At 34.9% G+C, this 65,046-nt stretch overlaps 2 protein-coding genes and 2 non-coding genes across 4 annotated transcripts; 3 read left to right on the forward strand and 1 right to left on the reverse strand.

Moving 5' to 3' along the window:
• Positions 1-4,084: 4,084 nt before the first annotated feature.
• On the forward strand, positions 4,085-6,779 carry LOC145620861 (protein trichome birefringence-like 40). The gene is made up of 4 exons (XM_081675581.1): positions 4,085-4,471; positions 4,765-4,942; positions 5,191-5,375; positions 6,285-6,779. Exons 1-4 carry the CDS (start codon positions 4,095-4,097, stop codon positions 6,772-6,774), a joined length of 1,230 nt encoding a protein of 409 aa, XP_081531707.1. The 5' UTR covers positions 4,085-4,094; the 3' UTR covers positions 6,775-6,779.
• A 16,388-nt stretch (positions 6,780-23,167) lies between these two features.
• LOC145621703 (small nucleolar RNA R71) lies at positions 23,168-23,275 on the forward strand. The gene has a single exon (XR_014108513.1). It is a non-coding gene; the product is annotated as a small nucleolar RNA R71 (small nucleolar RNA).
• A 4,428-nt stretch (positions 23,276-27,703) lies between these two features.
• Positions 27,704-31,040, forward strand: LOC145620576 (protein PMR5-like). The gene is made up of 4 exons (XM_081675270.1): positions 27,704-28,341; positions 28,706-28,880; positions 29,000-29,184; positions 30,342-31,040. The coding sequence occupies exons 1-4, from the start codon at positions 27,851-27,853 to the stop codon at positions 30,841-30,843; spliced, it is 1,353 nt and encodes a 450-aa protein (XP_081531396.1). The 5' UTR covers positions 27,704-27,850; the 3' UTR covers positions 30,844-31,040.
• A 10,382-nt stretch (positions 31,041-41,422) lies between these two features.
• On the reverse strand, positions 41,423-41,528 carry LOC145621678 (small nucleolar RNA R71). Its single transcript, XR_014108494.1, has one exon. It is a non-coding gene; the product is annotated as a small nucleolar RNA R71 (small nucleolar RNA).
• Between the last annotated feature and the right edge of the window lie 23,518 nt (positions 41,529-65,046).

Genomic DNA, 65,046 nt, shown 5'->3' on the forward strand with positions numbered 1-65,046 from the left:
TTGAATATTTCTTAACATTATTATAAGATGAATAATTTTCATAATCCATGAACAATTAATCTAATTGGGTGTTTGAAGAATCAAATAATTTTGATTGGTTAATGTATGTGCTAGAGGATTGCTGACATGGCAAATATTCCAATCAAAATTTATAATAGGCGATTAATTATAGCCAATAACCATAAATAAAACAAGAAAAGACAAAACATTAATTACAAAGTTGCAATCAAATTCCAAATTACTCAGATTCCTCATTTTCTTATTTTAAGTGATTGATTCCAAAGGGGACTAACAAAGTGAAACGGAGGGATTACCTACAATAATAATAATAATAATAATAATAATAATAATAATATAATAATGTATGCAACACATGCATTAATTTGAATGATGAAAGTACTAATTAAAATAAGTCAATTGGATATTTAACGTGCACGACGCGTAGAGGATACTAAGGAGTAGTTTTCAACATGAGCATTGATCGGAATTTTTTCATTTAATTTATAAATGAAAACTAATCAAAATAATCAAACGGGATGAATGAAATGGGCCAAAAAAAAGGTGATGAAAGAAATTCTTTCCCTTGTGTATCATTTACAAAGCATGTAATGAGGCCGAGTACGTACACGATATAAGAAAAAACTATATTGTCTATAAATTGGTTTTTGAATGGAATTACCAAGGTGAACAATTGATGGAAAATCAATACTCCCTCAGTGGTTTTTTTTAAGTGTTACACTTTTTATTTCCGGCCGTGTTTTTTTAAGTATTATATTTTTTTTAGCAAAAAACTACATTAAAATATTATATCTCTCTCCTCTCATGGTCCCCACCCAAACCTACTACTACTTCTTTATTATATTTTTCCTCTCACATTATTCATTACTTTTCAATAAACTATTAATTCCACTATCTATCTTTTACAATTTTTTCATACTCCAACTACCCCACTTACCTCTTATTTTATTTAAGTCAATTAAATTACCTAAAACTATGTGCCGATCAAACTGTAACACTTAAAAAAACACGAAGGGAGTAGCAAATGTTGTTGTATACTACGTATTCTAAACCAAATATTGTAGAAAAAAAATACATTTTAATAATTCTTATTAAGATTTATTATCTAATAATAATCCCAACCATGCTGTCAGTTTGCCTCCAATAGTACTAATGACCGGTAACTTACTGAGAGAATAATTTCTTTTTTTTAGCAGCCAAGTGTCACCACGTGATTGCTCCAACTCCACAATTTAAAAAAAAAATAATAAAAAAAAGAAAAATCACAAAACATATTCCTAGCCACCCCCTATCCCTTCCCCCAGCCATTCCCCCACCATGAAACCCAAGGCTAGATCCCCAGCCCAACGGAAGCCGATCAGCCATTTCCCCTAACCCTTTGAAAATGGCATCCTGGTTTCCGCTCATTGGTGCTCGTGATCGTTTTCCTCCGATCAACAACAGTCTTCTTAAAATCTTTGGCTTAAAAATCTGCCTCAATTCTCCGGTGTTCATCACTCTCCACCGCGTTCTCAACTCTTACCAGATTCTACTCTCATTTTTGAGGTTCACCTCACCAAAAACCGCCTCAATCACGAAAGTTTAATTTTTGACAATACAATGACGATGATTTCAAAACTGAGTGAAAGTTTTGGAGGAGAAGAGAGAATTTGGTGTGAGAGAAGCGGAGGTTTTCGTGGTGGCTGGCTAGGGTGGTTTCAGGGGTGGGAGGGGCAGGTCGACCGTTTTTGCGAGATAAGGAGGCGACTGACTGTTTTTCGGTAGGCTGGGGATTAGGATCTAGGTGTTACGGCGGGGGAATGGGAGGTGGGTGGTGGCTGTTAGGATTTTGGGTTTTTTTTTAAAAAAATTTAGACCAATCACGTGTTGACACGTGTCATGGTTATTACATTTTATAACGGGTGATTTACCGATCGTTGATTGGTTGGGACCATTGGAGGCAAACTGATAACATAGTTAGGATTATTAGATAATAAACCTTAGTCGAGATTATTTAATGTAAATCGTCCATAGTTGAGATATTGTATATGTAGGCGTTAATATGAAAATAATCATAATTGTAGCATATCCGAAACAAAAATAAAACATAAAAGAAAATTTTAATTATTTAATTAGAGTGCACTCGTACTAATGTATATGATACATTCTTTGTGTCAACAATTAACTAAGATATTGTAGTTCCTAAAAATATTTCTTGGTTAATTTATTAAAATATATAGTTATTGCTTTATTTTTTTATTTTAAAGAAGAAACATTGTGTAGTATATATACTATTAATATGTAAACTACGTATAATGTAGATATAATTTGGTGTTAGATTAGTGAGGTTGTTCATCCCAAGTCCCATGTGGAAAGAATAAGGAAGAAAAGTTCTTCTTATAAGTTAGAGCACACTTCAATAATTATTATGAGACCTTTTTAGAAGGTGTCTAAAAACAAATCCGTGAGAATTGGGTCCAAAGCCGACAATATATATCATACTAATGAGGAGTAGTATGTGTGCGCGGCTTAACAAGGTGAGTGACCTAGGCCTAACGAGTGGTATAAGAGCCAATAGTTCAGCAGGGAGCCAGGGACAGCTCAAGCGTTATGTTTGTGGAATACTCCATCAAATGTGTGACCTCGTGATTGAAAATTTGTGGTGCCTTGTATCAAAAGTCTACTTGATATGGTGGTCAGGTGACGATTCGTGGTAGTAGCTTCGTGCAAGATAGTTTTGCTAGAGGGGAGGATTTTTGAGGTTGTTCATCCAAAGTCGCACATAGAAAGAAAAAGTAAAAAAAGACTTCCTTATCATTATGTAAGTGCACGCTCTATTTAGTGTGAGGATTTTTGGGAAGGTGTCTAAAGCTATTCATACGGGCTAGGTCCATATCAAACAGTATCATACGTACTAATGTGAAATATTGTGTGCGCACGGCCCAATAGGGTGATTGACTAACTCGTTTCTTGAAAGTGTCATTTTTATGGGACATGCTTTTCTTGAAAGTGTATTAAGTTGTCAATTTGGTGATTTGCACATTGTATAATTTGTGGATCTAACCATCTCCAATGGTGAGATTTAACTTTGAGTATTGAAATACAAAATGAGTTTTTTTTAACCTCCAATGGTGATACCCAACCTACTTCTCAATTTAGCAACTCATGTGAAGTCTAATTTCCCAATAGTGAGATTTTCTAAAGTATACCAATTTCATTTCAATTTATGGCCCACCAAATCATATTATAAGTTTTTTTTAGAAAAAAATAAAATTAAAACTTAAAAAAATTACAAAACATATTATAATATTGATAAGTGCCCACACTTTTTGTCAAATGAGACTCAAAGTTGAGTATCTAAACTCAACAACTTTCTTTTGGAGTTGCTAAGTTTAGATACCAACTTATTGGTATCCTTTGTAAAAAAATACTCTTTCTTTCCTAAAGAAACTCCCTCAAGTCTCACCATTGGAAAGGCTTACATCCAAAATTGATCCAGATTTGTTGGCTTGTAATCTTCAAAAGTTATATGATAATCGTAAATTGAACTGGATTGGATTGCATCTTATGATTAAACTACACTATAATCATTTGTCCAAATAAATTAATAAACTAATAATTTGATTAAATGAGAATTAGTTGACCCAACTATCTAGCAATACTTTTGTCCTATACTCTTTCATTAGCCACATACTATTAATGTATTATAATTATTCCTAACTTAAGACACTTATGTAATAGTACTATTCTATGTTAGTTTAATCATAACAACTTGTGTATCTTAATTCTTGTTTTTCTGAGATTAGAGGGATAAATAGTTTGTCGACCGACTTTTTATTTTTAACTAGGTAATTATAATAGAATAGCATGAATTAATCAATTTATTGTGGGTATTCTTTAATTGTGAAGATAAGTGATTAGACAAAGTAATAATGATTTTGAAATTGATGCAATAATATATTTCGTACTCCGTAATTTCGTGGATAGCAACAAAGTTGACCTATTATGATTATTTTAACAATTAAATTCCATATAAACATAGTATACTAAATCAATTTTAAGCATAAATTAAATTGATCAATTTTTTTCCAAGTCATATGGAGATGAAGTCTTCCATCACCGACACATGGAGGCTCTTCGGGCTTGGAAGCTTAGTTGGGTGGCTTATTCTTCTTCTTTTTATGCAACAAAACAACTATAATATGAATCTTTTAGCTATTAGAAATATTATAGGGCCTTTTAATATAACTATTAGTTCAATAGACGTATCAAATTTTAGGGGAAAACAATTAAGCATTGAGAAGAAATGCAATATATTTGATGGAAGATGGGTGTATAAGCCGGAAGAAAGTCCGACCTATGATCCGCTCAAATGTCCATTTGTTGAGGAGAAGATGAGTTGCAAGAAGAATGGAAGGCCAGATCTTGCTTACGAGCATTGGCAATGGGAGGCTAGAGATTGTTCGATACCATTGTAAGTATGTATAGATAATTAATCTTATTCTTATATATATATTATTGCATGATGAAGTATATTAGCAACAAAGAATTCCTAGTAAGGGAACTGTTTTACCTAGAGTGATTTCGAGTTTGTTCGAGCCCTAGGAATGTATATCGTTTGACTTGACTCAAATTCAGATTAGTCAAAGTCTAATAGGTTATTATCAATAAATGGATGAAGCACTTTAAAATACAGGGATTGTATGTACATTATTAACAAATAATAAGACAACATTAACATGATTATGTGCTCTTTGATTTCTTTAGGCTTAACGGAACGGATATGGTGGAAAGGCTGAGGAACAAGAGGGTGATCTTAGTAGGAGATTCACTAAATAGAAATATGTGGGAGTCTCTTGCTTGCACCCTCTACTCCTCAATTCCCTTGACTCGAGCTGTTGTGAAAGACAATAGCAGCATTCCAGCAATCACCTTGACTGCAAAGGTATATATGCATTTATTTTCTTTCAACAAGATTAATCAAATTTGGTTCATGTTAGCCGACCCCACTTTTGGGATTAAGGCTTTGATTGATTGATTGATTGATTGATTTTCTTTCAACAAGATTATCACATTACTAGTTCAAATTACACGAGTATTTTCTAATAGAGGGAGAATGATACTATGATATAAAACCATTAATTATTTATTATCACCACAAGATGATTAATCATATTACGGTATTCCATGCAGGATTACAACTTCACAGTTGAGTTTTATTGGAGCCCATTTCTAGTTGACTTCAACCTAAACCATAAAAGCGGGAAAAAGGTTCTAGTCCTCGATAAACTTTCACCCAACTCAAAACATTGGCCAGGGGCAGATATCATGGTATTCAACTCAGGCCATTGGTGGGCTCAGACTGGAACTTACAAAAGGTATGTATTAATTTCTTGTCCATTTCTTGTTCGTTTTTACCACATCGTATTAATGACCCACTAGATACCTACATTACGTAAAAATGTAAGATATATTTAAGATTAATACAGTAAATTTTTAAGCTTTTTAATTTAGTACTCCGTCTTACCAAAAAAAAAAAAAAAAAAAAAAAAAAACATTTCTCTCGAACACATATTTTTCAAAGAGTACTAGAGTTAAGATAGATGCCTTAGATGGTGGATATTGTTTATAAAATTTCTTACGAAGTAAGAGATAGCTTAGACCATATACAAAGTATATATTTACATAGAGTAAAAAAAAAAAATCTATAAAGAAAAAGAATTTAAAATATTATTACTCCCTCCTTTGCTAAATATTCACAACACTTGCTTTTTTTAGAGTCATTTCTAAGTAATTGAAAATTTGCGGAATTTATTGTTTTAGTATATATATGGACTAACTAATATTTTATTATTTGTTTCATTCATTTTAATTAATTAAAATGTTATTTTATTCCTCTCCTACAAATAAACATAAATAATAAAATTACCCTCATCATTAACCTCTTGTACATTTAAAAAATCAATTTTCATGTATTATTGCTTGTCCTCCCAAAAATACTCATAAATACAAGTGTTGCAAGTATTTGAAAACTGAGGACGGATGTATGTCAAGGTGAATCCTATTCAAGGAAGATTTGGGACAACTTGGTTAGACAAGCTAAGATTTAAAGAGAAATTACAAGATTTTTTTACGTAGAAAGTTGTAATTATATCTATATTGAGTTTATTGCTTTAGAACAACTTAACATAAAAGTGTGGTATCTTATTTAGTGACAAACAAACAAGTAGATAACATTTAATTTTATGTACAAGAGAAGTAAACAAACAATGGGTACACCTTTTCAGGTATGATTTGCTTGAATACGATGGAAAATTAATCGAAGACATGGAACTAGAGTTAGCTTATGAAAAAGGCATGAGAACATGGCAAACATGGGTTGAAGAAAATGTGGATCCAAAGAAAACAAGTGTGTATTTTAGGAGTATTTCAACCGAACATAAATCGTCGAAATCGGATCAATGGTGTTACAAGAAAACTCAACCTATAAAGGATGAATCATACATATCATACTACCCAAATTCATTGGTTGAAATTATAGAGAAGGTTATACAAGAGAAGAGAAAAACACAAGTGAAATATTTGAACATTACAAAATTGTCTGAGTATAGAATAGATGCACATCCATCAATGTATAGGTATAAAGATTGGAAGAATCTTACAAAAGTATATAAGGATGTTCTTCCAGCTCATGCTGATTGTAGTCATTGGTGTCTTCCTGGAGTTCCGGATACATGGAATAGGTTATTGTATGCTTCTCTTTTCTATGATCTATAATATAGTATTTTATGGAGATATGCTTAGCTACTAATTAGCTATTACCATTCCTTGATCTTGTTTTTTTGGTTAACATTGTATTATTTATTTATTTTGTCTTTTCTCCTTTGACTAGTTTATTCAATAAGACTAAGTTAGGTCCTGTGCCCGATAATTTTACTAATCGTTTTTTAAATTAACACTATATAAGTAAATTTACATAAATATTTATCATGAATTTATTATAAAAGAGTCTATTGTGAAAAATATATTTTAAAATATGCATTTGACTATATAATGTATTGTGGAAAGACACATCTATCAAATCTTTTATTCATGTTCATAAGAAAATAATCTTATTTTGGGAATAAATATTTTGGGAATTTTACTCAAGTTTATAGTTGGCAATAAATATTTTTGGGAATGACACATTTAATTATTTATTTATGTATAAATTTTTTTTCTACATCTAATTTTTTTTATAGAAATATTTTAAAAAATGTAAGGGACACACCAAAAAAATGACACATGTCATTTCTGTTGTGTCTTTTACTATATAGTTATTAATTATTGATTATATCATGAAAAATATATAACCAAATTATTGATAATGCAGGAGACATTTGATCGGACCCAAAACTCAATGACCAATTTGACCCAATTAATGACTCGTGGTGACCCAGGCCACAACTTGATTTCATCCCAAACATTTTTATCCAACTTGAAAATTATGTGATTCCAAATCGATGTCAAGTTGACCTTTTTTTCCCCTACCTTTACCATAACATGTGAAGTATATTTTTTACAAAACTAATCTAGGGTTTAATCTAATAACTACAATGGTAAACCATGAATAAAAATTAGATTTTTATTATTAATACTAATGTGTTCATTTTATTCCATTGAAAAATGAAACCCAGCCGATGTATAGTTTTTATATAATACATTTATACTACATAAAATAAGTGCAATGCACTGATTTTATAAATTATTTTGTATAATTCTTGTCATTTTTATAAAACTTTATACATTAATTTTTTTTAAAATATAATTCTTATTGAAAAAAAATTATTTTTTTTAATGTTAGTTATTAAATAACCTTTTCCAATTAATCTGATAAAATTTTTAATATCAAAATACTTTTTTTTTTAAAGATATCACCTACATCAAAATTAAATTTAAATTCTTAAATCTAATTCCTTAATTGTATGGTGATCTATCATTGAATTTTTTAATTCTAAAATGAAATATGAATCTCTTTTTTAATTAGTTAAAATAAAGCTTAACTTTTCTTATATGTGTGGCACTATAAACACGGTTGAAAATTACCTCTTTTATATATATAATAGGAAGCTTGTGGGATACATGAATTTTTCACACTATTAAAATTCGGCAAAATTGCGACCGTCTCTGATGGTCGCTGAAAATAGCAAAAACGGTAGCTAAAAATAATTGCGACCGTCAACGGTCGTAACGTGGTGGTCGTTATTTACTTGGACGCAAAAAAGCATTATTATGACCGTTTGACTGTCGCAAATTTTTTGCGACCGTTTTTATTATTTTCAACGACTATTTGGAAAACGGTCGCAAATAATAATAATTGCGACCAGTTCAATCAGCAGTCGCAAAATTGAAATTAGCGACCGTCATAAGCCGTCGCTAAAATAAAATAAAAAAATATAAACAAAAATTCACACTACCCCTGTACTTCACATCAGCCTCACCAACCCACCGAAACCACCTTTACCCACCACCACTACCAAACCTAACCACCTTTACCCACCACCATTGCCAACCCAAATCACCTTTACCTACTGCCCACCCTAAAATACCACCAGCCACCACGAATTCCCATCCTTTTCCAAAAAAACCCCAATCAGCCACCACAAAATCCACCCCAAACAAAATTAACTAAAAAACGAACATGAAAATCAAACCCTCTTAAATTAACGAAAATCAAATCCAAAAATAACAAAATTCAAACAATTTCAACTTGAAAATCAAACACAAATATAAACGAAAATCAAACATAACATTACCCGAAAATAAAACCAAAAAATTACCGAAAAATCAAATCCAAAAGTTACTGGAAAATCAAATCCAAAAAATACCCAAAAATTAACGAAAACGAAATCAAACCCTAAAATGTACGAAATTCAAACTAGGTAAAAAACAAACAACAAAAATCAACCAAAAACGAAACCAAAAATCAACCAAAAACAAGAAAACATACCTCAAACCCCGAATTGACTTTGAATTCCACCTTAAATGTGGTTTAACAAGGAAAAACTCGACCATGAAAAGTCTAGATCTAGAGTTTTCATGGTCGAATTCGACCTTAAAAACCATTAAATTTTTTAACACCACCATGTACCCAAGCATATAACCAAGAGAAATACAGATCATAATAGAGAAAGAAGAAGGAGTGGCATGAGAAATGAAGAAATCAGGGTTAGGGTAAGTTGGCCACTTCTTTTACACCCGATTTTTTAATAAAAAAAGTTAACCAGTTTGCGACTGCTAATAATGGTCGCAAAATTACGACCGATTCTAAAACAGCCTCAATGAGAGTAATTTGCAACTGCTTTTAATGGTCGCAAACATTTTACACACGTATTTTATTTTTAAAATTAAAAAATGTTAAAGTACCTTTGTGATGGTTTAATAGCCCAAAATGATCCCAAAAATGGTCGCTAGTCTGCGACCGCTTAGAAAACGGTCACAATATTGCGATCGCGTAAAAATCGGTTGTGGATTTTATATTTTGCGACTGTTTTCTTGACGGTCGTAAAAAAACGGTCGCAATTTCATCGAATTTTAGTATTTATAAGTATATCGTATAATTCTTGTCATCTCTGCTTTATAAATCTTAGTAATTTAATTTTTCAATAAGTTCCTATCGGAAAAAAAAGAATTGTTATGTAAGTTATTATAAAATAGATTCTTTTTTTCCAATTTATTAGAGTTTTAGATAAAATTCATTATATCAAACGATAATTTTTTTTTTTTAAAAAAAATAAATTTTAGTATTTGCTATTTAAATTGAATTTAAATTTACACGTTAATTTTACTTCTATAACATTTGAATATTTTAATTCCAAAATAAAAATTGAATATCTTTATTCATTGATTGAAATAATACATTTCCATAATATAACGCAAAGTAAGAAGTGATTAAGAAAATGCATTTTTTTGTTATGTTTTTTTAATTCTTTATTTATTATAAAACTATGAGATAAATTTTAAAGAATGATTCAAACTTTAAATAATACCAAAACTCCTAGCAAAAAACACTATTTAAATTCTTAACTTCATGGATTATTAATATCATTTGAATGTATTTGATTTTGTTACGCACGTAATTATACTCTGTTTATATGTTTTTATTATAATAAGTTTTTATGTAAATTGTTATTTCTTATTTATTTACATGTAATTATTTGTCGAATATATATGAAATGAGAAAATAAAATTTCTCTTTACACATATCAATAAGGATATTGGGGCCATTTAAATTTGGCCTTGTTGTGATATAATAGTATAAAGTTATTTTAAATTTTCAAAGTTTTTTTTCTTCTGAAGAACTCCAATGTCAACTGCAAAATAAACAAATAATACTTTTAAATTTCGTAAATTTTCATTAATAATTTACTAAACAAAAAAAGTTTTTAGTTTGTTGCACATAATGTGTAGCTATAAAAATAACACATGTATGTTGTAAACATGTAATATGAAATGCAAATAGTAATTTAATAATAATGAATGTAAAAACCAAGAATAACAAGTTTATTTTTTTAAAAAAATAAAAATCATTCTAAATTACTAAATTAAACTACTAACAAATTCTTTAATACAACTAAAATTAAAAAGAAAAAATGAATTAAAGTGAAAAGTATTGCTAATATTTATAGGGATGAGAGCTAGAGGGACGAGAACTAGAGATGACTTGTGCAAATTCAACGAAATTTTAGATAAATTGAATTCAACCCATTACACATAATGTCTATTCATTTGATGTTAATGATCAAGATGTTCCTAATACCAATTTTAATACATTGCTAATATTTATACCTTTTACCTTCTTTGAGAGGTGCAAATCTTGAGTGTGAGGGCTCCTATGAGTAACACCACTTTATTAGTAAAAAAAAAAAAAAAAAAAAACCTAGGTGTGAAGCCCGTGCGCACGGCTTTGTTTTTATTATTATTATTATTATTATTATTATTATTATTATTATTTTATTATTATTATTATTATTATTAATGAATAGATAAAGTTATTAATATGAAGACATTAATTATTGATGTAACCAATAAGCTATTGTAATTGTTTTCAAAAGGAAAAAAAATATTGAAATTAATTAAAAACTACTTTTTATTAATAATATAATTAGAAATGAATTTGCCAGGTTTAAATAGATATCTTGGGCTTTTCCGTGAATGATGCTTGCAGAATTATTCTATTCCCCTTTTCAACTCCAATTATGTAGTATGTAGAGTCTATTCTTTTTCTGTAGTTGTGGTACAAGTATCTTGGGTCTCCGATAAATGTTGGTGGCAAGATTATTTTTTTCCAGTATGTAGCCTTGGTTGTATCGTCATTTTCCATTGCATCCCTTATGGTATTGTAAATTTCACCTCTACGTTGTGGGATCTTCGACTATGAAACGAAACCAATTAATACTATTTGTACATGTTATGTGTTTAATTGATGGTGCATGTACTATGAATAAATTAGTGTCTATTTATAAGGAAATACAGTAAATCATATCTTCTTAAAATAAATTTTATCGATTTTTTTTAATCTAATCTAATATTTTGAATTGTTATCTATATCATTTTTATTTTGGGTATTCATAATAATCATTATTAATCACACTAATCATTAGCACTTGTATTTTTATAAAAAAAAAAAAATCTTTTTAATGGGTTTTGATATACATTTGTATGTATTATTTCTTCCGTTTTATTTTACTTGCAACACTTCCCTAAAAAGGAAATGTCACAATACTTGCAACATACTATAAAAGGACATGGCCCACTAAATTACACTCCTTACAACCACTCATCCTTAGTTCGTTGTATCTTTTTCATTATTTGTTGCATCTTCTTTGTCGTCCTTCATATCAAATAGTACACCAATCACATTATTTTTTGAAAAAGTTTAAAATATTTTTACGAAACTTTAAAAAGGTAACTTTTGTTTAAAATAATACCAACTATCAACGGTGAGTGCAAAATAATATGAACTCAACTATTTGCTATTATTGGTACCACCTTTTATACTATACGTGCAAAATAGTACGCAAGTCACCAAAACGTATTTTGAGTAATATTCCTCTATATTTATTACTATATTATAATTTTTTTTTTCAAAATATTGTATTAATAATTTCCCTTACAAGCAAATTAATAATGCATGCAACACCCCTTTGTGAGTTTTTTTTTAGTTGTCAATATATATTTAAATTATTTATTTCAAAATACATGTAGTGATTATTTCTACTACCATTATACCACACAATATTAAATAGGGTATTTTTGATTTAATTAGTTTCAAAATTTGTTTTAAAAATCCAAAAAAATCCCTACATTATTTTGGTTGGTGAATGTGGGAAAATTACGGATATTTTAAAACTAATTATATCAACATAATAATAAGGCATTTAAATACCCTATTTACTATTGTGTGATGTAGAAATTAATATATGTATTATGAAAAAAAAATTAATTACACATTGATTATTTTTTTTTTAAAAAAATCCTAACAAAATGGTGGGGCATTATTAATTTGGATTGTAAGGAAAATCGTTAACATAATACTATGTATGTATTTTGAAAAGAAAACATAAAATTAACATAAAAAAGAAAATTAATTACAAAGATAGATGAAATGTTCATCGAAATACATTTTTGGAGATTGGCGTACTATTTTGCACATATAGTATAAAAGGTGGTACCACTAATAGCAAAGAGTTGAGTTTGTATTATTTTGCACACACCGTTGATAGTTAGTATTATTTTAAGCCAATTTTCAATTTTTTTTTTATAACACTTCATCATAGTGAATGTTTGTCGTGATATTTTACGATTATAAATAGTGATTTTAACTTTGCAAGTTAAATCTTTCCCTATAGTATTTTTAATTATCTTTGGTATTTCCAATTCCTAGCTCATTTCTCCACACCATAACTTACTTTCCACTTTTCGTATCCACATCACAAAATCGAGAGAAAATAATTTTATGGCCCTATAATTTTGATCCAATTATTATTTAATTGGATAGACCTTTCAATAAGCTTTCCAACAGTATATCATAAGCCCAATTTCGATTTGAAACGAAGAAGATATGAGCCTAACATTAAACTCGGCCCAAAACCGACACCCTTCTACTAATTGGTCATATATTAAAATGTACAACTGATTTTCACCTTTTTCTAATTGGGTTGGAAAGTAGACTGGATAATCTTTCCAATGATATATTATATGCCTTATTCCAAGTTACGGATCAAAAGTTATCGTAGTTACAAAAACGCGTAAAAAACTAGAATTGCCGCGCAGCAACATAACTGTCGCGTCGCGGGAGAGAGTGACGTGGCACAGGGGTTTGTACCGTGTCACGGTACACATACTGTGACACGATGCTTTTCCGCGTCATTTCCGCATGCTTATTCCACCGTGACACGGTGTATTGTACCGTGCTGCGGTGGGCTTTGTCGTGTCGCGGCATTCTTTGTCGTGTCACGGTTGTCATTTCCGCATTTTCACGTGCTTATTTCACTGTGACACGGTGTACTGTACCGTGCCACGGTTGGCATTGCAGTGTTGTGGTATTCTTTGCCGTGTCACGGTATAACCGTGACACGTGATTTTTCCGTGTTTTCTCCGCGTAATCCCTAAACGCGTTTTATCTTTTGCAGTCTGTTATCTGTCCTGCGTCACACTAATTTCCCCCGTGTCACGGGAATCCTTGCCGTGTCGCGGCAACATTTGCCGTGTCGCGGCAACCGTTTTTAGGGTTTTTATCTTTTTAGGGTTTCGTGTGTTCCCTCTGCTCATTTTCCCTATAAATACCCCCTCCTTTCTGTAGTTCGGCACCAACAATCACTCTCTCTCACCTTACACAAAAAATCATTCTCTTCTCCTTCTTTAACCTAATTTCTAGCCTCCTTATTCTTCCATAAAACTTTCCCTAAGCACTCCAATGAGTCCATACATGACCCGAGATTCCGTCCTTAAACCAAGGAGTGAAAGGTATAATTAACAGAGGGTTTGGACCAAATCAACTCTACTTTTATTTAATTTTATTTCTATTTAATTAATATTTTTATTGAAAATACTAACAATTTATTCATGATGTAGCAATTTTAAGGAGCGCGCGTAATGTGAGTAATTAATTAATTTAATTACTCTTATTTTTATTTTATATTGCTAGTATCATGATTAGAATAATAATTTGATTAAACTAACACTATTATTGTTGAATTGCTTCCAATATTGATGTTGATTCTATTGTTATTGTGATCACCATATTGCATGTTTAAAGGGAATATGTAATTGAAAATCACGCCTAATAAGATAATTTGGACAACCGGTTTAGGTTCCTTTAATCTTGTTATTGATCGATCGAAGTGATCACAATATTATAAAATTATATGTTGCATTAATATTAAACCATTTTAGCTTAATAATAGTTTAATTTGGAGCGAATTGAATATTTTGTTTGTATGCCTTTGAGATCGCAGGAATACTTTTCATTATAAGAATCGAGTAGAGGCTAATACGGGCGAATGTGACTCCATGACTCACTTCGCACCATCTTTCCCGATCCTCCTTTCATGGTTCCGAACCATATGGAGTTAGTAATCTCATGGATTATAAAATGGGGTGTAACCTTCACGGGTCAATCGTTGTTGCCTTTCGTTGTCCCTTAATCGTGGTTGCCTTATAATGATCCGTGAATGGTTTACAAGTTCCTTAAAAACTTGTTGGCGGCTCCCTACTTTGGTTTGTCCCTAATTGTATCGTGTCCCTAATCGTAATGTCAATTCTTACTTCCTATAGTGCCAAGCATATTCACACATGCTTTCACGTAGGCGCACTTCAAACGGCGCCTAGAACTACAGACCCTTCGAAGCTTATTACGCCAGCAGAGGGATTAGTTCAAGGATGGCGAAGACCGTGAAGGTGACTACTCCAAGTGGAAGGAAGATCTCCATAACAACAGAACAAGGGCCAATGTTCGAAGAGTCGTCAGAGTCCGAGTCCGAGTCTTCCCCTATCGAGTCTTCTAAATCCCTAGCTATAGCATCTCTCCCTAGTTCTTCTATTTCAGCACCTACTCCTAGGATAGTTAATAGTCAAGTCCTAACGGACATCTCTGTAATTTATATAATGGTTTCCATATTAAGAAGGGGATTCCGCGTGCAAAGCGCGTTTAGGCTTTTAATAAGCGGCAAACGAAAAGGCTGTCGCCATGTGACAAGCCTATCGTTTAGCGCTGGATCCTGTCGTTTGCGACAGGGGCGAGTTTTATTCCGTATGGAACTCGATCTAATTTCTATCATTTTTGGACTGTTTTCTATAAATAGGGTCCTTGATCTTCCGTTTTCAATCATCAACAATCACCCAGAAATCTCTGATTCTCTCTTTCTCTCTTAAGCATTAGCTTATTCTTTCTCTCTTGCTTTATAGCCTAGACTTTTCAAAAAACAACCACACTCATTAGTTCTAGACAAGCCTAGCCAAGCTCGAAATTGCCTTTGCCCTAGACGTGAAAGGTTGATACTTTCTGAGGGTTTGGACCCCAAATCCAATTTCTAAACCCTTTATTGAAATTATTTATTTAGTTTAATTGTTTTATTTATTATTTTATTGAAGTTTACTAACGCGTTTATTTTGTTATTAGCAAGAGGTACGAGGCATCAAAGTAAGTAATTTGATTGCTTAATTATTCTTTTTATATATGAATCATTCTTATTAATTCCTAATATCGTGTTAGGATGTTATTATTTCTTTCTAGTATAATATTTATGGTGCTTCCTATTCTTTCTAATATTATATCAATATCATGTTAGCATCATGTTTGGGTTAAAGCTTTGATCTTTAATGTTTAGTGACATGCTAGGGTTTGTTATTAATCTTGTTCGTATCATGCCTAGGATCTTGCTATTGATATTAAGCTTTATTGTTATTATGATAATTGTTGGGCTTATAATTAATATTATCATGTTGCTTGATGTATATATTATTGTTATTGCTTGATCACGTTTTTTATGCATGTTTAAAGGGAATTGGTACTTGAAATCACGCCTAATAAGAAAATAAATAATTTGGTTTAGGCTAATATGATTTTAATTCAAGTGATAGCTAATAATAGTTTTATTTGTGCATTAATATTCAACCAACATAGATTAAACAGGTTTAGCGGTAATCTAATGATTGCATGTTAGTTAGAAAGCGCAAATGAATATGAGAAGAATAAAGTATAGGCCTATTTTATAGGGCGGTTCAATCTCTTTTAGGTTGGATTCGTACTTTCATTCCCGAATATCCAGTCATGGTTCCAGACCACTATGGAGTTAGCGATCTCATGGATCGTGAAAGGGTGTAACCTTCACCCTGTGAACGGTTTACAAGTTCCTAAAACTTGTTGGCGACTCTTTTGCTTTCGTTTCTGTCCCTTTAGACGCCACCATGCTTAAGTGTATGATCACAGTGGGGTTTAAGTTTGGGATGCTTGAAATTACTCCCTATAGTAATTGAAACTAATTAAGAACCATAATTAAAGTTCAAGGGGGGTAAAAAAGTTCTAGATTTCGAGAGAGGGAGAAAGAGCATGTATCCTGCTTGCGCATGGGTTGGCAGCGGGTACGAGAATTCAATCCTCTTCGGAAATGGTGCAAAAACATTAGAACATCACTTAGAGAACTAAGAAAAGGAAAAAAATCGAAGGAAATTATGGAAGAAATGGAGATTGGAATGGAAGACCTAGAGATCGCAAGATTCATTGAGAAGCAAGTTCTCTCGCCCAAGTCTTAGATTGAGCAACTCAAGCAACATTCTGAACTTCAACGAAACTTTTCGGATTGGATCGGTGCTATATATAAAAGCAAATTCAGAGAGGGTGAAATCGAACCCAGGTAACAATATCCAAACAAATGATCTTTATACCCGTGTTTTGCATGCGAACTCTGCTAGAAATTTGCAAGTTGAATTGGAAGCTGTTGACAATCATAGTGATTTGAATAATTGTATGATATATAAAATGTAGGGATCAGAAGAGGGTCACTACGACACCCAGTATGTCACACACACAAGACAACTAACCCAAATTCAATATAGTGAAACCAAAATCTTACACAACCACAGCTAGACTACCAGGACAACAATATAGCAGTAGCAAAAGCTAAGTATAATAACACTAACAATAAAAATCACGGGACCGTTTAAGGAGTCCACCCTAGCTTCTCTTTTTGATAATTGAGGGTAAAATAAACCCAAGTCATTCTACACAAGGATTAACAATCCACTAACAACAACAAACCATAAGAGATCGAAATCTGAGAGCGAAAGAGTATAATTCACCCAAAAGACAGCAGTTTTGTCCGAATAGGATTCTCAACAAATCAAACGTCAAATTGACGATCCAACTGTCTAAAATGAAGAACTTGATGTCAGGGATAAGCTGTCAAAATTTGAGCACGATCAAACGGTGAAAACTTTGGCAACAACCAGTTTTTGAAGGCCGCCTAGAAAACTACAAAGGTAGAAGCTCTTGTAAAAGAACCCTAACTCTCTCTCTAATTTTGTGTGTGTATGCTCAGCTACTTGCTACCACCTTAGACACTTGTTTTGCCACAATATATCCCATCTAAAGCTTCCAAGAGAAGCCACAAAAGTCATCCCAAAAGCTTCTAGGAGAAGCCACAACTTAAGTCCCTAAATTGGACTTAATTCAAGCTAGTAATATGTAATAAAGATGGACCAAGTACATGGACCAAAACAAGATACATTTACTTCAATTGGGCTGGACCCATAGCATAAAAATGATGGGAGTAACAGGCATATGAATGAAATTGATTATGTGCATATTGAATTGGATGACATGCATAATCCAAGATGAAGTAGATTACTAGAATTTTGCAATTGTATATGCTATTTTTGAGGTGCAAACCCTCCTTTACCTGTAATCGAGGGGTTTTTAGGAGAATATGGAAATCTATGGGGATTGAGAAAGTTGTTTTTCTTGAAAAGGGTATATTTTCTGTTCGTTTCCTCATAATGGAGAACAAGGATAATGTTGTTTCTGGGGAAGAGAGTTATTCGATAACAAATCTAAAGGCATGGGAACCTGATTTGAAGATTAACGGGGAATAATTCAAAATTGTGCCTATTTGGGTACAACATTGGAATTTAGACTTGAAGTACTGGGGAGAGAAAGTAATTAGGAAGATTTTTGTGATCAAGCTAGGAAAATATGTAAAGCTTAATCCAACAACTACAAACCGAGTGAAACTTCAATTTACTAAAGTGTTGATTGAAGTTGGAATTAACCAGTCTCTCCCTGATCAAATTGAATTCATGAATGAGAAGGGTGTAATGGTGGAAATCATATTGAAGTATGATTGGAGACCGGTTGTATGCAGCTCTTGCAAAATACTTGGGCATTTTGCTCAAAATTGCAAGAGGAAGGGAGTGCAACAGAAAATTAAAAGAAGTAGAAATAAGATTAGAAGAAACCAGCTGATAAAATTACAGATGGGAATAAGGAGGTTAAGCAGAAGAAGGAAGATTTACCTAAGAGAGGAAAAGAAATAGCAGGAAGATGATGGGTTCAAAACCAGTGGCGAGATTGTGTAATGGAGTCCTAAAACATCTAGTAGGGTCCAAGTGCATAATACATTTTTTGCTTTAGCAGATGAGCAAATTGTATCAGAAAATGAGAGGGAGGAGCCTTTGATTGAACATGTCGCGGTGGGAGGAGAACCCTTTGGACAGTATGGATATAATCATGTCTTGGAATGTTAGAGGAGCTAGTCAACTTAACATACAAGCAGAAAGAGATTAAGAGATTAATTAAATTCTACAATTGTGGGTTGGTTGGTCTCCTTGAAACTAAGGTCAAATCTCCTATTCTAGGGGCTTTGTACCTTGATGTTTTTGATGGGTGGTGTTTCTCTTGTAATAACAGTATTCATCCTGGTGGAAGGATTGTTATTGGCTGGAATCTTGGTGCTTTAAATGTTAGTATCCTACTTATTACTAACTAGCTCATGCACTGTCATATCCAACCCAAAAACAGATTTGAAAGGTTTGCCGCTTGCATTTTTTTATATGGTTTCAACTCTACTACAGAGAAATTGGAGCTTTGAAAGGATTTAGAAGGGTTGTATGCCTGTGTGGATAGACCTTAGATAATAGTTGGAGACTTTAACTATGTGTTGGAGGCTGAAGAGAGAATTGGGGTTGCAGTCAGACGTAATGAAATTGACGATTTCAGAAAGTGTAGTGTGGAATATTGCCTTCTACAAAATATTAAGTGTAGTAGAAATTTCTATACTTGTAATAACAAGCAACATGGTACAACTAGAGTTTTCTCTAAAATTGACAGAGGCTTGGTGAATGATCAATCGTGTACTAGTTTTGAACATTTAGATTGATATAATTTTTTAGGAAAAATTGACATTTACTACCGGCCAAAGCACCATGTATCACATTTACTACCCATTTAAAAAAATATATTATATTACTACCACCCAAAATTATACGATTAAAATTTCACTACCACTTAACGAAATCCGTTAAGGTTTTGTTAAGTTTATTCAAAAAAAAGAATAAATAAAATTTCAAAAAAAAATTAACCTAGCCACCCCTCCCTCAACTGCCACTTCTTCCCTCCCCCCTGCCGGCGAACGCACCCCCCTCCCTTTCCCCCACCCCTACGCATCCAACGAACCCCCCTTCCCTTTCCCCGTTCTCGTTGCCCTAACACCAATCCTCAACCAAACCTTGAGGATCTACGATTAGCTCTGATTTTGGGGTTGTTTGCCGCGGCTTTGGCGATTTGGAATTGCACGGTTGCTGCTGCGTAAGGTTGGGGAAGAGGTGCGGCGCGGTTGCGATTGTGGGATGGTGTATGAAGAGGAGCTGCGCGTGGTGGCTGATTTGGTTGCAAGTTGTGGTGGTGGTTTGATGTGGCTGATGGAGCTGCTGTTGGTTTTAGGTGTTGGTAATTGGAGGCAGCAGCGGTGATGGTGGTGGAGATTGATGGTGGTTGGTTTGGTTGCGGATTGGTGTCGCGGCAGCGGGAACGGGAAAGGGAAGGGGGTTCGTTGGTTGCATAAGGGTGGGGGAAAGAGAGGTGGCAATTGAGGGGAGGGTGGCAGTGAGGTGGAGGGGAGGGGTGGCAGTTGCGGGGAGGGTGGTGAAGGCTACAAGGTGGTTGAACAGAGGCTAAACCCAACTAACAGAAATAGTAACGGCGTAAGTCACTTGGTAGTGAAATAAATATTTTGGAGATTTGGGTGGTAACTGGAAAAATTGATTTTAATAATCCCACCTTTACAAGGGATCTTCTATTATTGGTCCTTATGACCTGTAACCTGTACATTAGGTAAATCCTTTTTTTTTTTTAATCTGAGCGACACGTGTCATTAAATAATTGGTCAAAAAATTAGAATTTTATTTTAAAAAAAATTGGTAAAAAACCCAACAAAAGCCACCCCTGCCATCAGGCTTCTGCCACCAAAATCACCCCTGCCATCAACCTTCTGTCAGTAGCCCCCTCCCCTTGCCCCGCCGGTCGCCAAATCCTCCCCCAGTGGCAAGATCCATTTGACACCCCGCCCCACCACCAAAAACCGCCCCCCAAAACCACCAAAATTCCCAACGAAATTACCCAAAATAATCTGAACCAGATCAAACATGGGCATCGCTAATAGTAGGAGCAGCAACAAATGGAGGGGGACGATCATATGGTTTGAAGAGGTAAGCGAGGACCAAGCAGTGCGGAGTAAAGTGAGAGTGAGGAAAGATATGGTGAGTAGGAGGTCAGTTTGAATTTGGGTAGGAGTTTCGGTGGTTTTCAGGGGGGTGTTTGGCGATTGTCTATGATTTAGGGGGATTTTCGATGGTTCTTCGGGGATTATCGGCGGTTTCAAGTTGTTGGCTGTGGTGGTTATAGTTCAACGGGGTGGTTTGGTATTGGGGGGTTCCATGGCTGGCTTTTTAGGGCCGATTTTGGTGGGGCTAGGCTAGGCCGCTAGGGTAAGGAGAGGGTTTCACGGTGAGTTGGGGATGGCTGGTAGATGGTGGATTTTTTTTTAATGTCATTTTTCTTTTTTTAACCAATTATAAAATGACACGTGGCATCTTAACCCATCATAAACGGTTACCAACAGGTTAGGGACCAATAGAAGAATATCCCCTATAAAGGTGGGATTATTAAATAATAATCTAAGGGTGGCATTATTATCAGCGAACCGGTCAAAGGTGGGATTATTAGAATCAATTGTTCCAATAAAATTTTATTTTAAACGGGTAGCAAAATAAAGAGGAAAAAAACAAAAAAGGAAATGGGGCCTCCTATTTAGCGCTTGTTTAGGGTCTTTAGCTTAACCCTTCTTTAGTAGCTCAACTTGGGTCACTACACACAGAAGATACTCCATGGTATTGTCCATTAATATATTCACCTCCAAACGACTCTTTCGAATTAGAGCTGATGAGCCTTGTATCCGAATTGACCTTCATGTAACTAAACCCATCAAGTGGTGGAATAATGTCCTTTTTGCTCACAGGATTTCTATTAGAAATACACTTATCAACCAAAGGGTTAGTAGCATCGATTCTCAAACAAGTACCACCATCAAAAGTAAAATTATGGTCATTAAAAAGCTTAAACACAACTTGTTTATCATGAGCTCTAATGGTCACTTGTCTTTTAGGAACATCTATTAAAGCTTGAGTTGTAGCAAGAAAAGGGCGACCAAAGATGAGCGGGATCTTAATGTCTTCTTTCATATCCACTGCAACAAAGTCAACAGGAAAAACAAGTTCACCAATCTCAACTAATACATCTTCAACTACATCCTTAGGGAGTCAAACAGTTCTATCAGCTATTTGAAGAGATATATGGGGGAGGGTTTAAGTTTTTTGAAACCTAATTTTTCATACAAAGAAGAAGGCATTAAATTAATACTAGTACCAAAATCACACAAGACCCTATCAAAAATTTTTTGTTTATCTTGCAAGGAATAGTAAAACTACCAAGATCATGCAATTTAGGTGGTAGGTTCTCATGTAAGATATCAGAGCCATGCTTCTTCACTACCAAATTTTCTAATTCCTTATTATTATGATTATGATCTAGAATTCCTTTCACAAATTTTTCAAATTGAGGCATTTGAATTATAAGATTAGAAAAAGGAATGGTAGCATATACCTTCTTAAGAGTCTCAGAATATTTCCCAAAATGCTTATTGAGCACGACTTTTGATAACCTTTGCTGGAAAGGCATCGGTTCCTCATAGGCTTATGGAGCAACATATTTGGGACCTTTATTCTCACGCATTTTAGTTTTCGACTCCTGATTGCACACTTTCTCCTCTAATCCCCCCGTAGTCAACTCATCTCTCTTCACGAAAACTGCATTGCATTGTTTCGTTTAGACTTTTGCTTGATCTTGAAGCGTTGATAGATGACTCACTTGTTGTGATAGTTGAGAAAGGTGAGTTTCTATCCTTTTATTTTGAGCAACGAGCAATTACATCGAGTATTCTAAATATTCAACTTACTTTGCTTGTAACTCAAATTGCTTTAAAATAAGCTCTTGTTGTTGTTGTTGGGAAGTAGCAAAAGTCTCCATAATGGATTCCAGATTTGAAGATTGAGGTGGTGGTTGGTGCCAAAATTTGATAGGTGCCCTTGCTTGAAAAGCGGGTTATGGTGGAGTATTTGCTATAGCTTGAGTGTTCTTGTATGAGAACCCTTGATGATTTCTCCACCCTTCATCAAATGGCTTTGTGGAGGTCGTGGTATAAAAAGCATTTGCTTGCTGAATTGTCATTCCATCATAATTAAGTTGACACTCTCGCGCAGTATGACCCTGTGTTTCACACATTTGACAAGTTTCCATCGAGGGTCGAGAAGGCTCGGTTTGGAATTGATCAAATTTATGAGTTAATGCCTTCACAGAACTTGTCAAAAGAGTTAGAGCATCAACATCATATTTACCTCCTTTGTTGGTAGCACTTCGTCCCCGTGGATGGTAATTATCATTAGCTGCCATCTTCTCAATCAAATCTTTGGCATCGGTTGGGTTCTTAGTCGCGATGGAACCTCCGACGCAGCATCAATGTAGATGCGAAACTCATGGGTCAAACCATTATAGAACGTTTGGATCAACATCCACTCTAGAATACCATGGTGAGGGCATTGTCTCTGCAATCGCTTAAATCTTCTCCATGCCTCATATAGGGATTTGTCATTAGATTGGTGGAAGGTAGATAGCTCGTTCCTTGATTTCGCGGTTTTCTCTTGCCCCAAGAATTTAACTAGAAAGGCCTTAGCAAGCTTGTCCCACGTATCAAAGGAACCAATACCTTCATCTTGTAGCCATTCCCTTGCCCTATCTCTTAGTGAAAAAGGGAAAAGGCGTAGTCTAATAGCATCATTAGTGACACCATTGAGCTTCATAGTGTCACACTTCTCCAAGAAACTATCAATGTGAGTCACAGGGCAATCATTCAATGAGCCCGCAAAAAAAAATCATTGGAGATGAACTGTATGACTTGGGGTTTCAACTTAAAACTCTGAGCGGTGACAAGAGGTCTAACAATACTAGAGAGGAATCCGTTTGTTGTATCCGGAATACCATACTCTAAAAGAGATTTTGTTCCCGGGCCGACCATGTTTCTTGTATATTGATTTTTCCTCCTTCTACCTTTTCGTCTTCTTGCACTAGCTTCGATCTGAGAATCAAAAGGTGTTAAATCATCTGAACCTAACTTCGAGTTTGCATGCAACAAAGAAACTAAAACGGGAGATCAAAGACACAAGGAACAATAGCCGAAGCAACAAAATATATGCTTAGTAGAAACGAATCACAAATAACTAGAATGACACCGTTAGTCCCTGGCAATAGCGCCAAAATTTGATAGGCGTGTCGCGTACCTAACAAAAATAACCTAACAAGACCACTACTATGTAGACGGGCATCCCAAGAGACTATGGTTTAACTAATTAGTTAGACCCAATTAACTACTAAACAAGTAACCAAATCAAATAAGTGAGAATTAATAACTAAGGAACTAATTAAAACGATTAAATCTAAGTAATATGACAAATCAATGCTAAAAACATCCAAGATCAAGAACCACCACGAATACAATTAATGCAATAGTCGTTCTACCCCTAACAAATAATTCAATTGATTAATGAGGAAAAGTAATCCCTATATAGTACCAATGGTCTCTCCGAGTTATCAATGGCTTCCCTAATCACAATCAAGCCTATTTCTGTGGAATCACGTAAATTAAAGACCTTCAGCACATTACCCTAAATTCCTAATCATCCATTCAACTACTCCCGTGATGAACTTCAAACCCTTAATTGATTTATTCAAACCCATCAAAACCTAAATCCCGTTGCGATTAAATCAATGGATCAATAACAATACTAATTATCCCTAATCTAGTATTGGCATGAGCACAATAAATTAAGCATATCAATTGCAATTATCATTAGAGAATTTAAAGAATTAAATCATGCATCAATCATATACGGGTTCTGCAAGATCTTGGATTAAGGAAACTACTCACACATGTTAAAGAAAGCAAAAACAATATTCAATGATGAAAACATGATTAATAGACAAAAAAAAGTTAAGGAACAAGTAAAGATGAATACCAATTACGTACTTGAATGAAGAAAAGTACCAATTGTTAATGAACAAAGATCAAAACTTGAAAGTGAAAATTAATCAAGATCTAGAGAGAATATTAGGGTTCTAATGAAGGTTTAAAAGCTGGAAAATCATAACTAAGTATGTTTAGTTGGGGTTTACAAAGGGGTATTTATATCCCTTAACATGAAAAATCCCAAAAAAATACTAAAAACGCACTTCGCGAAACTCTACTAGGGCAGCCAGGGCAATGCCGCCCGGTCGGGCGCGATAAGCAAAATTAAGTTGCAGCTTCTTCAAGTTACCCTTCTCGTGCAAAGATTTGTCCGCCCGGTATGCCAGGGCAAATCTGCCCGGCCCGGACGATGGGGAGTCGAATTCTCCATCTCTTCCACAATGTTCTTCTCTTCTCCTTCCTTCGCCTAACTGCCAGGGTAATGACTCCCTGCCAGGGCGGACACGGGAAAAACGCTCCTCCATCTTAATAAGCTCTCGTGGCTGTCCAAAACAAGTCCAATTCATCCGGAAATCTTCATGTGCCTACAAAATCAATTAAATAGACCAAGCCACACTAGAGAAGAAAATGTTAGTGAGAAATAGCTCCGTATAGAGCTCAAAAACCATAAGAAAATAGCTATAGAATGAGGGTAAAATATGGTATAAAACATGTACATCATTTAGATAACAAATAATTTAAGAAAACCACCAAATATATATGAACCCTAATTCTTTATTACAATTATTCCTCACATTTTTTAAACAATAATATCAATTTTGGTACTAATTAATTGAAAACATAATACATGAAATTAATGCAAGTTAGTCCTAACTTTGTGAATTAATCACTAAATAACAAAGCCCCAATTTCATTTAAAAACCCTAAATGAAGAACACTATCATATATATAATTAACCCCAATTTCATAAACCAATTTTTTGTTTTATTTGTATAATTTCAATTTGCAATTTTGAAAAAAAAAACCGAAAAAGGGTAATTAATCGAAAAATCCAAAAAAAAAATCCATCGCTGGTCTTGGGCAAACTCGTGGGAAAATTTAATGTTTTTTGAAATAATAAGTGGTAAAATTTTTAAAAATGTTGGTGGTTATTTCTAAAACACGAAGAATAGTAGGTGGTTATTTCTAAAATACCCTCCATATATAAAACTAGCTTATGTCTTGTGCAATGAATAATTTTATTAAATTTTAAAAAAGTGTACAACAATTTGTAGTTCAACACTTTTTGATATATTTTCTCTTTATAAAAAATATGACAAAGATCATTATTCTGTAAAAATAGTTTGTAGTAAATTTTATGTTGCATAGACCGGTAATACAATTTTATATCAAAACTTATGCATTTCTTTTAGGAAAATTTCCCCCATCTATCCCAACTTTGCCTCGTCTGCCAATAATAATCCCTACTTTCGATTATTTACCATCACTCCCAACTTTAGGGGGGAATTAATTTCTATTGCATCCAAATGACTTGGAACCAGTTGAAGATGTAAATTTTGCGGACTTGTGATTAGTTGCACACGTGTCGTATCATGATAGGTTAATTTTTTTTTTAAAAAAAAATAATTAAAACCACAAGTCCTCAACCACTTTCACTACCACCACCACCCTCAATCTCGCCATAACCCTAACCCCAACCCTTAATTTCACCGGCAAACGGTCGGCCAACCTCCTACTTCCACCAAAAACCACCGACCGTCCACCACCAATCCCCGACCCTAGAAACCACCCAGCACATCCGGTTTTCGTGGCTGATTGTCATGGAAAGGGTAAAATTGAGGGTGGGGGGAAGGGAAAGGGGTGGGTTTCGAGGGCGCGCGGGGGAGGGTTGGGCGCCGTTTTTCGGCAATAGGGGAGGGGTTTTCGGGGGTGGGGGAAGGGAAAGGGGTGGGTTTCGAGGGCGGGGGAAGGCTTGGCGCCGTTTTCCAGTAGCGGGGGAGGGATTTTCGGGGGTGGGGGAAGGGAAAAGGGTGGGTATCGAGGGCAAGGGAGGGCTGGGCGCCGTTTTTCGACATCGGAGGAGGGGTTTTCAGGGGCGGGGGCGATTTTCCGGTGGGGTGGGGGTGGGGGTGGGGTGTTTTCTGGGATAAGGGTGGGGGGCTGGGTTTGATAGCCTTTTTTTTTTAATTTTGTGTTTTTTTTTTAATTTTTTTTAATTTTGTTTGGACGTATCACATGTTGACACATGTCTGGTAACTTGCAATATCAGGTTGGTTTATGATTAGTTGGGTACAATAGAAATTAATCCTCCCTAAAGTTGGGAGTGATGGTGAATAATCGAAAGTAGGGATTATTATTAGCGGATGAGGCAAAGTTGTGATTAATGGGAGCACTTTTCCTTTCTTTTACATAATATTTACTTAATTTTCTATAAGTAGTTGCTAAACTTTTATATTAATTTTGGGAGGTAGTAATTATGTTATAATGAAATTAATTTAGTTATCAAAATTCCTTTACAAAGTAAGTTTAGTTATCAAAATAGATGGAAGATTCGGAATAGTATTGAACTGTAATGTATTTAATTGATAAATTAGGAAAGAAAATATCATAGTGAATTAAATATTTCATAAGGTAACTTGGAAACAAAATTGAAGCAAAATAAAAAAAAAAAAAAAAAAAAAAAAATAAAAAAAAAAAAAAGAAAAGTGGTGGAAAAGGATAAGAGATCACATTTTTCCAAAGCAAACTTGTGATTGAGAGATACAATATTTATTCTCATCAAACTTAATTTAATTGGTATGCTTATTAAATTCAACACAACATTGGTGATCCTAATCTAATATAGTTATACAGTAATAATATCCCACCCCAAAAAAGACAGCTTTAGTTGCCGTTTAGGCAGGTAAAGACTACAGTACTTTATTCGATGAAAATAATGACCATAATGTCAGTGCTAATTGTTATTTTTTTCAGCTTCAAAAAGAGTTGCAATTATTATTAATATTTATGCTCCACACATGCATACAGCACAGCATACGCATATGCTTAATCATATTGTACAATACATAAAAAGCAAAAGCTTAATCATATAATATACATAAATTTAAAAGCAATTGCATGAAAAATTCTTATTTACACAAAACCAACCTACTTCATACATACTCTTTAAGTACCAAATCCTATGAAATAGTGAACCAACTTTTATATTTCCAAAACACAAAATAAAACATCAAAACACAAATATGGAGTTAAAATCCTCCATTAATGAAACATGGAAGCTTTTCTCACTAGGAACCTTTGTTGGTTGCCTTCTTATACTCCTAATTCTCGACAAAAGCCACCAAAACACAAGTCTTTTAGCTGCTAGAAATGCTATGCTACAATTTGGTCCTTTTAAAATGCTAGATTCGCCAACTGATGAAATTATCAATACTTTGGACCCTTCAAATTTTACCATTACTAATCCTACCGATGCCTCAAACGCTACCGCTCTTACTCCTACGACGGACAATCAAGTTTTCGCCATCGAAAACGTGACGACTCCGATGAGCCAAACCGGGAAGAAGTGTAACATGTTTGATGGTCAATGGGTTTATGACCCGGATGAAACTCCTAGTTATGACTCAATCAAGTGTCCTTTCCTTGAGGAGAAGATGAGTTGCCGAGTAAACGGAAGACCCGATTTCGAGTACGAGAAATGGAGATGGGAAGCTACTGATTGTGATATACCATTGTAAGTGTATTCATTTTCACTCATACAAGTTATACCAAGCAAAATTTTAATTTATGCTTCTATCATTGAAAATTTTAACTAAACGAGTATGGTGGAGAACTCAGCTTATGACTTTGACCTTATAAGTTCGAGCCTCATCATCTACCTATCTTTGGGAGTAGGGGATTTGTCATCTTTCTTACAAAAAAAAAACAATTAACTGAACCAACCATGTTTAGTGGGGATGGTGGGAATTGAGCTTATGACTTTGTAATCACAAGTTCGAATCTCACCATCTACAGATGTTGATGTTTAAACGGCTTTATCTTTTTCCTTAAGGAAAAAAGAATTAATTTACATTTTTTTTTTGAAATACTTATGGCAGATTCAATGGAACAGACATGTTAAAAAGGCTGAGAAACAAGAGAATGGTAATATCAGGTGATTCATTAAACAGGAACATGTGGGAGTCACTAGCTTGCCTTCTTTACACTTCAATTCCATCTTCTAGAGTTGAAGTACATGCCAAAGAAGTAGTGTATAAAGTTCTTAAAGCAAAGGTATATATATATTTATTATATTTTCTACTTTAATTTATTTTGTTGGGTTAATCATGTCCTGTTTATTTTGGTAAGGAATCTTTGTTCAATTCATGTTACTTTCTTCATTTCCAATGCAGGATTATAATTTCACCTTTGAGTTTTACTGGAGCCCATTTTTAGTTGATTTTGATACAAAGCACAAAAGTGGTAAAAATGTTCTTGTTCTTGACAAGCTATCAAAGAATTCTAAGGAGTGGCTCGGTGCTGATATTATGGTTTTCAACTCTGGTCACTGGTGGTCACACACTGGTAAAATGAAGTCGTACGTGTCCCTTTTCTCGACACCTTAGGATTTGTTCTTCTCGCCTTATTTTTATTAACATTTATTATATTCTTTAGCTGTTGAACTTTATTTAATTTTGCTAAAATTCTGAATAGTTGGACTAAATTTTTTTCACTTGGGAGATGCTACTCCCTTCGTCCCTTTATTATTTCCCCATAGCCATTTTTGGAGTCAAACTGTACCATGGTTGAAAGTCAAGTTGTACCATGTCTTTTTTTTTTTTTTTTTCCTCCTTCCCGTCTCCTTAATTATTAGGTAAAATTGGTATAAACCACCTTTTATGTCCAACTTTTTTGAAAAAACCACCTTTTATTTATTATTTTTTTTTTATTTTTTTATTTTTAACTAAACCACCTTTTAAGTACCTAAACTTTTAATTGCACCACCCCTATTTCAAATTATGACGAAAAAAAATTAACTAAGACGTCAAAGGGGCCCACAACTTATGTCTTTCGCTCCTAAATCATGTATATTTTTCACCTCCAAAAACATTTAACCCTTCCCTTTATATATATGCATGACTAAATTGAGTAAAGTTCTAAAAAACCAAACCTAATTTTGCTACAAAAATTAAATTGTAGTATTTGTTTATTCTCAAGACCTAAATTGAGGTAATTGGAGTGGATGGTTGAGATGGAAGGAAAGGTTTTGCTATGGTTGATGATTTGGAAGTAGATGATTGAGATGCAATTTGTTAGATTTGAAATAGGGGTGGTGCAATAAGAAATTTAGGTACTTAAAAGATGGTTTAGTTAAAAAAAAAAAAAACTTAAAAGGTGGTTTTTTTCAAAAAAGTTGGATAAAAAAGGTAGTTTATACCAATTTTACCAAATTATTACTGGTGAGAATTAAACTTCCAACCTCAGTGTTGAAAGTTGCTTGTTGCTCTGCTTTCACTATGCCAAACTTAGGTTGGTTAGTCGTACTGTGTAGTGTACATAACATGGTTGTCTCATGTGTATGTAACATGGCCGTTTAGTGGAGTACATACACACATGACGAAATACCCTTACTTAATAACTCAAAAGTTACTATTCACTTGTGTTTTGTAGGTAATTTACGTACATAGTTTTGTGAACGCTTTTTTTTTTTTTTTTTAAATGCCCAAATTCTTAATTTTGTGTATGTAACAACAGGTGGGATTTATTCGAGTACAAGGGAGAGCTAACAGAGGAAATGCCACTAGAGCTAGCATACGAACGGGCAATGAGAACATGGGCTACATGGATAGAAAACAACGTAGATTCGACGAAAACTGTGTACTTCAGGAGTATTTCAGCGGAGCACAAAAGTCGACAATATAATCAATGGTGCTACAATGTAACAAAACCTATAATGGATGAATCATATGTATCCGTCTACCCAGGGTCGCTTGTTGATACCATTGAGACCATGATAAATGGGATGAACAATCAAAAAGTGAACTACTTGAACATTACCAAGCTTTCATCGTATCGAATGGATGCACATCCATCGGTTTATAGGAGCATGGACTGGAAGAATATTACCAAGAAATTTGAGAATGTTTTGGGTTACGCTGATTGTAGTCATTGGTGTTTGCCTGGATTGCCGGATACTTGGAATAGGTTGTTGTATACATCTCTGTTTTATAATACTTCAGATATTACTAGTTCTTGAATTTTTTTTTATAAGTATAGCAGTAATTTTTTAAATTTTTATGTTTTTGCCACTGATTTGTAAAAGAGTGGTTTTAAGTTGTAGGAGAATAGCGGTTGAAAGTGTGCAAAGTATTCAGTTTTACCGGATTGAATCAAAGTGTAGAAAATCATAATGAAGTTGAAATATATGCAATGTTTTAGTTTTACTGTATTGAATTACTCAATCTTTAAATAAAAGTGGGGAATATTGTCAAGATACAATTTTAATATAGATGTAAATTATCTTACTACTTCAAGATAAAAGATATTTTTGGTCAAACTTATGTATTGACAAATGTATCCAAAAAAAATCAGTAAGGTATTGAGTAAAAAGTAGGGAGTGTTAGATTGAATTGTGTGTATGCAACAATAATAATATTGTGCTTATCCTCTCTATTTTACGAAAAGCCTATTAGAGTCTGAGCTAATCTTTTCATTTACTAGAATTTTGAGCTAATCCGATCCATTCCATATAATGTTCCTCTCTAATTTAGGAATAATATACAATATGACATCAAAGATTGACTAAACCGAGCTGAACTGAACTGAACTTATTGGAGCTAAACTAAACTTAACTTAACTGAATATTTTATGAGAGAAGGAAATTAAGATAAGAATTGAACTGAAATGAACTGAATTTATTGGAACTGAACTAAACTGAACTGAACTTATTGAAGCCGAACTGAAGTAATCTAAACTTAAAATAAGCTAAAGAGAACTAGCCATTTCGTGTTTTTTTGCCTAGTTATATAAAGGGACCTTAATTGGCTCATGTACACTACTAAAAACATTTTTAATCCTTTTTTTAGGGACATTTTTTTTAGTAACTTGAGTAATAAGATTTATAATCCCCCAAGGCAGATGTTAAGTTTGATACATATGGATACAATTAAGCTTAGGATAAGCTAATTCTTTCCACCAGTTTTTTCTATTTTTTTAACTTGAGTAATACAAGTAAGATTTATAATCCCCCAAGGCAGAGGTTAAGTTTGATACATATGGATACAATTAAGATTAGGATAAGCAAATTCTTTCCACTAGTATTTACCTATTTTGTTTTTTGTTTTTGTTTTTTTGTTTTTTTGTTTTTTTGTTTTTTGTTTTTTTTTTTTTTAATTTTTTTTTAATTTTTTTTTTACTTTATATATGGTTGACTTCAAAGTCCATAAGTTGTCCTAGCAATAATTGCCTAAAATTCCTTAAAGTATTTGTTTATCCGCCAATAAAAAGTCACATTGACAGATCATTGAGTTACAAGTCCAAAACTAGTGAACAAAAGATACTTGGTAATTGGTACCATGTTGAACGATTTAGAAGATACTAAAGTGGTGTCATCTTTTGTCAATTGACTGAGCTGTACTCATACTATACTAAAAACTAAAATAGTGAGTTGCTAGATATAATCCACATGCAAGTGTTACAAGCCTCGACACTACGTACTAATATATATATATATATACCAAAAAAACAAAGTTGAATAGTAAACACTCCAACCAAGTTGGTCATGATACCAAGCTTAGCTTGGTCTAGTGGGAAAGATTGCACCTTTCAACCATGAGGTCGAGAGTTCAATCTCCAATAGAGGCACAAAAAAAACTATCAGACCAAAAAAACCGTGAGGGTTGAGGTTCGGTCTTCGCTATGCTACAACTTCGAAAGACCGTTATCTTACTTAGGAGCTAACCGGAATACGATTTATTGGAGAAGAGTTCCGACCTGTGTTAACTTTTATAACAAAAAAGTTGATCTTAGCTTGATGTATAGGGCTGGTTTTGTTTCTGTATTTTTATTTTTTATTTTTTTTTTATTTTTTGTATCAGCTAGGTGAAACGACATAAACCATCGAAGTAGTATTTTAACAAAATTTTAGTAATTAAATAAGATAAAATAATAAAGGACCACATAAATCCTGTCACACGTTTATTTATGAACATACAGGCAACCCTTAAAGTTTGTTTCTTAGGTTTGAAGTTGTTTTACATATAAAGAAATTCTTGGAGTAATGGAATCTTGAGAAGAGCTCTGTAGTAGGACAATGAGGTATGAAGTCTATGAACTAATGTATATTCTAAGAATAGAGTGTAGATGCATTGGTCCGGGATAACTAAAACTTGTACTGTTTTTAAATAGAATTTCGTTATCAAAACGTCAATAGGTAGGTTATGCACTAATTCATGTCAGATTAGAATAAATTATGAGTACGGAAATAATGATATTTTGACTAGTCCTAATCTGGTGTTGCTATATATTCTAAATTTAAGTTGTAATCGTTTGAGTATTTTAGAAAAATAAATACACATTCCTAGTATGAGTTTAGGTTCTCATAAAAAAAAAATAAAAAAAAAAAAATCAAGAAATTAAATATATGAATATCAAGTTTAACAAAAAATAAAATGGGGGTTAATCTGTATGGCTGGTCAGATCATGTGACTAGAATTACTCGAGCTATTCGGTAAAGGGTTACTCGAGTTACTCATGACCGAGTAATCCCTCAAGTAACCCTTGAACGAGTAACCTAGAAGTAACGAACCCTTGACCGAGTAACCCCTGACCAAGTAACCTCACAAGTAACCCCTAACCGGCCGTTCCCCTCAAGTAACACCTGACCAAGTAACCTTTTACCAAACCCCTCAAGTAAACCCGGCCCCTGACCAAGTAACTTGTATAACCCCTGCCCGAGTAACTCGAGTAACCCTAGCTACATGATGTGACCAGCCACCTAAAAAAATTTGTGAAAATACATTATTCTTCAGCATATAAACACTATTATGTATTCTAGTCTAAAATTTATTACATATTGACTATTTATAGATGTCATTCTCATGATTTGAACCAACTCAACTACGAAATATAATGTTGATGCTTAAAGGTTTTGATGATGATGAACTTGAGCTCAAGCAAACTTCGACTAATAAAGGTTTTTCTAAGTTTGTGACTAGAACAGGTGAAGTAGACTTAGAAGTGGAAGACTAACCTAATCTAAGAAGACATGAAGAGATTCCAGAGAAAAGTTAAACAAGATAGAAGAAGAGTTCTCTAACAAGAACTATCTAATTACCCTAACAGGAACTTGAAGACAACAAGTTGAAGTGTTGACTTGGTCTGCGTTGAAGACAGTAAGTTCTAGAAGAACTTGGCCAGCGATGTTCAAGTGACAGCAGGAACTTAGTCCTACACTACGTGAAGCCCAAGTATCCTAAGTTTATAGAATATTGGCGTAGCAAATTTATTTAATTAAGATTTTATCTCTTAGATTTGCTGCATGTAAATATGTTAAGTAGGTTTACGCGTTAGACTTATTAGAAGCGTGACAAAAAATTTGGCAAGCTTAATTAAAAATGGAAAGTTTAAAAAGATAAGTTTTTAAGAAAAGATTTTCTAAAAATATTTACTTCTTAAAAACAGATTATGAAAAGATATTATTCGATTGATAATTTAGCTTTGATAAGTTTTCCAAAAGATTTTCTTTAAAATAAATAGATTTACTTAAAACCGTGTTTTGGGATCTTATTAATTTATCATAATTATCTTTTGAAAACCCTACTTTCTATACGAGCTAGTCTTGTATAAATAGTAGAAATCGCATTTCATTATATTTTGTGAGTTTATGCGTAAAGAGATCGAATTGTGGTTAATTGTGTAAGTTAGCCAAGCTTATAACTTAGTCATATTAAGTTCGGGTTTCATGCGTAGCTTACCTTTCATATACTAGGAGTAAAGTATTTTGTATTGGTTGGTTTCTTAGGTGAGTGTGTGAAATACATCTTTGCATATAGTTGTGTAAGCTTCTAGTGTGAAGCTTAGTGAGTAGTACTCAGGGAGTACGAGTGTATGTAAGTGTGGGACTTAGGTTGGGTAGGATAGGATCCTATTGTGTAGCAAGTTCAGTCTGGAACTTGTGAGTAAAGGTCTAAGTATATAATAGGTTGTAACTTGTGTGTTTGCCTTATAGTGAAGTGGTTTGGTCTTGGAAATCCCTTAGAAGAGTCGAGGTTTTACTTCTAGTTGGGCCCTGTAAGGTTTACTCGTAAAATACTGTGTGCATTATTGCTAGTTCCTATATATTCTATTTTATATTCCGCAAAAGTAGCTATTAGAAACTCATATACAATTCACCCCTCTTATAGTGTTCGTCTCAACTAAATAAAATAATGTAAACAAAAATTCAATTTCGGCTTTGCATCTTATCAACTTATTATATGCATCTTTTGGCATAATACAAGAGGATAATGACAATACAAACCAACTCAATCCACATTTCGGTAACAATAAACTAGCTAATTTCCTCTCTTATACCATTTTTTTTGACTTCTTGGCTTGCCGAACAGTCAAGAAGATTAGATCGTAATCATAATTAAATCATATATTAATACGAGTAGTTAATAAACCTTTTTTGTCGAATTACATGAAGTATTGTACTTCTGTACGTAAAATTTCCAGTTAAATACAACATTGAGCTCTGTGTAATTTTTGTTTTTATTTTTTTTACAAACATTATTTTATTGTAACATTTTACGGAGTAGTTAACAGGCAATTAACTGCTTAGCAGTGTATTATTGTTTCTGAGGCCAGCTTTTATTTGTTCTATTAATTTAAGTTAACAAAAATCAAGAAATAATATTAATAAAATAATAATTTGGAGAAAGATGGATCAGTAGTGTTCATGTTCTTGTTACTTCATTTGATACCAACTCGGCTCCTTCTTTTCAACACTTTATGTTAATATTATAAATAATTAAATGACAGATCCATCGTTAATATCATGTGTTCATTAAAAATTATCAACTTGCACAAAAATTTTAATACTAGGGTTTTTTTTTTTTTTTTTTTTATTTTTTTTTATTTATTTATATTTATTTATTAGTTGATAAACATGGTTCCTATGAGTGCGCTGCAAGGCTGTAGGATTTTTTGTGTTCTGTCTCAACTATCTACTCTCTAGGCACCGCTGGCCTTCTTTTACCAGAAATTATTCATCAAACTCAATTCGAAACATTATTAAAAAATTCGAGTATTATCCAAAGGATCAGATATAGGTAATGTTGAAGTTTAAGGTTTTGATGATGTTAGACTTAAATTAAAACAAACTCAATTAATAAAGGTTTATAAGTGTGTAATTAGAACAAGTGAAGTAGACCAAGGTGGTGGAAAAGTAACCTAAACTAAGAAGACATGAAGAGACCTTTGAAGAAAAGTTAATTGAAATAGAAGAAAAGTTCTCTAACAGGAATGTTTCCTAACAGGAACCTAAAGACAGCAAGTTAAGGAGTTGACTTGGTCTGCGTTGAAGACCGTAAGTTCTGGAAAAAACTTAGCCTGCGAAGTTCCAGTTCAGAACTGGAGAACAAGTGACAGCAGGAACTCAATCCTGGTCTGCGTGAAGCCCAAGTAATTTAATCTACCTTTACTGAATAACGGCGCAACAATCTATTTTAATTAAGATTTTATCTTCTAGATATGTTGTTCAATATGTTAAGTACGATATGCATGAAATCTATTAGAATGAAGCGTGACAAAGATGCTTGGCAAATATAAGTAAAACGGAAAAGATAAAAACATTGATTTTAAGAAAAAGATTTTCTAATTGATTTATTTCTTAAAAGCTGAATATCGTAAAAGATACTATTCTTTTTGATAATCTTTCTTTATCTTGTTTTCCGAAAAGATTTTCTTTTAAATGATTTACTTAAAACCGTGTTTTGAGATTTGGTAATTTAACATCTTTATCTTTTGAAAACCGTACTTGCTATGCGGGCTTGTCTTGTATAAATAGTAGAGATCTCACTTCATAGTTTTCTGTGAGTTTATGCGTGAAGAAATCATTGTGCTTTTATTGTGTAAGTTTTCCAAGCTTATAACTTTGTCATATTAGTTTCGGGTTTCATGCATAGCTTGCCTATCATATACTAGGTGTCTTATAATTTGTATTAGTTGGGTTATTGCGTGTGTGTATGAAATTTACATTGCATACAGTTGCGTAAGCTTCTAGTGTGAAGCTTTGAGATTTAGTACTTTGGGAGTACGAGTGAATCTAAGTGTGGGACTTAGATTGGGTAGGAAAGGGTCCTATTGAGTAGCAAGTTCACTCTGGAACTTGTGAGTAAAGGTCTGATTATAATAGGTTGTAACTTGTGTGTTTTCCCTATTATAGTGAAGTGGTTTGGTTTTAGAAATCCCTTAGAAGGGTCAAGGTTTTACTTCCAATTAGGCCCTGGAAGGTATCCTTGTAAAATCATGTGTGCATTACAAGTTTCTTTACATTCTGTTTTATATTCTGCAAAAGTAGTCATTAGGAACTCACATATAATTCACCCCCCTCATATTGTTCGTCTAAACTAACAATTGGTATAAGAGCACGGTTCTCACGTGCAAGCAGATGGCTGAGTAAGTTCCTGAGGAGAGATGAATTACAAGGAAAAACTTCAAGAAGGGTACTCAACACAACGTCCACCCATGTTCAAAGGTAAGTTTTACATCTACTGGAACAGTAGGATGGAGATCTTCATCAAGGCTGAAAATTACCAGGTTTGGCATGTAATTGAATCGAGTGATTTTGAGGTAACTTCAACCAATGAGAAAAACGAGGTAGTTCCTAAACTTATTTCTGATTATGATAAAGAAGACTATCTGATTCTTGAGTTGAATGCTTTAGCTATAAAGTATTTACTGATATGAAATAACCAAGGAAAGACAAGTAAAAGGGGAAAACTTTCAAACAAGCACAAATTCCAATGCAACAAATAAAGGGAAACCTATCGCAAAATCACCAAGATAAATGAAATAGGGGTCTTAATCAAAGCTAACACCAAGTAAAGTTAGGATTAAGGTATAACCACAAAGATTATAGGGGAAGCAATCACAAAGAAAGCAAGATAATCACAAAGATTATGGTAGAGAGAGAAAGTCTCTTTGATTACAAAATCAAGCAAAGTTCAACATTGATTAAAATGCAATACATCTTAAAACAACTTAAATAGTTTGTACAAGCTGACAGAAAAACGGGAGAAGGTTTGGCCGAACTCAAGGTAAGTTCGGTCGAATTTGTGGGTAGGTTCAGCCGAACCTAGGGATGGTTCGACCAAACTGTCCTGCTCCTGGTTCGGTCGAACTTTTGGAGTTCGACCACTGCTGCAAAACTGACAAGATCGGGTTTGAAACTGCCTAGGTGGTTCGGTCGGACTTCCTTGGTTCGGCCGCACCTCTTCAATTCTTCTTGTCTTCAAGTGTGAGGATGGTTAGCCTCGAAAGGTGACCTCCAAGTAGCTTGGCCCGACTTCGTGTCACGACACGTGGCACGTCTTCCACTAAGTTCCATGCACCCGCGTCAAACCCCTCTTCTTCAAAAGGAATTTCCCTCATTTTCGGATCATCATCACCAATATCACATTCAAAAAGAAAAGAATCAAGATCACCAACATTAAAGGTAGCATGAACTCCAAAGTCTCCCGGTAGTTTTAGCTTGTAAGCATTAGGTGCAGCTCTCTCCATAACTTTTTGACACAAAACTCTCTCCACAACTTCAAAGGGGCCTTCAAATCTTGGCATGAGCTTGTTCTTCCTCTTAGCCGGGAATCTTTCATTTCGAAGATGGAGCCACACACGATCACCTACATTGAATTCCCTTGGCTTCTTGAATTTGTTTGCCGTTGCCTTGTAACTCTCATTTGCCTTCTCAATTCTCTTCTTGACATCTTCATGAAGCTTTTTCATCGTTTCAACTCTATCTTTTGCCTCAAAGCTCAACTCCTCTTGAGGGATACTAGGCAACAACTCAAGTGGTAGGCGGGGATTGAAACCATACATTACTTCAAATGGTAGCTTAAGATCCCAATCTTTCATGTCTTTGCTAATGATAGCTCGGAGAACGGTGGACATGGTACGATTAGTTACCTCGGTTTGGCCGTCAGTTCGAGGGTGGCTAGAGGTACTAAACTAGAGCTTGGTTCCCACTAACTACCACAAGGTCTTCCAAAAGTAGCTCAAGAACTTAAGATCACGATCTGACACAATACTTTTTGGAATGCCATGAAGGTTCACCACTTCTCTAAAGAACCAGGTAGCCACATGAGACGCGTCATCGGTCTCGTGGCAAGGGATGAAGTGAGCCATCATGCGAAAACGATCAACCATAACAAACACGGAATCATTTTGCCTTTGAGTGCGAGGGAGAGCAACCACAAAATCCATACTAAGATTATCCCAAGGGTGACTAGGGTGATGAGTGCCATTTATGTCACTCATTTGATTCTTTTTAGGATGGATTTTATGCCTTTTCATGGCTATTTTCTTAGTTTTCATTTAGTTTTGTTCCTTATTCTTTTAGTTTGCATTTATTTGCTTGGTTATATGTTTTTATGCATTTCTTATTTTATTCTTCCTTTTTCTCTTGTATTTGCTTATTTTCGTTTGTTTTTCAGGTTGAGATCGTGATTCAAAGATTCCCGAGTCTCCTTCCCTCGTTTCACATCATTTTGGATGCCTCTTTCTTTCCATTTAAAGCTCAAGTGTGAAGGAATACAAGGGTGAAGTTTATGAGTTGGTGCACGCATGCGGTGGGGGCACCATTTTGGTGTTGAACCCACCATGGAAGCCATTTCAAGATTGCCTACCTTAGTGTTCATCACCATCACCAAGTCAAGCGCACGAGGTTGTAGCATCATCGAAGAAGGGGAAGAGTACCCACACCCATGCGCGGCCGCGCAGCCTGGTGGTGCGGGCGCGCCTCACTTGGGCACGGGCGCGCCTCCTGGAGGCTCTGTTTCCGTACCCACATTAGAGCGTCCGCGCCCTCCCTTTGCACTGGTCGCGTCTTTCCGGGTATTTTTGGGACGATCTAACCGATCTCTCCTAGTTAGTTTTACTATGAATAGTTTTTCCTTCTAAATTTAGAGAAAAAAATTCAATTAGAGATTAATTAGATCAATCTAGGGATAATTGTAGAGAGAGAAAGAGGAGAATTGTAGAGAGAGAAACCATTGATTTTGATGATTGAAGCTTGATTCTACTTGATTTTGAAGTAAGTTTGTAAGGATTTCTTTACTTTAATGCAATCTTTAGTTCTTGATTTCTTTTGTGTTGTTAACTGTTCAAGTTTGATTAAGTTTTGATTGATTTTAGTTTGTTTGATTTGATGATGATGATTTTGTTGATTAGTTTAGTTTTTATTGCAATTTCTATGGATTATGAGTAGTTAGCTTGCTAGGGTGATTGTGAAGCATTTATGATGTGATGAATTGATGTAAATTGGGGGATTTGATGGAGTTGATGATGTGGTTAAATTGGTTGATTGATTATGTACATGTGTGCTTTGATTGAAGAGTAGCTAACTTTGATTGATGCACTAGATTGTATTGTAGGTTCACATTGATACAGACCATTGATTTGTGTCCTACATTTGTCGATTGAGGTGATTTGTGAGGTTCCTCGTTAGTGTCTTTCGTAGTTGGCGCTAGTTTAACCTATAGGATCTGAGATTAGCCTATCACTCTCTCTTGATTGCATAATCGACCTTCCCTCGCATTACTCGACTTAGTCAACTTATTATCCCAATTTGCTATGTTCTTTGCTAATCTATGAGGATACTAAACCCTAATGTTTTATTATATTGATTTCTATTGCTTGTTTGTCTTGTTTAGTTGCTTAGATTACACATACACACCAACCTTTGACTTCGAGATAGCTTGACCTAGACAAAAGTAATTAGCTCCCATTCCTTTGGGTTCGATCCTTGACTTGCCGTTATACTTGTATGAAGGTGTGTCGAGAGTTTATAAATTTTGTTTTGGCATAGGAAAGTTAGTCTAACAATCTAGCTCCCACCTCGTGTCAAGAAATGGGCCGTTTTCGGAGAATGGCGTAGATGATTGCTTTTTTTGTTGAGTCTATTTCATCTTATTTGCAAAAACACAATAAGATTTTCTTCTTTAGGCTACAGTTGTAGTCGTGTTACTAGTAGTTTCATCGAGTTTTATATGCATAGAGCACGTGGACGTTCCCTTGTACCTTTTGATCTGGAAATCGAGAGGACTCTTTCAAAGAGAAGGATTGCTAGTAGGTCTTTGAGCACAAGGTCTTCAAGTGAAGAAGAAGAAGAAGAAGAAGAAGAAGAAGAAGAAGAAGAAGAAGAAGATGATGAAGAAGAAGAAGAAGAAGAAGAAGAAGAAGAAGAGCAAAGTATGGGAGAAAATCCTAGAGTTGCTTTGAAGGAGTTGGGAATTCCCGATGCTTATAGGTTTAAAAGTGGGATTGCATTGCCAACAACACCGGCAAATGATTTTGAAATTAGACCGGCCATGATCACTTTGATCGAAAGGAGACAATTTAGTCCGGCTAAGAGTGAGAGTCCGCTAAACCATCTCAAAGAGTTTGAGAAGTATTGCAATACAATCAAAGTGAATGGTGTATCTCAAGAGTTTATCCGACTTAAGTTGTTCCCTTTTTCTCTCATAGGAAGAGCCTTGGAATGTTTGGACAAAGAGGTCAAGACGAATTATCTTAGAACATAGGACGAAGGTACTAAGGAATTCTTGTCTAGGTTCTACCCCAAAAGAAAACAGTTGAGGCAAGGACTTTGATCTAAAGTTTCAAGAAAAAACCGAGTGAGAGTTTGTATGAAGCTTGGGAGAGATACAAGGAATATCAAAGAGAATGTCCCCACCATGGCATCCCAACCTATCAAATCATCCAAATTTTCTATGGAGGGTTGAGTCCTCAAGACAAATCGTGTCTAGATGCAGGACCCGGAGGGCTAATTATGAACAAAACCGAAGAAGAGGTTGTGGACATTATAGAGGATGTGGTGCGCCATTATATGGATTGGCAAGAAGGAGAAAGAGAGTCTTCGAGCAAGAGCGGATCAACGGTTTATTCGGTTGATCACCTTAATGCCATCAACAATCTATCATCTCAAATTGCAAGCTTGGGAAAGGAGATGACAACAATCAAAGCAAAGCTTGAGAGTGCAACATCCAATGCACAAGGTCATCCCTCCCACACTAAAGGGAGAGGTACTTCTTCTAACTCCACTCCTTCTACTTCTAACAATATGCCCAATGGATGCCTATTTTGTGATGTTTGTGGGTCTTATGACCATGATGCTTCTACTTGTTCAAATGGTTTTAAAAATGTTGATGATTGTGAGAATAGTGAGTGTGTACATGTGAACTTTGTGTCAAACAATAACAATGGTCAAAGGTTTGATGGACCAAGGAACTTTGGTAATAGAAATTTTCACCCACAAGGAGGATATGATAACTATAACAATGGCAATTATAGGAACCAAGGAAACCAAGGTTTCCGAGGCAACTATAATAACCAAGGTTATGGCAATCAATCCCAAGGCCAAGGGTATGGAAATCAAAGCCAGTCTCAAGGCTTTGGTGGCCAAAAACAAAATTTTGGCAACAATTAAAATAGAGGGAATTGGAACAATCAAGGGAGGGGAAATTTTCAAAATAACCAAATAGGACCCCCACCCGGATTTGCTCCAAAACCTCAAGGTGTTAGTGAAAATTCCTATTCTCAATCTTCTAAGTCCAATTTGGAGGATATAATTGAAAATCAAACGAAAATCTTGAATACCTATATGGCGGTGAGCGATAAGAAATTTAATGAAATCATGACACATAACAAAATGCTTGAGACAAAAATAAACAACTAGCAAACACTTTGAAGGATTGTGCTAGTCCGTCTTCTTTGCCTTCTCAAGGAGCTGACCCCAAGAAACCGGTTTATACCATCACCACTAGGAGTGGGAGAGTTCTTGAGGAGAGGGTTTCTAGGGATGATGAGGAGGAGAAGAAGAAGAAGAGTGTCTCATGTGAGCAAAAATAGGAAGTTGTGTCAAGAGATGTGAGTAAAGAGGAGAGCTCTGAGAAAAAGAAGAGTGTTGAGAGAAAACAAGAGGAAGTGAGAAAACCCGACCTTCCTTACCCCCAAAAGTTCATGAGGAACAAGTTGGATGAAAAATTTGGGAGGTTTCTTGAAATGTTGAAGGAAGTCCATCTTTATATCCCTCTTACTGAAGCCATGACCCAAATGCCTAGATATTCCAAGTTTCTTAAGGATATCTTGAGTGGCAAGAGAGATTGCAATGAGATAGATTCGGTAGAGCTTGGTGAGTGTTGTAGTGCCTTGATTCACAATGACCTCCCCAAGAAGATGAAAAATCTGGGTAATTTCTCCATTGCTTGTAAAATCAAGAGCAAATTGTTTGAAAATGTTTTGTGTGACTTAGGTGCTAGTGTTAGCATAATTGCTTTCTTGGTCTTCAAGAAGCTTAAGCTAGGAGAACTTCTTCCTACCAACATGACTTTGCAATTGGCCGATAGATCTATCAAGTTTCCAAAGGGAAAAGTTGAGGATGTTCCTCTTAGGATAGGTGGTTTTACAATTCCGGTTGATTTCATTGTGCTTGAGATTGAAGAAGATGACCACATTCCTATCATCTCCTATCATCTTAGGGAGACCATTCTTAGCTACCTTCGGAGCTTTGATTGATGTTAAGGGAGGCCGTATTACTTTGAGAGTTGGTAACAAGAAAGAGAGCTTTAAGTTGAAGCCGATGCATGAGTCTTTATCCCTTGTGAAAGGAATCAAGAGTGAGGATTCCCTTTGTTCATTTGACAATGTGTATGTGATTGATTCTTCACCTAACAATGTTCATGATATTTTTTATGATGTTCTTGTGAGTTTTGATTGCATGAAAGTTAGTGAAGACAAGAAGGAGCTTCCAAAGGCTATGAACGAAGAGGTGATTGACATTCAGCATTGGTTTGAGCTTTATCCTCAAGAGGAGGGTGATTCCTTGGAAGTGGATGGTGAGAAATTGTCTACCAAAAGGAACAAAGCTAAGAAGAAGGCAAGGGCTTCTAGGAAGAAGAGAATGAGATTGAAGTTGAAGAATGAAAAAGTTGTTTTTGAAATTCAAGAGAGTGAGATTCTTTCAAGCAACAATGTGAAGTTACTTATGAATGAAGAGGAGTATGTTCTTTCCGCCGCCTTGAAGAAGGTGGAGTCCTTTGACCCTCCATGATTTAAAAGAAGGGTCGAGCTTAGGACCATAAGCAAGCGCTTTCCAGGAGGCAACCCGGAGATTTCTAAATTTTCCTTTTGATTTCTTTCTCTTTTATTTTCTTTTCTTTCACTTGTTTTCTTTTGGATTTATTGGTTGAATTCCTGGAATTGGATTAATTCAAATTGAGCATAAGGCAATGAATTGTGTTTGGCGGTTTTTAGTGCAAATATAATCGATTTTATCAAAATTTGAGGTAAAAGGGTAAGATTCGTTAGTGAGGTAAGATAGGAAAATTTGTGTTTCAATGTGAAGGAAGTTTGCATTTGGAGGGTTCATTGTGCGCAATCATTATTTTGGGATGTTGAACCCACTGTCAACTTGATTTGATATTGCCAATTTTGGTGGGTTCAATAGCCCCGGGATGATAAACATCGATGGAAGCACACATGAACGCACCAAAAAGAAAGAAAGGAAGAGCAAGGCTACTGGTGCGGGCGCGCCTAGTAGCTGCGCGGCCGCGCCCCCAGCCAAGCCCCCTTTTATTTTTTTCTTTTTTCTTCCTTCTTTCCTCATTTCCTCATAACCTCATTGTCGAACCAAACCCCCCTCATTTAACTCAAGGCCGCACCTTCAACATCACCATTACTCGTCAAATTTTACCTTTAATCTTCCAAATTTCCACAAAAAATCATCAAATCCTATTACAATTCTTCCATTTCCATCAAATACATACTGCAATTCTTCCATATCATCCACCAATTCTCTCTCCTCCATTGTTGAAGAATTTGGGGCTTTTGTTGTGGATGAAAATTGGTGGCTCAAACTTGCTTAAACTTGCATCATATATGGTATAATCATCTTTCCTTGATTTTAATTGCTTAATTATACCATAATTTGCATGTTTTAGAAAGTTTATGATTGTGAATAGTAGTAGTATGTGTTTTGGTATGTTTGATGATTGAATTGGATTTTTGATTGATTATTTGTGACAATTGATGATTGTTTATTGCTCACATTGTGTTGTTTGTTGATTGTGAAGCTATTTGGTGCAAGTTTGTTGTGGTTTTGCAATTTTGAATCTTGGTAGTAAAGGTACTTGTTCTTGGTCTTGTGGAAATTGTGTTGATATTGTTAAATTGGTTATTGAATTTGGGAAGTATATGTTGAATGGTGTTGAAATTTGGTGATTGAAGAGGTTGTTTTGCTTGGTTCTTGACTAAAAGGAGTTGTTGGTGATCTTGGTTAAGAAGTGTATTCTTGGTTGTTGGATTACGCGTTGGTTTAATTGTGGTTGTCGTGGTTGCTTGTGTTTGAATCTTGAAACTTGTTTGCTAAAAAAGCTAGCCATAATGTCTAAAACCTTCAAGAACCTCCTTAAGAAACTAAAAACCAACATTACCATAGATGATGCCGCTCCTACTCCATCTACCTCTTAATCCACTTCACCCACTCCTCTTCCTAAAACAAAAATCCACAATTCCATTCAAAAGACAAGATACCGAAAGCTACAAAAGAACCGATCCCTCAAGCCTACTCGCCATTACTTCCGTTCAGACATGATTAAAATGGGTATTTATGAGGATTAAAGGTGGTTGTTTGCAAACCTCCGAATGGGTTCTTTCATTAGCCATAGCTACCGAACTTATGAAGAACCCACCTATGAGTTCTTGGCTACTCTTGAGCTTATGCCCCTTGAAGGTGGTCATTTTCGAGTTCAGTTTTAACTTTTCAACCATCACTTCGATCATTCATTGGAAAAGTTCAATGCCGCATTGGACTTTGATCCTAACTCGTTTATTTTGGACCCCAAACTCCTTTTCAATGATGAATACAATCAAAATGCTTGGTAGAATGCTATCTCGAGTGAAAACATGTTTAGGACTCGGTCTGCCAGTATTAGCTCAGTTTACCAATCGTGTCTTCGGGTTCTCCACCGACTCTTGGGTTATGTACTCTTTTCGAAGTAAGAATTGGGGAAGACGAGTCAGTTGGAGCTTAGGATACTTTGGTTGGCAACAAGAGAAGAGCACCGAGGGAGATTGAACTTGGGGTACATTTTTGTACATTATTGTCTTGGGTTGCAAGATAGGGAGTCCAGAGACATCCCTTGTGGTGGTATGGTCACACGGCTTGTGACAAACCTTAGGCTTGGTCGGTACCTACCTTCCTTTACTCCGGTGGGGGATGCCGATTCCATGTACCTCGACGTCAAGCAACTTAAAGAAGTTCAATTTTTGGCTAAGCATGATGACGAAGAGGTACTAGAGTGGCTTAGGGAAAACAACCATTGGTGCTAACTCACTAAACCTTCTTTGACTTCCTTCCACTGGGAGAATGTTCCCAACATTTGGTATGTCCCCGAGAGTCATCTCCGGCCTTATTTTGAAGATGACGAAGAAATGGAAGAAAAAGTTCCACAACAACAATAACAATTCCAACAACAACAACACCATCAACAACAACATGAAGAACAACAACAACAACAACATGATCAACAACACCAATATGCCAACACCGACCTTGATGCTCTTAGTGCCCAAATGAGGGGCACGCAAATCCGGTTGGAAGGCATGTACGATCAAGATTTTGAGACCCTTTACACTCAAATGAAGGGCATTTCGGAGATGCAACAAGGTATGTTTCTCCAACAACAACAAATTTATGATGCGGGGGTTAACCGGGGGGACATCATTCCTCCTGTTAACTACCCGTATTTCCTGCCCCAACAAGGCCCTATACCTTCTTACGGGTATCCATATTGGCAAGGACCCCCGGGCTCCATTACCGAGCCGCGCTCATTCCCGGATGAGGATGGTAACTACGATTACCGTGCTCCCGGAGGATGTGATTATAGGGGTGATCCTAACTACCCCTTTGTACACCCCCGCCACCCGGAGCCGCTCGAATTGCCCGAGTGTTTTACACCTCTGGCCCCTTGGCAACAAGAAAATTTCAAGGGGCATTATGGTTGGCCGGAAGGTTTCACCGGAGGTTGGGCACCTTATTCTCCCCCAACCTTCGATGACCATGTCGGCCACAATGATCCTAATGAAGCCGGGCCAAGTGGTGGTGGTGGTGATGAGTCTTAGTTCCCTCATTTAAGTTCTTTATGCCTCCATTCCTTATTTTTATATGCTTTCTTTGCATTGATGGGATGTTGAGATGTATTTGTGATTAGCTTGGGAGAACTAGATTTTTCTTTGGGGTGTACCTCAGTTGCCAATTTTGTTGTTGAGTGTGCCTTGTTTTCTTTTGCATTTTTGTGTGCTTGGTCTCATTCTTGTTCTATCTTGGGTGTTGTTGCTTTCCATTCCTATATCTATGATTCTTGATCATGTTGTTGTTGATGATCCTTTGATGATGCTTGTTGTTGTTCCATAATATCCAAATCCCTTAAATTCAAAACCCTTGAATCCAAATCCCTTGAATCCAAATTCTGTAGTTTAGCTTTAGTTGCTAGTTTTATGAGTAGTTTTCTTTAGTTTGTTTGTTTTGTAGTTTCTTTCTTTGTTAGTTAGTTTCTTTTCTTGTTTGTTAGTTTAGTTTGGCTTATTTTTGCTTTCTAGTTTACTTCCTTTTTACTTTGCTTTCTTTTGTTTTGTTTTGAAGTTACTAATCGTTTTCTTTGATTATAGCTCTTTTTCCTTTATTTTAATCACATGGCTTTGAAGTTGATGCTTTGATTTTTGGAGCTTTACAAGGTGGTTGGTTCTTCACCTTTTTATTTCGGCATTGCTTGGAAGCCCGTTGAGATCTTTCTTATTTTCTTTCTTTTATTACTTTTCTTTCTTGGATACATAGAATAGGATTAGTTTTAGGAGAAGTTGAATGGTTCGAGGATGTATGCAATTAACACCTAGTGTGTTTAGGATCTTTGGCGATGTGGCCATTTGATCACTTATTTGATGATTGGGATTTATGTGTTTTGCTTGCATCTTTGTTCTTTTATCTATTTCTTCTACGTTTCCTCTATCTTTGTCTCCATGTTTCCTTTATTTTTCTTTCTTTTCTTTTCCTTTTCTTTTCTTTTCCTTTTTCATTGCTTTTGGTTTGTGTATAGTTTTTGAGGCCTTTTCTTTTCCTTTCTTTTATGAATTGGACAATATGCATTGTACTTTTGCTTTTGAATAATCACCTTCCTAGGTAGTAATAGTATGCACGGTTTGAGAATATGTTCGGTTGATTCTAGGATGGCGCAAGCTAAGGTAGCATGTTCAAGAACTAGGAAGATCATGAAACCGGATTCTACTTGTTTGTGGCATGTTTGGTAGTTGCTCCCTATAGTTGATTTGACACCAATAGTGAGTTTATGCTACATCCGTGTGAGGTTCATTGTTTTTCAAGCCTTCTACATTATTTTCATGAGCGGCATGGATCCTTGACTATTGCGAAACCAATCTAGAATCTTGACTCATATTTCTTAAGACCGAGACTGAACCATCTAGGAATGAAAAAGGCATATTTTCGGGGTGGTAATTTTTATTTTTCTAAGATAGTTCACTTCAATTTTTGTTCATTTTGGGTTTACATGTGCCTACTTGCTAATCATTTGAGCTTTTCCCCTTCTTTTCAAGCCACAACTTTAGATCTTGAGCCTTTTGTTTCTTTTTGTTCCATTTTTGGTTTTTGTGAAGCAAATTATCATATTTTGGAGATTATGGTGTATAAATTTGGTTATTGGTTCAAATGAAAGTGAGATTGTGTTGTAAATATTTTGTTAATAATGGCAAATGCATAAATGAAAAAGCTGTCCAAAGTTAAAAAAAGGCAAGGACAAAGCAATTGCATAGTTGAAAAAGCCGTCCATAGTTAAAAGAGGCGAGGACATTTGTTAAAAAAAACACAATAAAAAAAGTGAAAATTTTGAAAAATCCAAAAAAATTTTGATGTGTTCTTTTCTCCTTCTAAGCATTGAGGACAATGCTTCATTTAAGCTTGGGGGAGAAGCGTTTACGCTTTTGTATATATATTTGTTTGTGAGTATAGCTTTGAATAATCTTGGGGGTGTTAGTTTGTTTTTGTTTGGTGATTGCTTGATTATGGTGTTGAGGATTGATCACCCTTTACTTCACTATTAGGTATACCACCAAATTTTAAATTTCAGCCTACCCTCAACTTGTGCCCTTACGTTACAACCTTGGGGAAAGACCTTTCGACCTAGAGATTGAGTCATTTTCCGGTGGAGGGAAATATAAGTTTTAGCCTAAGGGGAGGGGATGCATAGTCAAGATGTCAAGTAGCCTAAAAATTTATCTTTTTCCGGTTCCTTCGAGGAATCATTGAGATGCTCACTAGGGGGAGATTTGAGACTAGTAGGGAGAACGCGGTAAGATTAAACGGGATGAAAGTAGAGTGTGATACCTAATTCTCTATGCTTAGCATATTCTACGTTTCAATCAACCTTAGATATCTTGGAACGTGCATACCTTTATTACTTTAGAAAGTTGTTTATTCACTTGAATTGTAGCTACTTTGTAATGTCCAAATTCGCAAAAGTTTCATTTTTCTTTTCTTTTCTTTCTTTTGTTTGCCTCATGTATGATTATGAGAGTTAGAGGCTAAGCTCTTAGGAAACCTTTACGAGACCTCACTCGTCCTCATAGGCGACTTTGGGGTTTAAAGGGCTTGTTGTAGCTAAAAGCAACCGTGATTCCTACGACAGTGAGTCTTAGTGTGTATTCTCATCTTGAGTCTTTCTTTTTCTTTTCAAAATAAGTCTTTCATCCTTATTCTTTCTTTCTTTGTTTTGCTCGAGGACGAGCAAAATTTTAGCTCGGGGGAATTTGATATGGCACTCATTTGATTCTTTTTAGGATGGATTTTATGCCTTTTCATGGCTATTTTCCTTAGTTTTCCTTTAGTTTTGTTCCTTATTCTTTTAGTTTGCATTTCTTTGCTTGGTTTTATGTTTTTATGCATTTCTTAGTTTATTTTGCCTTTTTCTCTTTTATTTGCTTGTTTTCGTTTGTTTTTTAGGTTCAGATCGTGATTCAAAGATTCCCGAGTCTCCTTCCCTCGTTTCACATCATTTTGGATGCCTCTTGCTTGCCATTTGAAGCTCAAGTGTGAAGGAATACAAGGGTGAAGTTTATGAGTTAGTGCACGCATGCGGTGGGGGCACCATTTTGGTGTTGAATCCACCGTGGAAGGCATTTCAAGACTGCCTACCTTAATGTTCATCATTATCACCAAGTCAAGCGCACGAGGTTGAGCATCATCGAAGAAGGGGAGGAGTACCCTGCACCCAGGCGTGGGCGCGCGCGACCAAGGTGCGGCCGCGTAGCCTGGTGGTGCGGGAACGCCTCACTTGGGTGCGGGCGCGCCTCCCGGAGGCTCTGTTTCCGTACCCATATTAGAGCGGCCGCGCCCTCCCTTTGCACTGGCCGCATCTTTCCGGGTCTTTATGGGACTATCTAACTGATTTCTCCTAGTTAGTTTTACTATATATAGTTTTTCGTTCTATTTTAAGAGAAAAAATTCAATTAAAGATTAATTAGATCAATTTAGGGATAATTGTAGAGAGAGAAAGAGGAGAATTGTAGAGAGAGAAACCATTGATTTTGATGATTGAAGCTTGATTCTACTTGATTTTGAAGCAAGTTTGTACGGATTTCTTTTCTTTAATGCAATCTTTAGTTCTTGATTTCTTTTGTGTTGTTAATTGTTCAAGTTTGATTAAGTTTTGATTGATTTTATTTTGTTTGATATGATGATGATGATTTTGTTGATTAGTTTAGTTTTGATTGCAATTTCTATGATTTATGACTAGTTAGCTTGCTAGGATGACGGCAAAGCATTTATGATGTGATGAATTGATGTAAGTTGGGGGATTTTGATGGAGTTTATGATGTGATTGAATTGGTTGATTGATTATGTGCATGTGTGCTTTGATTGAAGAGTAGCTAACTTTGATTGATCTTCGTCAATACACTTGGAGCACCGCTGTTATCATCATCTTCGTCGCCATCGCTAGTTTTATATCCTTTGAATTAAAATAAGTTTTAAAAAAATCAAATTCTCAGATCAGAGACATTTCAAGAAATAGTTGGAGGGCAAAGAAGACAGAAAATATAACCATAGAATAGAGTTAAACTAAAAATAAATTCACCCAATTCAACATTGATAATAAGATATTACACACGATTTATATGTGGTATTTGGTCATATTTTATTGTGTTTTCTTCATTCTCCTAATCTTTTTGAGCTATTATTGTTCTTATTTCGATATTGCTCTTCTTGGTTGTTTGTTTTTGTATTTATAGGAATAGGGCTCAATTTGCGTGGAATTCATTTTGATCGCGAGAAATTTATTTATATGGAGCGTTTCTAGCATCAATGGAGCATTGTTGCAGCCTACTCCACAACTTGGTTGTGGCGTGCAATATGTTGGCCACAACCTGGTTGTAGGCGTCTATATTGGAGCAAGGGAGAGACGAAGACAGCCCGCTCCACAGCCTGGTTGTGGCGGTTTTCTTCGTGCCACAACCTGCCAGTGGCAGCTTGTTTTGGTGGCGTTTGAGACTCCTATTTAGATAAAAAAAAATACCTAGTTTTATGCTAGCATATAAATAGGTTTTAGATAGTCTTTTATCTATCACTTTGACATATATTATTTAAGATCTTTTGGTATTACATTCTTCATTATTACTTTCAAGATTCAAGTTTTCGAAATTAATTTTAATTCCAAGTATTGATTTCTCTTCCTTATTCTCTTTACTTTTATTGTTATTATGTTTTCTTTAATTATTTGTCTTGTTATTTCTATTGTCATGTGTGAGTAGTTTCGTAATCTAGGATTAGGTTGAACCCTAATATGGATTGATGTGTTATTTAATTTTAAATTCCCAATTTAATTAATTTATAATTCTTCTTTATTAGGGTTGGTTTTATTATTAATGATTAATTTAACTAGAAATAGTATTATTGAATATATATGATTAGGTTTACAACGAAAGTTGATTCTTAATTGATTTTAGAACCCTAATTAAAAGTAAGATCTTTTATGCATGAAAATCGCTAATTGTTCTTGCTAGGACTTATAGGATGTCGTTCTCAATGTCTTTAATGTGAATGATTCCATGAAAATAGGTATGATTGCATGTTAGGGAAGCTATTAGTTGATCAAAAGAAACTCTTAGTATTGTTTTAGGGAGCATCTATTCTGTGGGATATTTGTTGATTCAATTGAGGGATAGGGGATTATTCTATTGCATTGATTCATATTAGTGGGGATACTAGATCTTAGATGTCTTTAGTTCTTGATTAATTCAATATAATAATTTTCGTTGCTTGATAGTTTGTAATTGTTCTAGTATAGATTTCTCGATATTGATTGGTTACTTGCTTAGTATTAATTTGATCAGTCTGTTTAATTAGTTAGTCCTTAGTCTCCTGGGATTCGACCCCTACTTGCTCAACTACATAATAGAGTTAGTTTGGTTATTTTTGTTAGGTACGCGACATGCCTATAAAACATTCAAATAAAACAAAAAAACCAAGAAAAACATTACCAACACCACCAGCCCACCGGTAAAAAACCTTAGCCACCCATGAAAAATCTCAAACCTACTCAAGCTATACCCGAAATTCCCATTCACTACAAAGAAACTAATAATCACCCCACCAACAACTTGTAAAATTATTTAAGAAAAAAGTAAACCAAATTTTATTTAAGAAAAAAATCCAGATTATCAAAATAAACAAGAAAAAAAAAATGAAATAAACTTTCGATAATACTAACATGAATGGATGAATTCATATCATAAAAGCAACCCCTAGAGTACATAGGTACTCCTTAAGTCTTGAAAAATTAAACACCAAAAAAAGGTGTAACTTTTGAGGTTGTTGTAGGCTTAATTTACAGAGGGACGTCGTCGAAGAGGGTTTGATCCACCATTTTTGGGTTTAATCTATGAAATATTAGAGATCTAAAAGGAAGATTATAGAAGGCCAGATAGAAACTTGGGAGGAGAGAGAAAAAAGAATGAGAGGAGCTGAGGGGAATGTGAGTATGGTATAAGGCGTGATAATTGATGTGTAGTTGCTTTAAGGTGGGTATAGTATAACTGTAGACACCTAAAAATGTCTCCCCAAAACCAAACCCGATGATGAACAAACTTTCGCCGCCATTATTGGTTAGGTTGAGTATTTAATCTTTGGAGTGCTTAAATTCATGTTCTATACAATACATTTCATAAACCAATCCGATTCCTAGCTCATTTCCCTAAACCATAACTTACTTTCCACTTTTCGTATTCACATCACGAACTCGAGAGAAATGTATTTTTGGCCCTATAATTTTGATCCAATCATTCTTTTGTTGGATAGGCCTTTCAAGAAGCTCTCCAACGGTATATCATAAGCCCAATTCCGATTTGAAACGAAGAACATATGAGCAAAATACTAAACTCGTCCCAAAACCGACACCCTCTCACTAAAACGGCCATATCTTAACATCTACAAATGATTTTCACCTGATTTTAATTGAATTGGAAAGTAGAACTGAGAAGCTTTCCAATGATATATTATATGTCTTATTCTAAGTTAAGGATTAAAAGTTATTATAGTTACAAAAATGCGTAAAAGATTGGAATTGCCGCGCAAACAACATAACTGCCGTGCCGCGGGAGATATTGAAGAGGCACGGGGCCTTGTACCGAGTCACGGCAGTCTGTACCGTGTCGCAGTCATTTCCGCATGCCTATTCCACCGTGACACGGTGTATTGTACCATGCTACGGTGGGCATTTCCGTGTCGCGGTATTCTTTGTAGTGTCACGGTACACATACCGTGACACGGGATTTTTCCTTCTTTTCTCCGCGTAATCCCTAAACGTGTTTTATCTTCTGCAGTCTGTCATCTGTCCCGCGCCACACTAATTTCCCCCGCGTCACGGGAACACTACCGTGTCACGGTAGGAATTCCCGTGTCGCGGTGCCTTTCCTGTGACACGGGGTAGGTCCCTGTCCTTTCCGCGTAAACCCTTAACACTTTTTATATCCCATAGCCTAATTTTATCCAGCGTCACACAATATTCTCCCGTGTCACGGGAATTTCTACCATGTTGCGGTAGAATCTGCCGTGTCGCGATAGCTTTTTAAGGGTTTTTATCCTTTTTAGGGTTCCGTGTGTTCCCTTTGCTCATTTTCCTTATAAATAACACCCTCAATTCTGTAGTTCGGGGCACCAAATATCACTCTCTCTCTCTCCCTACACCAAAAATTATTCTCTTCTCCCTCTTTAACCTAATTTCTAACCACATTATTCTTCCATAATAATTCCCCTAAGCACTCCAAGGAGTCCATGCAACACCCGAGGTTCCGTCCTTAAACCAAGGCTTGAAAGGTAGAATTAACTGAGAGTTTGGACCAAATCAACTATACTTTTGTTTAATTTAATTTTCATTTGATTTATATTTCTATTGATGTAACTAACAATTTATTCATTATGTAGCAATTTAAGGGAACGCGCGGAATGTGAGTATTTAATTGAAAAACTTATTTTATTTTATATTGCTAATATCATGATTAGGGTTATTATTATTTGATTTGACTAATTCTATTATTGTTGAATTGCTTCCAATTATTTATTATGATCACCATATTGCATGTTTAAAGGGAATATGTAATTGAATATAACGCCTAATAAGATAATTTGGACAACAGGGTTAAGTTCCTTTTTATCTTCTTATTAAATTAAGTGGTCACGATATTTTACAATTATTACTATTCAACCAATTTAGCATAATAATAGTTTGGAGCAAATTGAATCTTTGTTTGCATGCCTTTGAGATCACAGGAATCACTTTTCACAATAAGAATCGAGTAGAGGCCAATACGGGCGAATGAGTTTCCATGACTCACTTCGTACCATCATCCCCGATCTTCCTTTCGTGGTTCCGAACCATATGGAGTTAGTAATTTCATGGATTATGAATGGGGTGTAACCTTTACAAGTCAATCGTTGTTGCCTTCGTTGTCCCTTATTCGTTGTTGCCTTCTATGATCCGTGAACGGTTTATAAGTTCCTTAAAAACTTGTCCTTACTTTTCTTGTCCCTAACACGTCTCAAATTGCGTCTCTCATCTTGTACTTGGTACTGTGCCTGAGAAACATGAATGCTAAGTGAGTGACGGACCGCATGATCTGAGATTTCCTACATTGATTCAAAAGAATGAAAAAAAACAGAAATTCTAAAACAAAAAAAATATGAAAAAAAAACTTGCAAAGTCCAATACATAATTGCATATCTTTAGGGGTTCTCTCGAGTCTTGAGCCTTTTACCCCTTTCTTTTTTGAACCTTCAGCTTAACCACTTTACAACCCTCGAAAGACCTCTTTGAGGTGTACACACACTTGTGCAAAGTTCGGTTAGAGCTACGTTCGGCCTGATTCATAACGAATACGTAGGCAACCTCACATTGAGGTGCGGCCACATTCATATTCATATCCATGTGCATGATCAAATTAAATAATATCCAATGTTTATCTCTACCCATTTAAAGCTAGACTTGGGGGCTTGAACCCACATCATTTAGCCTACCTAGCCAAAAGAGTCACCATTTCGACCTTTCTCACATCTCTTTCCATCACCATAGCCTTTGTAGCCTCACCTTAGTATCACTTTCACACACTTCACTCACACATCCATAGCCATATCATCCTTCCCTTACGAACCCTTTACCATGAAATCTTGTTCCCCTACCGTGCATGCTTCATCATCTTTCAAGAACACATTCAAACTTTGTATACTTGCTTAGCTTCCTGACCTGAGCAATATTCATTGTTTCACGCATCGCATAATGTGCTGAGCAACATTTATATATCAATGATTTATAATCATATAAGGCATATCGTGCTTAGCTCCTTGACCTACGCAACGTTTATTATACAATACTCATTAATCATTTCATCTATATACGTGCTTAGCTTCCAGACCAGTAATATTCAAGAACGTTTCTTTACACCATATATGATGCTTAGCTCCATGAGCTAAGTCAATTCCTTTATCGTGTCACATGATATAATTGTCCTTAGCCTCCTGGCCTAAGAACATGCATCATGCATACAATATTTTCAGGACGAGCATTTCAAGTTGGCAAGAAGAAAATCCAAATGATTCATTTCGTCATGCTCAATGAGGAAGTTCAAAACTTATTCCTTTTTTCAATGTGGAAGTACTTTTTCAAATTTTTTCATCGAGGGAAGTTCGGAAAAGAAACTTTAGTTTTTCACATCTTTCTTTTTCCGGAGAAAGTCAGTACCCTGCACTCATGACAAAAATGACGGAAAATTTTTGCTTTTGCATTTTCGGTTGCTTGTGTCTGTGCACACACTCACTCAATCATACATATACACACACACACACACACTCACAAGTCATACACATGTCATGTCATGCCATGTCAAACTTGGTCAATTCAGTTGGTCAAGTCAATCATAGTATATACGAGTCCCTTGGCAAATTTTATTTTGCAAGTCTCAACTACAGCCCACGTTCGGGGACAAGCAAACCAACTACAGCCCACGTCCGGGGACAAGTGGATCATCTACAGCCCACGTTCGGGGACAAGCAAACCATCTACAGCCCACGTTCAAGGACAAGCGAACCAACTACAGCCCACGTCCGGGGACAAGTGAATCATCTACAACCCACGTTCGGGGACAAGCGAACCAATTACAACCCACGTTCGGGGACAAGCAAACCTTTTACAGCCCACGTTTGGGGACAATCAAACCATCATCATTTTAGTGATATCTGCCAAGAGAAGACAATTCACGGCGAAAGGTTCTCAATACACAGAGACTTACAATTTCATCATCAGACAAGTTTTTCCTCAAGCATGGAAAATTATCATCTATCGACTTTCCTCAAGCATAGAATGTATCTCAACCGGTGCGTTTCTTCAAGCATAGAATACTGCCAACATCATATGTCAACTTTCCTCAAGCTTGGAAAGTATCATCCGGTGGATTCCTTCAAGCATAAGAAGCTACCAAACTCATTTGTCACTGATACACTAGTGTTAGATACGCATTCTATCCCTTTGCTCTTTTATCTGTGGAACTAACATTTTTTTGCAGGTATCGGCGTAAACGGAGTGATTTAGGATCGCAGAACGTCTTAAATCATTCTCCATCTCTATCGACTACTTTGACTATCGTTTTCGAAACTAACGTTTCGACAAACTCAGTCAAAGTGGGGGCTTCTGTAGACACCTAAAAATGTCTCCCCAAAACCAAACCCGATGATGAACAACCTTTCACCGCCATTATTGGTCGGGTTGAGTATTTATGTTTGTAGTGCTTTAATTCATGTTCTATATAATACATTTCATAAACCAATCCAATTCCTAGCTCATTTCGCTAAACTATAACTTACTTTCCACTTTTCGTATTCACATCACAAACCCGAGAGAAACTGATTTTGTGGCCCTATAATTTTAATCCAATTATTAGTTGGTTGGATAGGCCTTTCAATTATCTTTCCAACGGTATATCAATCCCAATTCCGATTTGAAACGAAGAAGATATGAGCAAAACACTAAACTCGGCCCAAAATCGATACCCTCTCACTAAAACGGCCATATCATAAAATATAAAAATGATTTTGACCTGATTCCAATTGCGTTGGAAATTATACTTGATAAGCTATCCAAAAATATATTATACGTCTTATTCCAAGTTATGAATCAAAAGTTATCATAGTTACAAAAACACGTAAAAAACTAGAATTGCCGCGCAAACAACATAATTACCGCGTCGCGGGAGAGAGTGACGTGGCACTGGGCCTTGTACCGATAGTCTGTACCGTGTCGCGGTACACATACCATGACACGGTGCTTTTCTGAGTCATTTCCATATGCTTATTCCATCGTGACACGGTGTACTATACCGTGCCACGGTGGGCATTTCCGTGTCGCGATATTCTTTGTCGTACAGTACACATACTGTGACACGAGAATTTTTCGTGTTTTCTCCGCGTAATCCCTAAACACGTTTTATCTTCTGTAGTCTGTTATTTCTCCTGCGTCACACTAATTTCCCCCGCGTCACGAGGAACATTACCGTGTCACGGTAGGAATTCCTGTGTCACGGTGCCTTTCCTGTGATACGGGGCAGCTCCGTGTCCTTTCCGCGTAAAACCTTTACGGTTTTTATCTCCCACAGCATAATTTTGTCCTGCATCACACAATATTCTCGAGTGTCACGAGAATTTTTACCATGTCGCGGTAGAATCTGCCGTGTCACAGTAGCTTTTATGGGTTTTATCCTTTTTAAGGTTTCGTGTGTTCCCTCTGCTCATTTTCCCTATAGATAAGACCCTCATTTCTGCAGTTCAGGGCACCAAATATCACTCTCTATCTTCCTACACCGAAAATCATTCTCTTCCCCCTCTTTAACCTAATTTCTAGCCACCTCATCCTTCCGTAATAATTCCCCTAAGCACTCCAAGGAGTCCATACTTGACCCGAGGTTCCGTCCTTAAACCAAGGCATGGAAGGTATAAATAACTGAGGGTTTGGACCAAATTAACTCTACTTTAATTTAATTTAATTATTCCAATTTGATTTATTTTTGTTGAAGCTACTAACAATTTATTCATGATGTAGCAATTTAAAGGAACGCGCGGAATGTGAGTAATTAATTAATTTAATTACTTATTTTATTTTATATTTCTAGTATCATGATTATTATTATTATTTGATTTGACTAACACTATTATTGTTGAATTGCTTTCAATATTAATATTTATTCTATGGTTATTTCTGATCACCATATTACATGTTAATGGGAATATGTAATTGAATACCATGCCTAATAAGATAATTTGGACAACCGGTTTAGGTTCCTTTAATCTTGTTATTTAATTGGAGTGATCACCAATATTTTATAATTATATGTTGCATTAATATTCAACCAATTTAGCATAATAATAGTTTGGAGCAAATTGAATCTTTGTTTGCATGCCTTTGAGATCACATGAATGCTTTTTCACAATAAGAATCGAGTAGAGGCCAATATGGGAGAATGTGACTCCATGACTCACTTTGTACCATCATCCCCGATTCTCCTTTCATGGTTCCAAACCATATGGAGTTAGTAATCTCATGGATAATGAATGGGGTGTAACTTTCACGGGTCAATCATTGTTGCCTTTTGTTGTCCCTTATTCGTGGTTGCCTTTTATGATCCGTAAACGGTTTACAAGTTCCTTAAAAAACTTGTTGGCGGCTCCCTACTTCCCTTGTCCCTAATCGTATATGTCAATTCCCACTTCCTATGAGTCCTAAGCATATTCACAACATGCTTAACGTAGGCGCACTTCGAACGACGCCTACAACAACGAAGAGAATAATCTAGAAGTCTAGGTAAATTTTTTTTTTAATCAATTTTAGGTGAATTATTAAAGGAAGGTAAGAGATTCATTTAGTTTGACAACAAATATTTTACCTTTCTTTGTTTTTAACCCTAACAAAAGTAGTGGGCCCTAGCGTACATTAGAGATCTGTTAAGTTGGACAACGGATCTCGTATCTTTCTTTGTATTTTTAAAGACCTCATACCTCAATCAGACCCGTTGTAAAGATAACGAGTCTTTTATTAGCAGTATTTTTTCCAAGTTTTGTAGTAGTGCATCTTTAGTTTCATCCACCAAAACAATATCATCCGCAAACAACCTATAACATGGAACCTTATCTTGAATTGGCATGCTTACTTTTTCTATCTAGATATATTGTAAAAAGAAAAGAGGTTAAGTCAGCCCTTGATGCAATCCAATTGAAATAGGAAGATCTTTTGTCAACCTTCCACACGTCCTCGCATTTGTTGACATATCCCAGTACATGCATATCCTTAACCCTAGGTCCACGTATCTTCATGTAATACCATACCTTTATTCAATATTTCCCACCAACATACATCTCTTGGCACCTTCTCATAGGATTAATCTAACTTAGTAAAAACCATATGTATATCCTTTTTATTTACCCAATAAAACTCATTCATTTGCATTGTGCTATCAAATGGACTGCTTTCTTATTAGATATCCCGGGCATAGAACCAAATTGAATTGGTTAACAGAAATTCGTGTGCATCCCCTTAACCTATTAAATCACCTTTAATTTTCCACAACTTCATAGTGTGGTTCATATGCTAGATCCCTCCATAGTTAGAACTATCTTGAGCGAATCCATTGTATTTTAGACCAAGACCAAGGTACTATTCCTCTAATCTTGCGGGATCCTTGTAGCCCACAACATCTTGATAAAGAGGTTTTTTAACTAATCAATATCAATTTTATTCCGATCCACACCTCTATCGGTATACCATCAAGGTCAACTGCCTTCTTAGGCTTTATCTTCCTTAGTTCAATCTCCACCTCTATCTTCCTAATCCTCCGCATACTACATCACTCTCAAAGGTATAACCTGCCACAACTCCTTGACTACCATTAAACAAATTAAATCATTGAATTAAGTACCCCTTCCACCTATCCTTGATGTCCCCGTCTTAACTTGAACAATTTGGTTCTTATCTTTGACACACTTTACCATGTCAATATCATTTTGTCTTATCTTTTAATTTCCTTCTTATAAATGACCTTTTCTCCCTCCTTAGAATCAAGCTTTTCATAAACCTACTGTGTTAGAGCTTTCTGATATGGGTAGTGACTCGAGCGAGCGAGCGAAGCCTTCTTAGTGGCTTCTCAAAGTCTTTTCTTTTGTTTGCCGAACAATTACTTTTGCCTTACTCTTAGCCTCCTTATACGCTGCAAAAGTTTTGTCGTTCCCACATTTTCCCAAGGCTTGATAGGATTCCCTTTTTTCTTTAATTTAAAATTTAACCTACTTCTTCATTTCACAACTAAGTATCACTCTACACCGAAATCGGGCCACTTTCAAAAAGTAGTTCTTCATTCGTAACCAAGTCACGTTCGGATCCACCTTTCCATCCCCAAATCGCCTCTTTAATTGATTACTTTATCTGTAAAAATCTTATCATTTACATCCCTTTAAAGTCCACCATCTTATCATAGGCTCCTCTTGTATTTTCCCTTTTTCTTCACCTTGTATTTCCAACGAATAGTGATAACCAAAAGTCGATGTTAAGTTACCCCAATCTTTCCTTGGATGACCTTGCAATTTAAGTAACTTTGTCTATCCTTGCTCCTTACAAGCAACCTTGCAAGCAATGTCGAATCTTAGCATGAATAGCTTAAGCAATGGCTCCGAGCCACCTGAGGGGCCCCGCATCTTTTTCTTCTTATTTTTTTAATAAAATTTTAATTTATAAAAATGTAAATAATAAAACAAAGTAAAAAATTGAAAAGTGTGTTTTGTTTCGAGGCTTTCGACCCTCTTCTAATTTAATAAATTAAAAATTTATAACTATAAAAGTATATCAATTTTAGGTGTACTATGTCTAACTTTTTTCTCTAATTCTCTCATTTTTTAACTCCATTATTTTATAATTATGTCCCTTAATATTCTTTAGTGTACATATTTTCCGTAACTTTTATTTTTATTATAAAGCATGAGTACAAATAAAGTGTTAATTAGAAAAATTAGAAAGAAGAATTAACCATATCTCAAGTGACTATCATGCATTTATAATTTTGGCAAATTTTTTTTTTAAATGCTATCTCCTTTACTATAATTTGCAACTTTAATTTGGAAGGATGCATATACTTCTTAGAAAAATAATTTACGTGATTGTTAATTGAGAAAAGAAACAAAGAGATACAAACGTTATATAAGAGAGATAATGACAACTAAAGGAAAGAAAAAACTTAAGGGCCCTTTTTCTAGTTTTCGCTCCGGCCCATGTAAATGTCGAAACAACACTACTTGTAAGCAAGAATTGAAGTCTATTTGAGTTGCATTTGCTCCACTCCGAAAAGTTTAAGTAGGAATTCTACCTCTTAAACCAAGTATTAGTCAAAATTAAGTCATATGATTGGACAAAATCCATAATAACCTCACCACTTGCGTCTCTCTGCTCATACCTAAAGCCTCCATGCATGAGCAATCTCGAATCCATCTCAACTAACCTCATCATGCCCATAAAAATCACGTCACATGTATAATTTCTCTATGTGTCGACACCCTTTACCACGTCATCTAAATTCTCTCAAATTGTTGTTTCTTCTCTACATATAAATCAACTTGGAGAACATGAACACTAATAACATTTACAATCTCTTTGGCACATAACAACTTTACTTGACCTATTCATGTGCATAATGATGCACATGACTCACCAATAAAAAACAATGATGTTTGGTTTTTTTCAAAAAAAAAAAAAAAATAATATCAAAGAGACCGCTTATTATAGATAAGCGCTCTCTTTGATGTCGCTATTGCTTTTCATGAGTTTTTCACTACTTTCATTAATATTTAAAGAGACCATTTATATTTTTGTAACTGGTCTCTTAATTTATCTCACTTTTTGTTTTTTTTTTTTATTTATTTATAAGCTTTTCATAATTTTTGCTTCTATTTATATCCTATATTTGTGCAACCAATTTTAATATTTTCCCCCAAAGTTTATTAATTAAGTAAAAAATCATAAAGTTAATGTCACAGTTTCATAGTATTATTTGTTTGTAGCATGTTATCAATAATAATAATAATAATAATATATACTAAAAGACACACCAGCCATGACACATGTCATCTCTTGGTGTGTCCTTAGTCTATTTTTGTTTTTTTAAAAAATAAAAATATTAAGGAAATAAATATTTTGCATATATATAAATAAATATAGATCTTACGGTATATTGAGAAATTGTATCACAAAGATATGAATAAATATTCCCACAATCAATTATTCTATTAAGGAAACAATAATAATCCCAAAGAAAACATCTACTAAATATACCATGATTATGGTAATATATAAGTATGCAATCTTCCGTAAAAATAAATAAATAAACATTCTTTGACTTAACAAAAATAAGGAAAATTCAATTTAAAGTTTGCCATCTTTTTTGACAAGAGTCACAAGACAAGCAAATATTTGCACTATTAAACTTAACAAAGATACCCTTTAAAAAATTTTAAGATACTCTTCAAAAGAGACTTAAGAGAGATTAAAAAAAAGGTCTGTTATTATAAATATTAATTATGCAATATTATACTTAACTTTATACTTGACTTTTACTTTCGGTAACAAACAATTAGTAGTTCGGTTATATAATATATTATATCTGTATTTTATTTTAAAATACTCCCTGCGTCCCATAATATAGTTCATGTTTGTGTTTTTTCACGGTTCAAGAAATAAGAAGAGAAATTGAATAAAGTACATTAATAAAAGTGAAAGTATGTACAATTATAGACAAAAGTTAAAAAGAGAAAGTAGAAAAAAGTATAAGGTATGTGCAAAATTCAAGGGTAAATGAGAAAGTACAATTAATAAAGATTAAAAGTGGGGGTTAAATGGTCTTTACATACAATCCAAAAATAGAAACAGGAATACATTTTGGTTCTCCAAAATAGGAAAACAGAGAACAGAGGGAATCATAAACGAAAGTTATAGAGAGAAAGTGCAAAAAAGTATAAAGCATGTGCAAAATTCAAGGGTAAATAAGGATGTACAATGAATAAAGTTTAAAAAAGTGCGGGTGAAATGGTCTTTACATACTATCCAAAAATAGAAACATGAATAACGTTTTATTTCTCCAAAATAGGAAAACAGGAAACGGAGGAAGTAGATGATGACCATATGACTACCTTAGAGAAAGTGAAATACTATTACAATATTACTATGTATATTGTCATTGATGAAATTGAAACATATAACATAATTCCCAAATCTTATATAGTTTAATTACTTAAAATAAAAAAGATTTGACTTATTTATAACATAAATATTCTTATATATCTTTTAAAAAGCATTTTGAACATAATTTTGATAATTTTCTACATCATGTTATATCTAACATATACGAAATATATCTTTTGTAATCTTTTATTTTGATCAATATTGACAACTACATTTTTAAATTTTTTTTTGTTTTAAAAAACTGATTATAATGGTAGTTTAATACTACCTAGCTCCATTTCACATTATTTGTGACGATTTGACATAAAATAGAGAGGAAAAATGTCTAATTATTGCAAATAATATGTAGTAGAGGTAGTAGTGGTTATTGAAAATTATTGGCATGACACGGGAACTAACCTAATTTGTAGTACATTCGAGTTGTACAATTAAATTTTAAGTACTATTTGGTTGTATGGATTTTTGTGTCTTATATTTTGATTGAAATCAATTTGGTGAAATATTATCTTTTTTTTATATAGTTTTTGGATTGAAATCAATTAATTATGAAAAAGATGTGGAAAAAATTTTCTACTTTCACATGTGATCAATAATTGATGGTGACTAACCATCTCAGAATTCCTAGATCTGCCACTGTCAACCTATCATTCTTCAATGGACCTTGATTACCTCTTTCGACAATCTATCTCTCATCAAGAATCACACAACCTCCATTTAGCCCCATCATTCCTAGTCCCGTGGCTCGTTTCTTGTCAAACGTGCCATACCTGGCCTTATACCCCAAAACCAAGCATCGAGCTCCTTCACTTGTGTGGGGGATGTCCCCCAAAACAAGTAAGATAACAATAATTATGTGATGTTTTCAATTTTTATTTGTTTTGAACAAATGTTTTAAAATTAAATGAGAGAGAGTTTATGTATGTAATGTTCTAAATTTAATTGCATGCATGGATAAAAAAAAAATAATTAAAACAAACAAAATAGTGAACCAAATTCTTATATGCGGTTACTTCGTTAATATTATAGAGGTTACTTGGTTAGTGTTAGAGAAGCTACTTGGTCAGTGTTATATGGTTACTCAATTATTGTTAAAGGGGTTAATCCGTTAGTATTAAAATAGTCACTTCATCAGTGTTATAGAGGTTAATTTGTTATTGTATGAGTGGTTACACGGTGTAACCAGTCACACACAACACGGAGGCTATTACAAAATATAAAGATTGGCAAATTAAATTAATACATATACGAAAGATAAATAGGCTCTAGTTTGGGATAAAGGTAATATCTTTTGGAGTCCCTCGTCTCTATCTAGTATCGCCTGTCCTATCTAGTTTGGCCTACTAGTATTTTCACTTCCACAAACTTTTAAATAAAACGGATGT

This window comes from Chenopodium album, chromosome 27, assembly GCF_948465745.1.
Source record: "Chenopodium album chromosome 27, dcCheAlbu1.1, whole genome shotgun sequence".
Lineage (NCBI taxonomy): Eukaryota > Viridiplantae > Streptophyta > Magnoliopsida > Caryophyllales > Amaranthaceae > Chenopodium > Chenopodium album.

Bases quoted from the DNA above. Each gene is read 5' to 3' on its own strand.
- LOC145620861 (XM_081675581.1), top strand. From the start codon at position 4,095: ATGGAGATGAAGTCTTCCATCACCGACACATGGAGGCTCTTCGGGCTT. The intron at 4,943-5,190 runs GTATATATGCAT...TATTCCATGCAG, and splicing joins CAATCACCTTGACTGCAAAG to GATTACAACTTCACAGTTGA. The intron at 5,376-6,284 runs GTATGTATTAAT...ACACCTTTTCAG, and splicing joins CAGACTGGAACTTACAAAAG to GTATGATTTGCTTGAATACG.
- LOC145620576 (XM_081675270.1), top strand. From the start codon at position 27,851: ATGGAGTTAAAATCCTCCATTAATGAAACATGGAAGCTTTTCTCACTA. The intron at 28,342-28,705 runs GTAAGTGTATTC...TACTTATGGCAG, and splicing joins ACTGATTGTGATATACCATT to ATTCAATGGAACAGACATGT. The intron at 29,185-30,341 runs GTACGTGTCCCT...ATGTAACAACAG, and splicing joins CACACTGGTAAAATGAAGTC to GTGGGATTTATTCGAGTACA.